Raw genomic sequence first — 72,089 nt, forward strand, 5'->3', positions numbered from 1 at the left:
AAAAATATCAATCGCATAATCATGGAGGCTATTTTAAACTGTTTATGGGGCTCCTCACAATTTGATGCTATTAGTTAGTTGTGCCACTCCACCACTTCTTCCATTTTAGTTTCAATATGGTCCATTCTCCCACCGAGTTCGTCAATAGACTGCTGACATGTTTGAAGGGTGGCACAGAAGTCTGCTGCTACATCTTCCTTAAATTGTGATAGTAACTGTTTCATGGTGCCTATCGTGAGGGCATCAGAATCATTGGGGGAACTCTGGGCCTGATTCAGACCCGCTCGCAAGCGGGGGTCGATGTTGGCCCAGTGCGCATGACCGAGCCGGCTCCGTCGTGTGCATGCGCGAGACCCAGATAGCGACGGGCAAGCCATCGCTCTGGGTCTCGTACCAAAGGGGGCATGCTGTTGATGGTGAGTGACAGCACGCCCCCTTTTGTGGGCATGCCGGGGGCGTGGCTGCCCAGACGGAGGCGTTCCCATGGGAACGCCTACCATCTGGGGCCGGCCCCACTGACATCACAAGTGATGGCAGTGGGAGTGCTCTCGGCTCTGATAGAGCAAAAAGCATTCCAGGGCTTGTGGCAACGAGACCCTACCACAAGGGTCTCGTCGCAAGCCCGATGGTTGCGATAGTCTTGACCATCGCGACCATCTTCCTGGCCGCTCGCTATAGCTGTGGGTGGTCACCCACAGCTATACGAGTGGCCAGGAGGCCGCTCTAAAAATTAAGGACGGCCCTGATTCAGAGCGAGCGCTCTGTCAGAGCGTCCGGCTCTGAATCAGGGCCTCTGAGCGGAGTCCACATAAGTTGGAGAAGTGTTCACACTAGACAGAGAGGTAGGTGCATATTTAGCTTTCATAGGCTGAGGAGAGGCTTTGAAACAGGCAACCTTGGAGACAGATTTAGACAATTTAAACTTCTTAGGGCCCATAGTAAATTGAGGTATTAAAGAGAATAAGAGAAATACTGTATAGCGTCACAATAATAAAAGCTGCACTGTGTTGAATAGAAGTTAGGCAATTAATATATCTGGGTGATAGGAGACAAAAAAAATAAAAATCCCATCATGTAGGACACAACTCTGCTGTGTACAGATTGATATAATGCAGTTTAGTGGCTTCTGAGTGAGTTATTAATACTTTCCAGTAAGGAGGCTCCTATATGAATACTCTGGGGTGTCAGAGAGCTTGGTAGACACTTTTAGGTAGTGAAAGAAAGAACAATGTCACTCACACCGTCCATAGATGAACAGTAAAAATCCTGCACAGCCTGATCCAACCAAGATGGCTGCCGTTACACACTGGAGTTCAGGTAGGACAGACAACAAGGATCCAAAGCTCCCAGAAGCACTTTATCCTAAATTACAGCTCCTCATTAAGGTAAGGGAGCCCTTAGCTTCACTGTCCAGCAGATCAGGATATAATTTACATGAGTCGCGATAATCGCGGCACCATGGCACCCCCGGCCGGGGATCACGCCTCAGGAAAGACCGCGGCTCCAACCAGCAAAAAATCCAGAAGTGGGCTGCCAAACAGTGAATTTTCCCACGGGCAGCAGGAGCTCACTGAGATCACGTCTGCTCCCGGTGAACGCTAGGCCATGCCCCCTTTGTTCTTGTTTTGACTATGACTCAATGAAATCAGTATTAAAAATACATACCCTTTACCTTTATCTAAACTATCACAGCTGCTACAATCTTCTCCAAATTAGACCTGCGTGGAGCATACAATTTGATAAGAATCCAGACTAGAGACGAGTGGAAGACCGCCTTTAACACCAAAGATGGTCACTACGAATACTTGGAGCATTGCCTATCGTATTCAGCAATGCTCCAGCTGTCTTTCAAAATTTTGTCAACTAAATATTTTATTTAGTAGTGTACCTTGATGACATTCTTATCTTTTCTCCTGATCTACAGACCCAACACACTCAAGTGATGCTGGGTACACACTGGCCGATATATTGGCTGATCAATTGATTGACCAATATATCATGCCACTGTCAGCCAGTGTGTACAGACGATATGTCTGTGAACGTCGTTCACAGACATATTGCATTGGGTGTGCTGCACAGTCAATGAACAGATATGTCTGCAGGCATATATCTGTCCATTGGCAAGTGTGTACAGGCGGGCGATCAGCCCGTACACAGGGGTGCAGAGAGGGGGGGGGCATGAGCGGGTACTACTTATCCGGGTCCGGCACAGCTCCCCATCCACAGCACCCCCAGCACAAGCTGCTGGGCTGCACTAGGAGACTGTCTGAGGCTGCTAAGGCAGTAGCCCGAGCAGTCTGCTATGCCAAAGGGGGGAGTGATCGCGCTGATCGCACCCCCCTCCCCAGCCCGTTTTTTTCCTCAAAGTGGGCATGGCCACGCCTTCCGCAATTAGGCCACGCCCCTACCCACCCCCCGGCTGCTGGGACCCGCTGCTGCACGCAGAGGATGGTGGTTCAATGTGTATGAACGACCATCATCTGCAGATATCTGTCAGGTGCGTACCCACCTTTATAGAGGTTCTTTAGCAACTTTGTCAAATAAATTGCATGTTTGAGGATACCAATGTGCTTTTCTTGGGTATATTATATCGGGGTCTGGTCTGGAGATGGACCAATCAATGGTCCAAGCTATATTGAATTGGCCACAGCCTACTACCCTGAAGGGCATTCAGAGGTTCTTTGGAAATTTATCTGGGACTACTCCACTAGTACAGCACCACTTACTGCCCTGACCGGTAAAGGAGCCAATCCAGCTCATTGGTCAGAACGGATGAAGTTATATTGCCGGCTGTCGATATACCATATTCAAACTGAGAGTGTGAAGTAGGATTTAGAGACCTTCCTGCAGTTAGGTCTCACCATCTGAAGACAACTGGTCTGAATTACTTCCATGAGATGAATTCGCTCAAAATAACCACTATCATACCTCCTCCAAGGCATCTCCATTCCATACTGTTTACGGGTTGCATCCAAGGGTACCAATCTTTACGCCACTTCCTACAATTTCTAACCCAGCATCTGCAACTACTCTTCATCAGTATTCTAACAACTGGAAAAATGTTCAGTAATGAAAGTGATAGTACTAGTTAACAGTAGCATCTCATATATGGTTAAACTGCCTTAGAAAGAAATTGAGCGCTTGAGGTGATGGAGTAATGTTTATAGTTTTTGTAGTCTTATTGTGAGAGCCGGGTGCAGTATTGGTAAGCAACAGGGTTTCTGGATATCTGTATCAAGCACAACCACTATCTATCTTTAGATAGCCCTACTTAGTTTCTGCGAGACTGTAATCAAGTCCGGTCCTCCATTCTTGCCGTAGGTGCACCTAGCCGGCGGCCATGATTGATGACGTCCCTCCAGACGATTCTAACTGTGCTGCAATGGTCCTGGTGGTCACTTCCTGCTTTGCCTCCAATGTATTTCATGTCCCAACTGCACTTTTTCAAGGATGGTGTTTGGCCAGAAAGTTACTTACTTTATACTGAAAAAAAAAAAATGAAAATAGTCACCGGCAATGATTAATAAAATAGTTGTAAAGTCTTGGCACATGGTCATTATTATTATATAGCACAACATTAGGAGAATATTTCTCCATTTCCCAGTTGAATATAAACAAAAGATTGTATAAAACTTTAAAAAAAATGTATTTCAGGTGCCACTGGTTTATGTATATTGTAATAGAAGGGTCATTAAAATGCAGAGTTCTATGTCTATATGTAATCCTAGGGGTTCCAATGTTTTCTGGTTATACATTTTATTTGGATTCTTCTCAGGGATGTGGTGATGTTCCTTCCCGCCAATTGGGAGTGACCTTCTGTATGGCTGAAAACCTCAATCCTGCTGGATTCTGGTTGTGTTTCTAAAAAAAAAAAAAAAAAAAAAAAGAAAGTGGGATACACTATGGGATTGAGACTTTATATGATATGTATATGTGCAGAAATATCCGCACAGGAACTTTTATTATTTATAAATCTATTCCCCTAAATTGTTACATAATCTTTGAATACAATTCAATATTTCGGGGAGGTGCACCAGAGAATAGACGTAACATGATTCAAACCAAATGAAGAAAAAAGTATTGTCATAGCGGGCACACACAGATTATATTCAGTAAATGTGTAAATACAATGCAATGAGAGCCTGGATTCTATATTAAAACATAACTGTTATTAAGGCGAAATATGTAAAAAAAAAAAGTGTATAAGAAAATAAAGTGATTCAAATTATTGACAAAAACCTATTATGTGTATTATTTCTCTATTGGTTCTTATGTTGTCCGCATACTTCATTGAAAATAATAAATGACATCAGTCTATTGTCACTTTATTTACCAATATGAAGACCAACTGATGGATTTACTCCTGTTTACATGTCCTGTGACAATATATTATTATGATGTCACCTCCTTCACAGATTGCGGAGCTCATCAGTTGTTTGGATCAGTAGCTCATAAATCAACAATATCCTATTAAGCTGCTGAATACAACTATTGCTGTGTATAAATTATTGACACATTTTATCCTCTCACATTATAATGTCTCAAATGTGTAACCATATATGGCAGTGGTATATTGTATATCACTACGTTTTCATCATATGTTGGTGTTGGTAAGTAGTTTCATTTGTTCACATCAGTAGTTTGAATAGAAATAGTAGAGATTTAATATTCGTCGCTGCCTATATCCATTTCAGCAGTGTTGCATTCGGATAACCCCCATATAATGAAAGCAATATTTTCACCAATGATGAGCAATATAAGCTTCTTTTTAAATATGATATACAATGTATTTAGGTTAATATGAGTTGTATCATCCACAGCGCTATATATTGAAAGCTGATTATCCTGTATTCGGCTATCACTACCACGTGTGTCTTAATAGGCAAAAATGAACCTGGATAATGCCCACAAGCTGATAGTGTCTTTTCAGATATAAATATACAAAATGAACCCTGTCTTCAGTATAATATCTATCATGATCACTTCACTTAGCGATATTGCATAATGGCAGATGATTCTCGCTTATATTGGATAGTTATAAAGGATGACAGGCTGTGCAGGTTCAGCTCTCAATATAATATGAGTCTTTCCATTTAAATCAACGACAATATAATATACAATGTATTTAAGTAGATATGAGTTGTATCATCCACAGCGCTGCACACTGAAATTTGATTATCATGTATTCAGCTTTCACTACCACGTGTGTCTTAATCGGCAATAATGCACTTGGATAATCTCCACACGCTGATAGTGTCTTTTTAGATATAAATATACAAGATGAACCCTGTCTCCAGTATGATCACTTCACTTAGCGATATTGCATAATGGCAGATGATTCTCGCTTATATTAGATAGTTATAAAGGATGACAGGCTGTGCAGGTTCAGCTCTCAATATAATATGAATCTTTCCATTTTAATCAACGACATTATATCATACTACATGCTCCACATATATTGACAATAATAAAGAGTATTCAGCGGTATCGTATGGAATAAACTTTTCAATACAACATAGGTTTTGTCTCTTAAAACGGAGGAAACGCCAAGTAGCGTGTCCTCCCTACCCTAACGCGCGTTTCGCCAGTGGCTTAGTCATAGGGCTAGTGAAAGGTGAATACATGATATGTATATGCTCAGCCTATCTTATTTTTAATTGTCTTTTTGTTAGTCCAACATATTGCTAAGCACATGGGAAATCCAAAAGGTAAATAACACCTTCAGTGTCACATGTGATTTGTTCTTCAATTTGGTAAGTTCTTTTTGTTTGATTGGAAGAAAATTCAAAGTTTTGTTTTTGTGTTTCTTCTTCCATCTATACTGCATGCTATACAGTTTAAGCAAGAATGGAATCATCTTTTTTTCCCCCCGGTTTTCATTTAATTTCAATTGTAATAAAGCTGGTCATTAGATGATTTAAGTTTTTCGCTCTTTTATATGTTTGGATTTTGTGGGATCCCAGTTTTGTTTAACTCCTCATCAAGAAAGACATGCATATGATTTTTGAGTATTGACCATTTGGTGATGGTTGCTATTGAATTTTGTGATAAAATACATTTTTTGGTCTTCATTTTGTTTTTTCTTTTTATATTTTATCAACTCATTTCTGTTCATTTAAGATACTTTGTTAATTTGCTCCTGCAGGAATGTTTCCTCGTATTGTTTAAAAGTTTGAACAGCTTTTTTACAAGCTTCTGTTCACTACAAAATAAGTGCTGACAAAAATACAATTTTGATCGAATACCATTTAAAATACAGTTTTAAAATATATATTTTTATAGGCTTTTATTGTAATATAATTTTGTTTATTATTTATTTATTGTGGTTTTGTTTATTTATTATGTGCTAGTAAATGGACATTTTATCAGTTTAAAAGGACTTTATGAGAGAACCTATTTACACCCCTAGGGACAATAGACTCCTGCCCACAAAAGATAAAGGGCGTTGCTATAGAAACCCACGACGCGAAAGATACTCCTCCCGTCTGCTCTGACGTCTACACTTGAACTATGGCAGAGCTCATTGGGGAAACAGCCGGAACTGAATGTACGTCATGATTGGAATGTCTGGAGGTCAGGTGACCATGCGTCACCTACAGGTGGATTCTGGGTAGGACGGCACACTCCAAAGTAACACCGGTGCTCTCCCTGCACAACGAGGGGGAGAGACATGAATTTATAATGGGTGAACATTGAGCCCAACAGAGAGGATTTGTATTTGCAGGATGGAGAAAGCATTTGATTAACGCCCCAGGTACTTCTCATTAAGTAATTAAGGAAGAAAATTTATAGTAGGAATGCAAGGAAATACCCCATCCCTTGATAAAGATTTTTTAGAAATCGAAATGCGTTGGTTAGGGGATTGCTGATCCGTTATTTACATGAATACAGCTCTATTTTGGGACTCCTTTTGGAATCGTGTGTGCTAACAAAGGAAGGTCCGGACCCTGCAACTTTGTTACAGGCTAAATACGATTATTGAAGCATCTTTTCAAATGGATACCATTTATAGACTGACTTTATTACAAAATTGTTGATTGTATAGCTTATTTTTGTAAAAATGTATTTGATTAAATACATAAAAGTAGATAAGGCTACTTTCTTTCCCATGATCATATACACCACTATTTTTATTATTGGGCATAAGGGAAAATTCAGCAAGAAAAGAAAGACTGCAAAAGAAACTGTGATGCGCTTATTCCAACAGCCTTCTTTGTGAGTATGGTATGCAATTACTTTACTCTGGTTACAGAATTTGTGAAGTCTATATGAAAGCTGTATGTGCAAAGCAGTTTGCTAAAGATACGTTGATGGACACATCTTTACATATCCCTTTGTAGGTAAGGGTACATAATCGCTGTTGTTGTGAAAAACTCTTTATACAGCATTTTATGACTCTTGCCTTGATTGTGGGAGAAGTTTCATCAGTTGTTGTGACCACCGTTCAGATCGTAAATAGCAGTTTTTTCAATCGTTTTCTTGACGGATGTGTATTACTTGAGATGTAACGATACCTTTTACATATATGACCTTGCTTTGTTTTACTGAGAGTGGGATACGATATTCATCTAATTGCAAAAAGCAAAATCTCTTAGACTACAATTAATTTCTTTATGTAACACGGGTTCCTCCTTTGTGTTTTCTTTTCCATATATTACATCGCATGAGAAAACCAAAGAGAGGGACACAGCAAAATAAACTTCTAAAAGGAAGTCCACACAGTTCTATAAACATCGTGGAACCCAACTAAAAGTCTGAATATATAAAACAACCATTGCATTACTGGATGTGTATTTATATTGTTCTTTGTATTACCAGCGCCATCTCCCCTGTAGAATGCTTTTCATTTGTATTTTAATTGTTGTATTTGGAGTGTGATGTTACTCCATACTCTGTGTGTGTGTGTGTGTGTGTGAGTGTGGTAGGCAGCAGGGGAGCCCACTGATTGAGGAGGAACAGTCACATTCGAGGACAAATATGCCTGCTGAATGGCAGAAGTGACCTAGCTTCTTTTTGGTACATTAATCAACACCAACAGGGAATCCGTAGGCCTCAGAGACGCAGTACGCTCCAAGAAAATGCGTAACGCATGTACCACATCCAACAGTGCGAAGGAAGAAGCTTCACTAGTCACTGAATCCTGGCGAAAAGCTGGAAGGACATTATCCTGGTTAATGTGGAAAGCAGATAACAAATCCGGAAGAAAGGAAGGTTTAGTGCGCAACACTATCCTAACCTCATTAAAAATGAGAAACCGAGACTTACAAGAAAGAGCCGCTAACTCAGATACCCTTCTGGCCGAGGCAATGGCCAAAATGAAAACAACCTTTAAAGTGAGATATCGCAATTCTACAGGTTCCAAAGGTTCAAACGGTGCCTTTTGAAGTGCCTCTAAACTAAATTCAAGTCCCAAGGAGGAACCAGCGGGACATAAGGAGGCTGTATGCAAAGAACCCCCTGCAAGAAGGTTTGAACTTCAGGAATGGTGGCCAATTTCCTCTGAAACAGGATAGATGGGGTCAAAATTTGTCCCTTAAGAGAGGACAATCTAAGATCCTTAACCAACCCCTCTTGCAGAAAAGAGATGAGCAACAACCTTTCTGGTTTGAACTTGTGTCGTTCACACCAAGAAATATAGATCTTCCATCTGATCTTTACAAACAGTAAAGCATCCTGAGACCATTCATGTGTGGGGATGCTTCACAGTCAAGGGAGTGGGCTCACTCACAATTTTGCCCAAGAACACCGCCATGAATAAAGAATGGTACCAAAACATCCTCCAAGAGCAACTTCTCCCAACCATCCAAGAACAGTTTGGTGACGAACAATGCCTTTTCCAGCATGATGGAGCACCTTGCCATAAGGCAAAAGTGATAACTAAGTGGCTCGGGGAACATAACATCGAAATGTTGGGTCCATGGCCAAGAAACTCCCCAGACTTTAATCCCATTGAGAACTTGTGGTCAATCCTCAAGAGGTGGGTGGACAGACAAAAACCCACAAATTCTGACAAACTAAGCATTGATTAGGCAAGAATGGGCGGCCATCAGTCAGTATGTGGCCCAGAAGTTGATTGACTGCATGCCAGGTCGAACTGCAGAGGTCTTGAAAAAGAAGTGTCAACACTGCAAATATTGACTCTTTGCATAAACTTAATGTCATTGTCAATAAAAGCCTTTGACACTTATGAAATGCAATTTTACTTCAGTATACCATAGTAACATCTGACAAAAAGGTCTAAAAACACTGAAGCAGCAAACATTGTGAAAACCAAAACTTGTATCATTCTCAAAACTTTTGGCCAAGGCTGTACATCACAATTTTATAAGACCAACTTATATCACTAGGTTAATACCCAAAAGTAATCATCCCAGTTAAACTGCTAATCTGCAATAGACAGCCATCCTCCTGAAATTTGCAGCGAGTCTCAGCCAAGTAGAACTCCAGCAGTAGTCAACACCTGTTTGTGCGTGGCTGTAAAGCCCTGTGAGCCTGCTGTTACTCAAATACTTGAGGGAGGTGTAGCCCGGAGCGCCGTCGGTGTCCTACTTCATTCAGGACACCTCACGTCATCCTAGGAATTACCATCCAGAGACCGCTGAGCTGTTGTTACAGCGACTCATACTGATGACATCACAGACGGCACCGCATCCTGGGGGGAGTTCAACAAGCCTCTCTCTCCCACAAAGCCGGCAGCATATGCTGTTCTGTAATCCCAGCTGGTGGTCCTCCAGGAGGAACCTCAGGTTTGAAAGCGGCGGGTGCTGTGGAAGCCCAGGGAGGTGTGAGGCACGCCAGGCCTCAGCTGCAGATACATAACATGCCCGGCCGCTCTGTTTAAAAGCGGCGTGCCAGGAGGCAGTAAATACAGCAACAGCTTTTACATAAAAATGTATAAAGCTTACCTTTTTTGCCAGCACCCCCCTCAGATGTGTCTCTAATATGGAGAGAGACCCAGTGACTATGTAGTTTGCCCCTGGGAGAGTCCCCAGTCTTTAAAGTGGGATACAGGATAAACACAAATCTCTATTCTATTTAACACCCACTCTGCTAATGTTTGTCGCTAGTACTAAGCACCCAATCCAAACAGCAAAATAAAGAAATTAAACTAAAAGCTAGGACCTAGCTAGTGCCTTACTCCAAGGTACTAAAAACAAGACTGAGGTTCTAGTGCAGTGGTCAGGGAATAGGGGTATATTACCCCACATAGGGTAAAAATAAAATTCCTGGGGGTAATGGACGGATAGCCGGGCATGCATATGAATCATTCTATAATATAGAATGATTCATATGCATGCCCGGCTGAGCCGCAGGGAGGCTGGCTCTAAGCCGGACACCCGCTGAGATGTTATTACCAGCGGGCGCCCGGCTCCTTCCCTGCAGCGCCACGTTAGCCGGAGGCTGGAGTTCTCTTCTGAACTCCAGCTTCCGGCTCTCTCCATGTGAACTATTGGAGATACGTCATAACATCTCTGCCATAATTCCGAGGAGTAGCTGGGAGGACAGGACGGCGGAGGATGCAGGAGCGGGAATTAAGGTGTTTTTTTTTTATTTTTTAGTACAAGTGGCACTACAGGGGCATTATATGAGGGCACTACTATACTATTTCCTTCCTTTCAAATCAAGGGGGTAACGTTGGCGTATCTAAATATATTTTGGGGTAAAAGGTAAAAAAGTTCCCTGACCCCTGTACTAGTGGAAGGGGAAGGGGTTATACAGTGTGTGGGAGACAGTTTTAATTAGTTAGTGGACGACTCCATATCTCACTACTTATAACCCAGAAGTAATGGCATTCCCCAGATGGATGAAAAAGGAAAATGACGAGCCACACCTCTAATGAAACCAGTGGATTGAGTATGGCTCTCCACCAGAAATCTAGATTGAGGGTTCCTTCAATGAAATTTGCACCCCTACGTATAGGACTTTACACCATCCTGAAGATCATAAATCTGGTGGCGTATAAACGACAACTGCCACCATACCTGTGGGTTCCAAATATCTTTCACATAGCTTTAAACTTTACATGTTTTGGAGATAACAGAATGAAACTTGAGAGGTTTGTGCAAACGCAACGGGGTATGAAATCAAGAATATTATCGACTCCCTGTTATCAAGGTCAGCTCCGGTACCTCATAGAGTGGAAGGGGTATGGACCAGAGGAACATTCCTGGATTACTACTGGAGATGTTCATGCTCCTACTCTTAGTCAGAAGTTCCACAAAAACTTTCCATCTAAACCTAAGAGGTGTCCTGGGTCACCCATAAAAGGGGCATACTATGAGATTGAGGGACACCATACCAGTTTATCGCACATGCCACTGTCACTTTCCCACGTAGCATGCTCCAGCAGCACAAACTCCATGTACCTACCAAACATGGATTCCAGCTCATAGTGTTACAGCGTGACTTAGCCGCCACCATATTGTATACATTCTGATGTAGCTGCACCAATCAAGCATGCATCATTCACATGACCAGTGCAGCCAATCCGTGTTCAGTCTAACCTAGTTAAACCTCCTCAGCCCACTAGCTCATCGCCAGTACAACTTGTCTTACCACTTGTTCCTGGTTAGTACTTCGGTTACTGACTTCCTTACCTATCACTCAGTGAGGTTTTGCTCTGAGCTAGTACGCTTCGTGGTGCTCCACATTTCTACACCAGTGTGCTCTTGCTTACATTCAACTCCTGCTGGTAGTCCTATTTGCACACTCCACTTGTTGCAGTCTGTACCATCTCTGTGGATCAACCTGCACTCGGTAGCACAGAGCGTCTTTTCGTGCAATGTGTTACCTTCAAATGCCTCTTCTTCGCTCAGCGATGCCAATAGTTAGCAGAGGCAGATTCTGCTGATTAAAATGATATGCAGCATATCTATATTCTCTGACCGACTGCGGGTGTATCTGCATGCGAAACACTACGTTGCAGTGTCAGCGGCTGTAACAAACGTAGCGGTTCGTATGCAGATACACCCGCAGACACACACAGAACTTAGACATGCTGTATATAATTTTAATCAGCAGAAGCTGCTTGTGCTAAATATTCGCATCACTGTGCGAATAAGACGCATGTGATAGTTGCTCGAAAAGACGCTCAGCGCTACAGTCACACGGAGCTCCCGCATGGATATAGCGTGACTTGTAGCGTACGGAGGACATATCTCATCAACATAGCCCAGTAGTCCCAGTTCTGTGCCCACAACAAATACAGAACCTGACACATAGCCGATGCTGGTGGAGCAAGAGGTATCAGTAAGTGACTTGGAGGTTATTGCAGACATAATAGTTCATACAACAGACAATTGGTAACTTAAAATTTTATTTTCTATGGCTGAACACAGTATTTTACCCAATATTTTAAATCAAAGGAGTATAAAAACCACACACACTACATAAAAAGGGCAGATGCCACACAACATTCGCTGAAATTTGAAAAGTTCTCAAAGTGAGAATATGGTTTTAGGTTCTATCATAAACCCCCTCACATCCATCAGTTTTTCATTCCTTCATGGTCAGAAAAACCTCTACACTTGTATGAGTCGTTCCTTAGACAGCAACAATTTTTAATTACATTATTTGTATATGTATGATGTTGTTGGATGCTGAAATACATTTGCCTTTTTAATACAAATTAAATAAAAATAAGCTATAGGATAAAGGAAAAATGCATTTACCAAGGTGCTATCATTTTAGTATTTTAATAATTGATACTGCCACACAAATATATACATTTTTTTAAATGTATGTTGGGAACACAAAATGCTCTTACAAGTCTGCTGAGACCCAGAAGCTTTATCCTGTACACGGAACTCAGTGATGAGGTCAGAAGGATTTCCATGCAGTAAAAGGTCGGTGTTGTGAATACAAAGATTTCATTCAGAATGTAGGGCATGCAGTCAGGATACCGGACGTCAATTAACAGACGCCCGTCAGAATGCTGATGCCGTAAGAGATCAAGATACAGACGTCAGCATCTAGACCACTGGCATCCCGATGGTAAGTATGCGGGTTAGGCCGTAGATGGGGGGGGTTTGGTTTAGGGACCTCCCGGGGTGGGTTAGGATTTAGGGTGCAGGAAGGAGGGGCAGGGGGGGGGGAGGAAGAAGAAGAGGGTTAGGCTACTTGCCGGCCACTGTTGGGGTCCGGAACATCGGGATGCTGCTGTCTGTCTTCTGACCGCCGGCATCCCGACCACCGGTCAATCGTATGTATTCCGTGTTCTTTAAAGTCTAATATTTATATCCCTGATAATGCATAGGAACTACTGGATTCTGTACAGAAGGGAGAGATCAGTGTGAATGCCTCCAGGAGAGTTAGGGATTGTATACACATTAACTGATATGTGAAGACCATGTATAGTGGGTTGGAAGAGATTAAACAAATATATATATAATTAGATATTTGAAGGATACTGAGGAGTTTGTGAACTCTACAGAGGTCCTTCCCTATAAAACACATGCCTGATAAAGTACAGTCATTGTATCTGCAGTAGGGCAGGAATTTATGAAGCAAAAAGTTGTTCTAATTGAAAAGAGCAATGTGAAAATCTTTTATGGAAATAGAACTAGCTATTTCTTTAGAACTAAATTACATATATTATATGAAATTAGAAATGTGCAAGGTAGCCTTAGATGTGCTAAGGCTACCCTGCAAAACAGATAGACAAAATGATAACTGTAATAATCCTAGTAAATAATCTTTAATTTTTGTTTTGGTTTTAACGATATTTATACAGTATTTTAAGCTTGATTGGCTCTTTTGAAACATAGCTATTTTCTAGCAGCCTGCAGATAAATATCACATAGCATTGGTGGTCTATACTGTGTGACTAAATGGATGCAGTCTAATTAATCACACATAGGTACTTGCACCCCCTGCTACCCCATATACATTATTACATTTCATTACACATCAATACACATATTACAACTGCAGTTTTAGATATTTCGTCACTGTAAAAAACATTTTCAACAAAGAATTAGTGATTGCTTTACAAAGTTTGATTTGACAGAGTAGAAAAACATTTCAAGTGCATGAGCAATATACTGTAGGACAATATTACAATTTTTACATATTGTCTGCATAATTACACTGCACATATTTCAAACATTTAAATGTGATAACATTTACTTGCAACTTTTTGAATAAAAACAAAAATCAGACTATCGATGCTAGAACTAGATCAATGGTCACTGACAACCATAACATTTTGAAACAATTTAAGATTTGATTGTAAATTGGCCTCACTAAATATACAATGTCATGCCTAACAAAAGGCTATGAAGCATGACCACAAAAAATTACACCAAGTCATGATCTAATTCAGTATTCAATATGATTGCTACATATACTCATCTACAGGGACCAGTGATGTAGTGTTCTAAAGGCAGCTGCCAAACAAGGCCCGGTAATGATACCAATAGCAACATTACAGGCCAGTATGTACAGAAACCATCACTGTAGCGTTATCAGTGTAAAACAGGGTACCAACTGCAGACACATCAGCTCCCTGAGAAATATAGATGTAGAATAGGATATATCTAATTGAATCAAGTATACGTCAAGAAAGTTTAACAAATTACAGTATTAAATTTCACTTTTGTGTTGCAATTTAATATAAATAAAACAGTAAGTTTAAAAACAACTGAAAAAGCTAGTGCAGTAAGTAGTTGTAAATAAGTATGTACATGTGCAACCTTAGTTTAAAAAAAGGACTTTTATGTAAGGAAAAAAAACATTAAAAACTTATAATGCTCGAATCATGTGCTAAAGTTACAATAGTCATGTGAGACAAGAAATTCAATCTCAGGAATTTCACCAGTACAGGACAGCAGATGAATAATTGAAAAAGTTCCTCAGTGTTAGACTAAAGGCTACTGTTTGACTATAGACTAGTTTAGTCCAACTTCTATCAGACCATTTTTTTATGCTCACAAATTTGTCATTAACTAATTGTTTATAAAAACCCAAAAAACAAATTGATTTACTCTAGCGCTCCCCCGCCCCCCCTTTTACCGGTTCTGTATTACTATCTGCAACAGAAACTGTCTTTGTGACAGAGAGAGAATGGCATGGCTTTGAGGATAAAAGATTGAATGTAGTTTTGTTTTGAGTTAATGAATCAGATGGAGTCTGTATATCCAAAAACATGATTTATGGAGTAAGGTCAGGTTCGAGAAGGACACATTGAGCAAATACAGTAAGAATACTGTACTTCAGATATCCGAGGGGTCTAGTTGAAACCGAGATTCCTCAGATATTCCATACTGCTCCAAAGGGTCCTATATGCACATGAGACAGGGTAAGTATTAGAATTGTACAGGACCGAGTAGAACAGTGCCCTAAACCACCCTTACTCACCTTCCCTGTCATTTTTAGGATTTCATTTCTATAAAAAAGGAGACTTCTCCTCATGAACTCGTAGCTGAAACACAAATACACACTCTCAGCACACTACATGCCACATGTGCCATCCCAAAGAAAACAATGTAACATACAATTACAGCTGCAAGCTGTTTTTGTTCTTTGTCAAAGAAACAATTTAGTTAACACCTATTAGTTGCTTATTTAAATGTTTTATTACATGGAGAGTTATCGTAGGTGTAGCAGGCTTGTGGGCACAGGTGGACCGGAAATCTAAAAGGAGAGTTATGGTAAAACTTACCTTTGTAAACTCTTTCTTCAAAATCCATAGGGTCCACAGGGAGACAATGGGGTGTAGGTGGTACTTGCAGGATCAGACACCAACAGCAAAGCTTCTTCCTGTCCCAGGATGCTCTGGTCCTATCCCTATGCCCCACCCACAGCCTGAGGGCAGCTCAGTTTTGTTAACAAGCCCAAGGCAGGAGCAGGATAGGAGAGAAGGAAGACTGGTAGACAGAAAAATCACACTCTCACAGAGAGAAGGAAACAAGTGACCAAAAGTAGAAACCCATAGAAGCCAGGTGCGTCAGGGCGAAGAAAGTGTTAACAAAAGGTAAGTTTTAACAAAAGGTAAGTTTTAGCATAACTCACCTTTTCTTCTTCAGGGTCCATAGGGCTCCAAAGGGAGACAATGGGGGGGATGTCCCAAAGCAGTTGTTAAAGGGGACGCACCTGAACTGAGAGGAGAACTCGGCTCCTGAAGGAAGCATCCTGAGAGGCAAATGTATCAGAGGCATATAACCTAAGAAAGGTGTGGACAAAAGTCCAGCTAGCTAGGTCCCCCGGAGCCCCGCCGAGAGTACCTAGCCGAGGGCTGGTGTCGCGTAGGGGTGATGGAGCAGCAGTGCAGACGCCTTGCATAGTTGTTCGACAGACACACCACAGCGGGCTGCCCACAAGGGATCCACAGAGCGAGTAGAATGAGTAGAGACTGTAGTCGGCACAGGAAGGCCACTCTGCGTGTAAGCCTGTGAGATAGTCATGCAAGGCCATCTGCCCAGAGTCTGTTTGTTAGCTGGCCAGCCCTTCTTATGGAATCCATATAGGATGAAGAGGGAGTCCGATTTGCTGATGGAACTAGTACGGTCCACATAGATCTTCAGAGCACGGGCCACATCCAAAGAGGCCTCACCTGCCAAGAGATTTGGTGATTGAAAGGCCGGAACAACAATTTCCTCATTGAGGTGGAAACGAGAAACCACCTTGGGAAGGAAGCAAGGGCGCGTTCGAAGAACAGCCCTGTCCGGATGAAAGATTAGAAATGGGGAGCGACAGGAAAACACCCCTAAATAAGATACCCTATGGGCAGACGCTCTAGCCAGAAGAAAGTATTCGCAGTGAGCCATTTGACATATACTGAATCCAGGGGTTTGAATGGAGGTTCCTGGAGAACCGCTGACGAATCCCATGGAGCCACAGGAGGGTTGTATACGTAGAAAACCTTGCAGGAAGGTGTGAGCATCCGGTAGAGGAGCAAATCTGCGTTGAAACCAGATGGACAGAGCAGAGGAAATGCACCTTCAGAGAGGCTAGGCGGAGCCTGAGATCCAATCCAGCTTGCAATAGAGCAAGGATTCTAGAAACCCTAAAAACCTGAGGGTCATAGCTTTTAGTAGCACACCACTGGAAATATGTATGCCACACTCTGATAAATCCTGGCAGAGGCCGGTTTATGTGCTCTGAGCATGGCTTGGACCACAAAGCTGGAAACCCCCTTAGACATTATAAGGGATTTTCTTAAGAGCCAAGCCGTTAAAGACAGACAGGCCAGGTCCGGATGTAGACAGGGACCCCGAGGCAACAGGTCTGGTCGTAGAGGAAGTTGGAGAGGAACGTCTATTAAGAGACTTTAAAGATCGGAGTACCAATGGTGTCTGGGCCAAGCCGGAGCTACCAACAGGACCGTGCCCCCTTCCTGCTTGAACTTCCAAAGAACTTGAGGCAGAAATGAGACAGCTGGAAAGAGGTATGCCAAATGGAAGGTCCACTTCACAGATAATGCGTCCACGAAGGCTGCGTCGGGTCCTTTGTTCTGGCCCCATACACTGGAAGCTTGTGGTTGTGTCGTGAGGCCATGAGGTCCACGTCCACTAGACCCCATTTGCCCACCAGGAGCTGAAAAACTTCTAGATTGAGAGACCACTCCCCTGCATGCACGAAACCCGCCTCCCAATTGAGAATCCCCAGGATGAACACTGCGGAGATGGCGTTCGGCCCATTTGAGAATGCGGGACACTTCTGCCATTGCTGACCGACTTCGAGTGCCTCCTTAGTGATTGAGGTAGACCACTGCCGTAGTGTTGTCGGACTGTACTTGTACAGACTTGCCCTGAAGAATATCCTGAGCCAGAGTGAGGGCTTTGTAAATGGCTCAGAGTTCCAGTACATTGATTGGTAAGACCGCCTTGGCTGGAGTCCAGCGTCCCTGGAAGGAGTGCTGGCCGGTCACTGCGCCCCACCCGCAGAGGCTTGCGTCCGTTGTAAGGAGTGCCTAGTCCGGGATCCAAAAGGGACGACCCGTGTTTAAGTGGGACATCTGTAGCCACCAGGATAGGGACAGGCGAACCTCCGGAGAGAGGCCTATCATCTGGGATCTGATGAGATGAGGAAGCCCGTTCCACCTGGAGAGGATCAGGTGTTGTAGGGGCCTGGAGTGAAATTGAGCGAATTCCTCCATATCGAAGGTGGGCACCATGGATCCCAAGGTCTGCATTGCAGAGTGAATTGACGCTCGGCGACTGTGGAGTAATCTGCGCACTGGGTGCTGCAATAGAGATTTTGTCTGCTGTCAGGAAGATTCTCTGAGCCTGAGAGTCCAGGAAAGCTCTCAGATGTACCATTCTTCGAGAAGGGGTCAGGGAAGACTTTTTCTAGATTATCAGCCAACCGTGAGTTTGTAGGAAGGCAATGGTTAGATGGCGATGAAGAATTTCTGGGGAGCTTGCTAAGAGCAAGAGATCGTTCAAGTATGGGAGCAGTCTGATCCCCTGACGACGAAGATAGGCCACCATAACTGCCATGATCTTGGTAAAGACCTGGGGAGGGTGAGCTACCACAGGTGCCCCACAATTTTTACCAATACCTGTAAAAAAGAAGCCCAGGGGGGTCCTGAGGAGAGGATGCCGGGGCTGAGGGACCGGGTGCCATATAACAAAATGCACATAGACCATCTTGAATGAGATTCTCTGAAGCCAAGCCTGCTAAACAGGACTTGCAAGACACCAGAGCGGGAGCAGCAGGCTGCTTGTTATTCTAGCCTTTGCCAGACATAGTTGCAATGATAATTGTAGCACACAATCTGGTACAGTGCAGTGAGCAACTATATGTACAATATGGCACAGTGTAGTGCGCAACACAGATATACAGTATGTCATAGACCTCACAAATAAAGGTAGATGTGAAGTACAATAAACCCCCTATGACTCAGTATTCCAGGGTTATAATGAAAGAAAGGGACAGGTATAAGCTGACAGTTTGAGAAAAAGAAAAAAAAAGACAGCAGCGCTAGCACAAGTCACATACAATGCAGAGTATACAATAGAACTGCAGTGGGCACTAAATTCAACTACACAGACCACAGTGACTGGTAGGAAATAGCGCTGTATAACCTGGCCTTTGGGAGAGGTATACAGGGAGACGGGACCCAGCTTTCTCGGAGACCTGAATGTAGAAAAATATGAGATATGGTAAGAACTTACCTTTGTTATCTCTATTTCTACGAAGTCCATAGGGTTCAACAGGATACCTTGGGTATAGGCGATGGCGGCAGACATCCAGGCACCACAGAGTTAAAAACTTCTCCATCCTCCCAGGATGCACTGGGGTCACTCTCCTATACCCCGCCCCGAGCCTCAGGCACTCAGTTTCGTCACAAGCCATAGGCCGGAGGAGGATAAAGAGAGAGAGAAGAAAGTCTGGAACACACAAGAATCACATTCTCACCAGAGGGAGACGGAAAAACCGGTGACCAGAACCACAGGCCATCTGCAGTACAGGTGTGACAGGGCGGGAGTCCTGTGGAACCCTATGGACTTCTTAGAAATAGAGATAACAAAAGTAAGTTCTTACCATATTTCATATTTTCTACATCAGGGTCCATAGGGTATCCACAGGATACCTTGGGGATGTCCCAAAGCAGTATCCTTCAAGGGTGGGGACGCTCCTGTGCTGAGAGGAGAATCCGTCGCCCGAAGGAGGCATCCTGAGAGGCGTAGGTATCAAAAGCATAATAATACGTGGGCGCCTTGCAAAGCTGAACAGCTGAGGCGCCACATCGAGCTGCCCACGAAGGACCCACAGACCTAGTGGAATGAGCCTTAACAGAAGATGGAACAGGAAGGCCCTCGTGAGCAAAAGCTTCAGAGATAGCCAGTTGAATCCATCCTGCCGATGTTTGTTTAGTGGCAGGCCAACCTCTTTTATGGAAGCCATAAAGGACAAACAAAGAGTCTGACTTCCTATAGACAGAAGTGCGGTCCACACAGATTTTCAAAGCTCGCACCACAGCCAAGGTGGCCTCACCAACCAAAAGGTCCGGCGAAGCAAACTATGGTACAATAATTTCCTCGTTGATATGGAAACTAGATACCACCTTTGGAAGAAACCCAGAACGAGTGCGCAGCACAGCCCTGTGTCTATGAAAATTAGAAATGGAGGTCTGCATGTGAGAGCTCCCAATTCTGAAACCCTTCTGGCCGTAGCAATAGGCAGAAGGAATACAGTCTGAATGGGTAGCCATTTCAAATCCACTGAGCCCAGTGGTTCAAATGGCGGTCCTTGAAGAGTCTTCAAGACCACAGCCAGATCCCATGGTGCCACAGGTGCAACAAAGGGAGGCTGAATAAGAAGCACCCCTTGCATAAAGGTGCGGACATCAGGAAGCATAACAATCCTACGATTAAACCACACTGAAAGTGCAGACACATGTACCTTCAGGGAAGCTAGGCGAAGACCCTGGTCTAAACCCACCTGTAGGAAGGCTAGAACCCTGGACAATCTGAACACCTGGGGAGCATAACCTCTAGTGCGACACCACTGGAAGAAAGCCTGCCACTCTATGGTAGATGTTGGCAGATGAAGGCTTCCAAGCTCTCAGCATGGTGTTGACCACAGAGCTGGAGAAACTTCTGGACCTCAAGAGGGCAGTCTCAATAGCCCCGCCGTCAAAGGCAGCCGACTCAGGTCCGGATGAAGGCAAGGACCCTGAGACAGCAGGTCCTGACATTGAGGTAACAACAGCGTAGTGTCCACTGAGAGACCCTGAAGATCCGTGTACCAGTGCCGCCTGGGCCACGCTGGATCAATCAGCAGAAGCATGCCGCCTTCTTGCATTAATTTGCGTATCACTCGTGGAAGAAGGGAGAACGGAGGGAAGAGGTACGCATACTGGAAGGTCCACTTGACCGCCAGAGCAGCCACTAGACAAGCTTTTGCGTCCCTTGTTCTTGACCCGAACATCGGCAGTTTGTTGTCGTGTCGTGAGGCCATGGAGATCTATCTCTGGAAGGCCTCGCTTGTTCACCAGTAGCTGATACACTTCCTGGTGAAGAGACCAATCTCCTGGATGCACGTCTTGACTGCTGGGAAAGTCTGCTTCCCAGTGGAGAACTCCTGGTATGAACACTGCTGATATTGCGTTGAGATGCTTTTCCGTCCATACTAGAATGCGGGACACCTCTGTCAGAGCCGCCTGACTGCGAGTCCCTCCTTGGCGGTTTATGTATGCCACCGTGGTGGCGTTGTCCGACTGTACCTGCAAAGGTTTTCCCTGCAAGACCTGTCTTGCTTGCTGGAGAGCCTTGAATACTGCCCGCAGTTCCAATATGTTTATTGGAAGAGCAGCTTCTACCGATGTACACCTTCCCTGAAAGAAGTATGGACCCATCACCGCTCCCCAGCCCAGGAGACTGGCATTCGTCGTCAGAAGGGCCCATTCTGCGATCCAAAAGGGGCGCCCCTTGTTCAGGTGAACTGTCTGTAGCCACCAGGCCAGAGATAATCGCACCTCCGGGGAAAGCACCATGGTCTGTGTTTTTATCCTTTGGGGCGACCCATTCCATCTGGCAAGGATCAGCTTCTGCAGAGGTCTCGAGTAAAACTGGGCAACCTCCACCATGTCGAACATGGATACCATGGGTCCCAGTAACCCCATTGCCGAGTGCATAGACACCCGATGACTCTGCAGGCAAAGATGGACCTTTGCCTGTAACGCAGAGATTTTTTCTCCCCCATCACCAAGATCCTCTGATGTTGGGAATCCAACAGAGCTCCTAGATGGAGCATCCTCTGAGATGGTACCAGGGAGGACTTCTTCCAATTTATCAGCCAGATGCGAGACTGCAATACAGAGACTGTTAGTTGCAGATGGCGCTCCGCCAGTAACAGGAGATCGTCCAGATAAGGTAACAGGCGGACTCCCTGCAACCACAAGTGAGCGGCCATAACTTTGGTGAACACCCGAGGTGCTGTAGCCAAACCGAAGGGCAGAGCCTGAAACTGGAAGTGGTCCTTGACCACTGCAAATATGAGGAAGCACTGGTGTGCTGGGATAATAGGGATATGCAGGTAAGCATCCTGAATATCCAGCGACACCATGAAATCCCCAGGTTCCACTGCTAAAATAATGGAACGCAGGGTCTCCATCCTGAAACGAGGAACCCTCAGAAATTTGTTGAGGGATTTGAGGTTGAGTATTGGCCGGTAGGAACCATTGGGTTTCTGCACCAGAAAAAGATTGGAGTAATACCCCAATCCCTTCTGAGACAAAGGAACTGGCACTATAACTCCATTCTGGAGCATCGAGCGCATTACCTTCTTGAGTTCCTGGGCCTTGTCCTGATTGGACGGAAGGCCCGTGGTGAAAAACCGGCGGGGAGGCCTCCTGCGGAAGGAGAGGGCGTACCCCTGAGTGACCACTTCTACGACCCATGTGTCTGAAGTGGTCAGACACCCGCTTTTTGGGCGAATTTCAGAAGTCTGCCTCGCACTTTGAGGTCCCCAAAAGAAAGGCCCGTCCCGTCAGGCCGAAGGTTTGTCATTGGACTTGGGAGTGGGACGTCTGGTACTCCAGGCCTGCGTCCTGGGCTTTGCAGGTTTCTTGGCGGCAGTGCTCCTAGGAAAGGACTGTACCCTGGGTCTGTTCTGCATTCTATAGGCCCTTTTTGGAATCAGCATCCGCCTTCCAAGAATGCAGCCACAGGATATGACGAGCCGCCACTACTGCCGAGGAGATCTTGGACGCCATGAGGCCCATATCTAAAGCTGCCTCATTAATGTAGGTAGCTGAGTCCCTTAAATTATCCACCACCTCCACCTGTTCAGGTGACGAGTCTGGGTCCAGGGATGCCTCCAAGGTATCAGCCCAGTGCTCCATAGCTCTTGCCACCCAGCACACGGCCAAAGCCGGCATGGACACGCCTCCTGCAAGGGAATATTTCTACCCTGCGATCCGTTGGATCCTTTAAGGAGAACATAGAGGGCATAGGCAACGTAGCACTCTTTACTAGACGTGTAAATCCACTTGTGGCGGGTTATTACATTTTGCTAAATAATTATCTGTAAAAAGGGTATGCCACCGCAAACAGTCTAGGGGGCTGGTAGCGCTTACCCTGCGTTTTCCACGCCTCCTCTAAATGATCCACTAGCTGATCAGATAGGGGAAACACTGTAGTATCACTTTTAATATCCTTGAAAAAGGCATATTTTGATTTAGCTACAGGAGGAGCGTCATGCTCAACAACCAAGGCCGTGCGCACCGCACATATGAGCCATCATCTGTCATCACAGCATCCTGATCTTGATGAGGTTGCAGCAGACGCTTCTGCACCCACACAGACAACTAGCCCTGTAACACCTCTGACAGCTGTTGTACTGAGGTAGACAGTGAATTAGCCCACACAGGTTCATGGATGACCTGAGAGGTCGGCAACGGGAAACTCTGAGGTACGATTAACTGTTTAGGAAACCCCTGCATAGGGGACGACACCATAGACTGCTGTGAGACCCCCATCTGGGGACACGCAGGGGTTGTCGTTAACTGGCCAGGATAGTAAGTGCCGCAGCAAAACAAGCCCATGGTAGCTCCTGCACAGGTGTAGTGACAGAAATCGGCCGTGCCACCGCAGGCACGCCTTACATAATCCATCAGAGTTACCATCACCCTCTGCCAATGGTACCTTGCATACAGTACACTGAGGCGGAATGGGGAAATCATGCTCACTGTCAGACATACTGAGTGTGTGACCCGGAGGCTGTATGTGACCACCGCACTTCACAACAAGTTGTATAGTGAGGTATAAATCCCCCTTGCAACACCGCACCGCAAGGGCTTGTTAGCAGAGAAGAAAAACAGGGATAGGGAAAATAGCTGTCAGTATGTGAAAGTGACAATAACAGACAGCAGCGCTAGCCCAAAGTCACATACAATGCAGAATATTGAAAACCCTGCAGTATCTGCGCTTCATCAACTAACCAGACCTCAGCCTGGTAGGAAACAGCACTGCATACACTGACCTTGCACCGGAGGAGAGGTATGCAGGGGGACCCAGACCACGATGCCCACGTTAACAGCTTCCAGCAGTGTTTGCCACATGTATTAAAATGGCCACTGAGGAGCAGAGGGAGGGCTGGTCCGGGGGCGGAGCGCATGCAGATGCCTAACCACCTTGTGGAGAGGCCGTGTGCAGCGGGGGAGGCGCAGGCTGCTTAGCAGGGAAAGCGCGCTCCCCTGGCATGCATTTAACCCCTGGGACGCTGGACATTTACTGTTTCTGTCCAGTCCTCAGTCCCAGGGGGTAGCGGAAAGCGCAGGGATCAGTAGCCTGGTTCCACACTGCAGCCAGTCCCCAGGGAGCCCCCTGCCTGGGGACTAAAGACTGTGCTATTCGGCCGGGACCCACCGCGGGACCTTGGAGGATGGAAAAGTTTTTAACTCTGTGGAGCCTGGATGTCTGCCATAGCCTATACCCAAGGTATCCTGTGGATACCCTATGGACCCTGATGTAGAAATGGCTGCCGTGAGTCGCAGAGGGTGAAGGAGGAGCAGCTCAGGGGCGACAAGATCTCCTATGCTGACATCAACCACAGGTACCTGGTCTTAATCTGTGCCCTGCGCCAGTATAGTAATGTCCTGGTGGTCTAGTGGAGTCCCGGACAAATTGGTGTTCACATAAGCGCCTCCGGTCTGTCTCCTGAGATCGGAGGCAAGACTACGCATACATGCGGGTCCCTGCAAGCGGGGATCTGCCTTACCTGTCCCCTTGAGTCCCGGCTGCAGTCCGTGGTCCGAGGAGCCCTGATAGCTAGGTCCCCTCGGAGCACCGCCGACAGTACTTAGCTGAGGGCTGGTGTCGCAGACTGGTGATGGAGCAACAGTGCAGATGTCCAGAGGACTGTCTAGCGCTGCTGCACTTAGTAACTATGAAAATAAAACTAAAATCAATAGCCCCACTGCTCCAATGGTGGTCCAGCTCCTGCTGGACACCAACGAAACTGAGTAGCCCTCAGGCTGTGGGCGGTGTATAGGAAGAAGGACCGGAGCAACCTGGGACAGGAAAAAGCTTTGCTGTTGGTGTCCAGTCCTCCAAGTACCACCTACACCCCATTGTCTCCCTGTGGAGCCCTATGGACCCTGATGAAGAAATAAATATTTTCCAACTGTGTAATAGCTGTTGATTTTTCATTTATTTCTCCAATAAAAAAAACAAACAACAGATGACATCTCATGTTTTTAACATTCAACAGTTTCCATGCTGAGTTTCTCGGATCACAGCCTGCTTCATCAGATTGAAATATTTTTTTTTATGTGTTACTATTATTAATATTTTTTTCCAATATTTTTCAACTGAACGACACTTCCTTGTAAAAATGCTGAAATGTTTCCAATCTGACATGGCTGCAGCCCGCGAAACGCGTCTTTGAAACTATCAAAAGAGATACATAAAATGTCACCAGCTTTTATATTAGAGAAATAAGTGAAAAATCAACAATTACAAGGTTGGAAAATATTCATTGAAATTTCCAGTCCACCTGCGACCATGAGATACTATACCTTCGTTATTTCCACCCTAAGGGGATACTGGATTCCCTTATTTCGCTGAGGATATGTACTCCACCAGTAAGCTCTATACTGAGGAGCGGTGTGGACCCCATATCTTCAAAATATATCTAGAAATACATTTTCCATATGTTAACAGAAATGCACACATTGAGGGATATATTCTTTTGTCCGCACTAAAATTTTAGTTTACCGCGACTTGAATGAAAGCGCCTATTGCATGGTAATTTCACATAGCACGACTCAGAACGCTTCTGCTTACCGCCAATCCAGTTGTAAAAAGTAGATGAGCAGTAATTATCTATGTTGTTAGCAGTGTTAAAAATGGGGAACAATAGGGAAATCAGTCTGTCCCCCTAAAAAAGTGCAAACTGACATTGAATAACAGTATAGAATTATATTAGTGACTAAAAGCAAAGAAATTGAAGTTCTTAACAGGTGTCAAATTGCTGTTTTCATGTTTTAAGAAGATTGAAAAAAAAAAAAAAAAAGTCTAAAATTGCTTTTTGTGCCATTTAAGCCACTTTTAAGAATTTGTTTAAAATCAACTATAACTTCCACCTGCAAGCCTAAAAACACCTGTCCCATCTATACAACACCCCCATATATCTGTCCCGCAAATTTTAACCCATCTGCATTTTGCTGAATATCACCCCAAAGATACATGTCATTATTTGCCAAATTACTCTAATTAAAATATTTAAAGTGACAAATTAATCATTAATTATGGGGGTTCTGCCAGGGTTTCTGAACCAAGTCCCAACATTTTTACCTTAAAACAGGGATTTACCCAAACTTTTCACCTGCTCAGGGGCTGCGAGAAAAAAGTTGCGTTAAAGACTATGAAAATTAACGCTGCTAAATTTGCATGGCTAATTGGATAGCAAAAAATTCACAGCCAGTCGCATTAAGTTGTATTATAACCGCAATAACCTCTGAAGATAGGTTAACGAGGCTGATTGAATATGTCCAAGTGTCAACTCAATTTTCAAGTATGTTTTGAATTATTAGATCTTAAAATTATGATTGGTTATATGTTTATTTGCTGGGGGAGCAATACTTTGCCCAATCCTCCTGAGAACCTGGCTGAATTAAAAAAGTATTATTATTGGCAATTTGTTGTTAATAATGATCCATTTCTTCTACATTTAGGTATGAAAACTGGCTAACATCGTGCTTACCTTGCATTAGTCAGTGCTTCCACCCACTCTTCACACTGTTCTCGGCTATTGCATTCAAACACGTACTTCCTGTCTGGCTCATCGATAAAGTCTGACAACCAAAACAGCTGTAAGAACTATTCATAAAAATGCCAAAGCAAATAATGTATGTTTCAAGAGGAAGGCTAAACTAATCCTGGTTACACACCTGAACCTGATGGGCTGACCAGTTCAACGATTTGGTAAGTGTTTTGCGCAAATGATTTATGCATACACATTTACCAATCTGCCGCCCGTACACACAGGCAGATGTACAGGTATATCTGAAAATTTTTTCGGCATCTGCAGGGCCGAAGCAATATGTCTGAACAACACCATTCACAGACATATCAGCGGTACAAACGAGCAGATGAACTCAGCGATATATCGCTTGCCGGCTTTTATGAACTATATATTGCATAGTGTGTATCCAGGTTAAGGGCCGGATTCAATTACCGGCGATATCATTGCCGATTATTTGGCGATATTATCGCACCTGCGTTAATGCATCGCAGGGCCATAAGGATGCTGGCGCAGGCGGTTTTTTAGTGGTGTTAAAAAACTACCTGCGCCAGCCACATGCGATGAATAAACCACTTGACACATCCTTAGGGCCCTCAGAAATACCAGACCCAATATGTTAAACGCATTTTTCACTGGAAAAAGAAATAGTTTGACCAAAATTTCACCGGTCGTATTTCGCCAAAGTACGCAACTTACAAAAAAAAAAAATGAGCTAAAAGTATCATTAGGGGGACTGTCCAAAGAGTTCTCCTGACCTAGACAGGAGAAAAGTTTTCTCCACTTTTTAGGCGAAAATCGGCTTTTTTTCCGCAGTCGTTGGCATCTAATTGAATTCCACCCTAAGACTGCAAAGTTTTAAGAAGATTTGAAAATACAGGAACATGAAGGCCAAAGTGCTATAAGAGTAGGAGCAAGCAGGCTTGTTTATTCAAATAATTATTCAGTAAAGGAAAACATATACTATTTAAAGAAAGGGTTTTTCATATCTGATATAAAAGTTATTCATATACTTACTTATTGAGAAGCCTTTTTCCTCTTCTTTCGTCACTCTGCAATGTTCTAAAAGCAGTGCTCCAATAGGCTGATACACACAAACTTTGTGTCAATAAAAGGTAGGACATGCAAAAAGGTTTAACACAACAGTAACTACTACATACAGCATAAAGGTTCTATATGAAATATACTATTTTGGCACGCCAAGTGCAATAATTAATGGGTGCTCAAGAACAATAGAAATCTTCCAACGTGTGCCCATTAATTATCGCGGTGCTGAAAAAAATGTAATTCCCCCCTAATAGTAACTTGTAAAAAAAAAAGTTTCTATTTTCATACCTCCTCCTCATCTGCCCGGAAATAAAAGAGAAAATTCACAATCAATTTCACCAGACGCTTCTTGAGTACTGAATAGAGAAAAACTGTATAAGTCAATATATAAATAATGCCAAAAGGAGCTATGAGTGTTTTAAAATACACATTAAGTACTTAATGTAAACATTTGTTCTAACTGAAGATGATATGCTAATATTACTACCATTATTATAGCATCTGGAGCTATAGTCTACTCTGGCTTATATGAGCGATAAGCACCCCTACCATTCTACTATAGTGCTCTTCATTATGCCACTGTCTTAAAACAAGTCTAATAATAAGTGCTAAATATACTCATGTTAATAAAATAATCCTGGTGGCAAAGGCATTAGGGTTCCCGCTAGGTTGTTTTAGCGGGGAACCGTGCCCTGCCCAATTTTAAAGTGACAAAATGCACCCTGCCCTTATAGCGGCACCCTGCTAAAGCAGCCTGCCCTGTGCCGTCCCCAACCCTGGGCAGGAAAAGTTGCCAGGTGAACAGATGCAGTGCGCATGCCATTTATTCGCAGTGGGTGGAGAGCTAGGGAGAAGCCCAGCACCTCTGTAAGTGCTGGGCATGCCCCCAAGAGTGACAAAATAGGGATGTATCGAGGACACACCCCCTTCCCTGGTCATCCACGCCCCTTTTTTCGGGGGGGTGCAGAGAAGCCCTGCTGTGCCTCGTCTCCGGTCTGGCTGGTATGGTGATGTTCTAGCAAGGGGAAGATAAAGTGCAGAACCAAAACAAATATAATTGAACCTAATTTTTGAGTCATTTCACATATTTTAATAAACATGTGATGCAGAGAATAAAAATGTCAGACTACCAAAAAAGTATGAGAACTTCTAGAATAATTTAAGAAAGTAATTTGACTCAGGTCTTCCGATCAATGGGGAAAACTCAATTTTGGGTCATTCCGTGTCAAATCACACACTGATTTTACCTCACCAGCTCAGATTTTGTTAAAATTTGGTATATGGAGAGTATATATGTAGTCTAAGAAAAATACAAAATATTATATAAATATCATGCATTTTCCACAATATGGCTATGTAAAGTTTTCAAAAATCTCTCAAAAACGCACAACCAGCTGTAGCAGCTCTCTTAATTAAGCTAGAGAGGTGGGAGTGGTGTCATTATACTGTGCTTTGTAAGCCCTTTCCTATGATATACAACACAATAGGCTTTGAGAGGAAAATTCGTCTTCATCTTCATTCTTGTCCATCACATAAGCAAGCCACCATATCTTGTTATACACAACGGATATATAGCCATTTGTGTCAACTGGAGTTTGTCTAGAGATTTTATAATGAATACTGTAGGGGTAGCCAACCCTGGTCCTCGAGAGCTACCAATAGTGCATGTTTTCCAGGTCTCCTCATAGAATCACAAGTGAAATAATTAGCTTCATCTGTGGATCGTTTCAAATGTGTAATGGGGCACATCCACTAGCAGACTTTGAAACGACTGAACGATTACGACACTGTAATCGTGCAGTCATTGGTCAGTCTGTAATGTGCCTACACTGAACGATCAGTCATTCAGTGTAGGCACATCAATCATCCCCTAACATGCTCAACCTGACGTTATCATCAGGTTGACCAGCATGTTTGGCCGATGATTGATGTCGGAAACGACCAGCGGGAGCGCGCATTGCTGGTCAGTTCCGACATTAATGTACCCGATTCATGCGCGATTGAACGATAACGAAATCGTTCATAGAAACCGGCAAGTTGATGTGCGCATTTAGTGAGTAATGAATACACCTGTGCACCAGCTAGGTGGTCTGGAAAACGTGAACTGTTAGTAGCTCTCGAGGACCGAGGTTAGCTACCCCTGCAGTAGATGATGTTGTAGCCTTAAGGAGCGTACACACGGTACGATTAAAATGGACGGTATGAACTAAATCGATCATATCGTACATTTTTCTTTGCCCAACTACCTGCGATGCGCGGGCACGTATGGTCGATATCGACAATTGCCCGTGCATGCAGGGTCGATATCGACCAGGTTACTATAGGGACCAGCGATCGTTGATCACTATAGTCATTGGTGATGTGCTGGATGATCGATATCAATCGTCCAGCACACCCGGGAGATTGAACAATATCGTTGTCGATCGTCCCGTCTGTACGCACCATTAGAAAAAGGTTTTCACAGATATTTTTGATGTACTTGAATCATCAGGTATAAAAAGCATGATACTGTTGTGTTCCCTAAATAGTTACTGACTGGCTGAAATGATCATTCAAAAATGTTTCAGACTCAATATAGTCTTCTTGTGTAGTGAACGTCAAACTAATTCCAGATATATTTTCTACCACCCATTGATAAAGTTGGAGAGGTGTGAGGATTTGGTTCTCATATGGACGCCAACTCTATCACAAGGGCCTTTCCCATGCGCTGTGGACGAAAAATAACTCGGCCTCAACAACGAAGTCTAGCTTGTGACAACACAAGTTTGTGAAGTTTTTCTTGCACAGACATGCTACGAACTGTCCTGCAATACCGAGCATGATTCCTGACAATTGATTCAGGAGAACAATGATTCATGAGCATGATTCATAAACAATGTATTAACATTATTGAAGATCATTATTTATTTTCTTGCAGACATTGTTTTTAGTTAATAAAGTCATATAGGAACTTTTATAATTAGGCCTACAATATTTGAATTTTTGTAAATTCTCTTAATTACTTTTTGACAATCTCTACATGCGAGAATATTTAATATCTAGATTATATGTTCTCACATGTAGATATTGACAAAAAGTACTTAACAGAATTTACTTTTAATTCAAATACTGAGAGTCGGGCTAATTTTAGTTGTTCCATCATATAATTGGATTTAAAAGTAGGCTCTAATTTTTTTAAACGTAGTACCTACTCCTGTTTAAAATATTTTTTTTTAACTATGAACCCATTATCCTCCCACTTTTAAATTTTGAAAAACCATTTAACATTAGTATAGACTATTTCCAGAAATGTTTTGAACTTTTTTGTTGATGCCACTTTGAGATAGTCATGATAAAAAATTTCAGTTTGAATTTGGAAAAGGTTTTTTCCTCACAGATCCTATGTGTTGTATATCATAGGAAAGGGCATACGAAACACAGTAAAATGACACCTCTCCCAACTCTCTAGCTTAATTAGGAGAGCTGCTATGGCGATTTGAAAATATGCTGGTTGTGTGTTTTTGACAGATTTTTGAAACTTACATGGCCATATTTTGGAAACAGCATGAGATATTTAAATAAAATTTAGTATTTTTCTTAAGACTACATATATACTCTCCATATACCAAATTTGAACAAAATATGAGCTGGTGTGGTAAAATGTTAACAAAAAGTGTGTTGGTTTGACAAGGAATGGCCCTTATACATGATGAACAACATGCCCACTCTCAGCTCAAGTTAAGGAAGACCTGCAAAGACAGCACTACTGTAACTGCCCGATAAATGCACATTGCATCAAATGCATTCAATTGAATTGCGCCGCGCTGCTCCCCCCCCATGGGAAAACAAATATGGGGGTATGCAGCATTAGGAGAAAATCAAAACCAAGTCCAAATGGCAAAACCATGTTTCATTGCAGGTGTGGCAGACTTAAAATGTGCGGAAATTTAGAGTTGGGAAGGGGGGTATTCTAACAATTCTAAGTTCATTGAACAAGATTATGTAACTCAAAAATATAACGGTCTATGCAATGCAGGTACCTAAGAATTTATTCACACAGATCAGCTGCTAGTATGCTTGGAATGCATAACAATCTTTATATATCCTTCCCATGTTTGGGTGTCCTCCCACAGATCCCCCCAAAAAACATAGTGGTAGGTTAATTTGCTGCTAACAAAAAATACCAAAGTGTGCATGAGTTTATGTGGAAAAGAATTTAGACTTTACAGCCATGGCCAAAAGTTTTGAGAATGACAAGTATTGGTTTTCACAAAGTTTGCTGTTTCAGTGTTTTTAGACCTTTTTGTCAGATGTTGCTATGGTATACTGAAGTAAAATTAAAGGCATTTCATAAGTGTCAAAGGCTTTTATTGACAATTACATTAAGTTTATGCAAATAGTCAATATTTGCAGTGGATGTTTTGGTACCATTCTTTATTCATGGCTGTGTTCTTAGGCAAAATTGTGAGTGAGCCCACTCCCTTGGCAGAGAAGCAACCCCACGCATGAATGGTCTCAGGATGCTTTACTGTTGGCATGACACAGGACAAAGACTTTGAGGATAGCCTGGTGTCAAGAAGGGCATCAAAGAAGCCACTTCTCTCCAGGAAAAACATCAGGGACAGACTGATATTCTGCAAAAAGTACAGGGATTGGACTGCTGAGGACTGGGGTAAAGTTATTTTCTCGGAGGAATCCCCTTTCAGGTTGTTTGGGGCATCTGGAGAAACGCTTGTCGGGAGAAGGAAAGGTGAGCGCTACCATCACTCCTGTGTCATTCCAACAGTAAAGCATCCTGAGACCATTCATGTGTAGGTTTGCTTCTCAGCCAAGAGAGTGGGCTCACTCACAATTTTTCCTAAGAACACAGCCATGAATAAAGAATGGTACCAAAACATCCTCCAATAGCAACTTCTCCCAACCATCCAAGAACAGGTTGGTAAGGAACAATGCCTTTCCCAGCATGATGGAGCACCTTGCCATAAGGCAAAAGTGATAACCAAGTGCCTTGGGGAACAAAACATCAAAATTTTGGGTCCATGGCCAGGAAACTCCCCAGACCTAAATCCCATTGAGAACTTGTGGTCAATCCTCAAGAGGTGGGTGGACAAACAAAAAGCCACAAATTCTGGCAAACTCCATGCATTGATTAGGCAAGAATGGGCGGGCCATCTGTCAGTATGTGGCCCAGAAGTTGATTGACAGCATGCCAGGGTGAATTGCAGAGGTCTTGAAAAAGAAGGGTAAACACTGCAAATATTAACTCTTTGCATAAACTTAATGTAATTGTCAATAAAAAATTTGACACTTATGAAATGCTTGGAATTTTACTTCAGTATATCATAGTAACTTCTGACAAAAAGGTCTAAAAACACTGACGCAGCAAACTTTGTAAAAACCAATACTTGTGTCATTTTCAAAACTTTTGGCCATGGATGTATGCTCCTCCGAGGCAGGGACTGATGTAATATTCACTACAGCCCAGGGTAATGTTATGGAACTATATAATTGGCAATAATCTCAACTAACTTTTTTTTTTATATTAAGAAATTATTTTAAACATTGCAATAACATAGGTTGTCATTTTATGAGGTGTACTGAAGTTGCTGAGGCTATAGGGGTTATTTTTTTCTTTAATGTAATGATGCCAATATCTAATTGGTTGACTGAACGGCTGTTCTGAGGTTGAGCCAGGTGTCTCCGAGCTCTGCCCACTACCAAGCACAGCACTGGTCCATAGAATGTGGCCAGTGGGGATTTAGCCAACACCAACCAGGTTTGCAGAAGCGTGATCACACTTTCTAAGGGGTCAATCCTATTTGGTGTGAGTTTGGTCCTGCGAGCTGTTCTCACTGAGAACGTGAACTACGAATTTAGCTTACAATCTAATTCTAAACTCTCCATATTTTTCAGATGACCTTCACAGCTTTTTGTGCACACCCCCCAGTGCAGTGGAAATGGGAGGAAAAATATTTTTAAGTTAGAAATATCAGGACACAGGGCAGCACCTCTGGTACAACCCTCCCAAAGCATAACCATGCATTTCTAGGGTTATAATTTGACCAATGAAGACATGTCAGTCTTAAACAGTTACATTTTGGGTTAAATGATGCAGGACAGGTACGCGGAGGTGTACATGCAGTGCGACAGGTATGCGGAAGTGTACATGCGGTGCGACAGGTACGCGGAGGTGTACATGCGGTGCGACAGGTACGCGGAAGAGTACATGCGGTGCGACAGGTACGCGGAAGAGTACATGCGGTGCGACAGGTACGCGGAAGAGTACATGCGGTGCGACAGGTACGCGGAAGAGTACATGCGGTGCGACAGGTACGCGGAAGAGTACATGCGGTGCGACAGGTACGCGGAAGAGTACATGCGGTGCGACAGGTATGCGGTGCGACAGGTATGCGGAAGAGTACATGCGGTGAGACAGGTAGGCGGAGGTGCTGTATTGATGAGAACTTGCAGATCAGATGTAAAGTGATTATTCCAACTTTTACAAACTTGTATAAAAATACTGAAAACTACTATACAGACATTTTTCTGTACCCCCAAATGCTGGAAAGACTTTAATCTGCTGAAAAACACCATTACTAAAAAGTGCAAAAATCATGCATTTGACTCCTTTTAAAAACCTCCATTACTTTATTATGGCCACTATGCCTTCTACATGGTCCTGCAACCTCAGTTCTCACTTTTTTGGGTTCCAGGGTCTTTGCCCCACTTTTCCAAGGTCATATTTTGTAGAAAAGTCGCATACACTCTCAGCAACTACCGTAAATTGGCATTTCTAATTGGATCTCACATTTCTCAGGTGCATGCATTTGTGTGATGTCTGCGAGTTTCAGGAAACATACTCACTTTGGCAAACTCGCACCTAATTGGAATAACCCCTAAGAAGACAATGGTCCTATGTAGGAATGTAATTGTGACAGTGAACTACCCGCCCATGATGCAGTAGGAGGAGTTAGTAACTGGCAGTACAAGGAAATCCCTATATACTAGGAGTGGCGATGTCAGTCCCCGGTCCTCAGGTTGCTCAAGGAAGAGCAACCATCCATTCAAATCGTGCCCAACTGGCGGAAGGAGGCCATAAGGTTACGCTAACCCAGTGCTGGCTGGAAATGGAGGAAACACTGGCTGGGATGCGCAGTGACTGAGCTAATAAGATCATGGCAGTGATGAAGTATAAGCCAGAAGCTATGCTGATGTACAAGATAGAAAACTGATCTATATGATCCCTGGTGTCCACATTATTGGTAGACATATAGGGGTCTAGTTACTAAGCAGTGTTAAGAGAGAGTGAAAAGTGCCAGCCAATCAGCTCCCAACTGTCATCTCACAGGCTGTGTTTGAAAAATGACAGAAGCTGATTGGCTGGCACCTTATCACTTTTCACTGTCTCCTAACACTGCTTAGTAACTAGACCCCTAAGGGACCTATGTATCAAAGCTTGATGAGATATAAATCACCAACCAAAAAGCGTTTAACTTACATTTTAAAGGCGGTGTTTGAAAAATGACATTTAGGAGCCAATTGGTTAATACTTTTTCTCTCATCAAGCTTTGATACTTTGGCCCCTTTAAATCTTAAAATTGATCCTTACTAATGGCCTGGCCGGCCGTGTATGACAGGTGTGGGGGTGATTCAATTAGTGAGGGGGTAGGGAGGCTACTGCAGGGCACACACACAGGAGCGGCTGCCCGGTCCCCGCCGTGTAACCAGTCCCACAGTATCCGGCACAGCGGATAGGAGCGGAGCAGGGTCAGAGAGTGTGCGGGGATTACAGCTGCGGGGTCCCCGGCCCGGCCGCACACTCACCGCTGCCCTTCTTGGGCGCCCTCATGCTCAGCTCAGCCGCCTTCTCGGCTCTCTGCCTGGACAGAGACAGCAGCTCTTTCTCGTTGAAGCGCATGTTGCGCCAAGGGTCCGGCAGCCCAGAGCGAACGTCGCAGTCCGACTCACACACAGCAGAAGCTTTGGTAGCGCATGGCTACACCCCTAGCAGGGTTCTGCAGCACTACTTTTCGGTGGGGAACAGCAGGCGCTACTCACACCCGGAAGTGTGTGTGTTAGTAGTTGATGTATGAATAAAGTTGTTACTAAAACTACGTAACGTCCGGCCAGTGCAACACACACACACACACACACACACTTCCGGTACAGATCAGGGGGAGCGTGAGAGGTGGTGAGTATCCCGACTCCCGAGCAGGAGTCTTAAGCCTGTTACGGGTGTACACGTCTCCTCACATTCTTGTCCCGCCACTGGCAGGGAGCATGGAGGGATGGCATGGCGGCTTTGCATCGCCGGCAGCGTATATAGCGCAGTGTCCCCGAAGCCCCCGTCGTTAGAACCACTAACACTGCATGGATTCTTCCACCATGCCGGCATATGGGGCGAAGTAAAGGCCAGGGGAAGAGTGGAGATTTAAGGGGGGTATCCACTAGGCGATTTTAGTAAGTGGTTGCACGATAACGGCGTTGTTATCATGCAATCGCTTGCAAATCTAGCATGTTTTGGTCGGAAGCAACCAGCGATGCACGCTGGTCGCTTCCGACATCTATCATCGCTCGTATATGTTGGTCAACCTGACGATCCCATCAGGTTCAGCATGTGCGGGGATGGGTGATGTGCCTGGACTGAACGAGTGACCGTTCAGTGTAGGCACATCACTAGATATACAAACGAGAGCACGATTGCAATGTCGTAAATCGTGCTCTCGTTTGTATATCTAGTAGTGGGTACCTGCCTTAAGGTGCCCACACACATAGCGATATTTTACACGATCTGGCCGATTCCGACGAATCGTGACGACAGATCGTGTAAAATATGGCCAAATCGTGAGTCCTAACTCACGATGCGATGCGCGTCCCCGCACATCGCATCGTCAGATCTGCCGTGCGGTAGGGCAGATCTGACAATCTGGGACAAAATGCACTGGGGGAAAAAAAAAAAAGTTAAGAAGCACGATAGGTCTTATGCTTTTTACTACAAATCGTGTGTAGTAGCTGCCGGGGGAGAGTTCAGGGGAAATCGCACACACCGTGGGATCGTGTGCAGATCGGTATGTGTGTGGGCACCTTAAAGAGAATGGTTTGCTCCCAGTTCGCATTATTCTCTGGAAACCTAGGGGTTGATGTATCTTACAGTGATAAGAGTGGAGAAGTTGCCCTTGGCAGCCAATTGGCTTCGAGGAAGCATTCAGGGTTGTTGCTAGATCCAAGTTGGAGAAAGGACCTCTGATGTCACAACCATGTGACGCTACGGCATGGCCGGTTAGCTACCAGTGTTACACTCTTTGTGGTCTTAGAGGGGGAATATAAACCTGTGGCGAGTGAAGCGACACTTTTGGCCCACTGTTCTGAACCTTGCTCCTCCCCCTTTTGCTGCGGTTCACGGGGTTGTGATGTCAGAGGTTCTTTACAGCACCTCGTTCTAGACCTAATCATTTATCGAGTGCACTCTATCAAATGATAAATGATGTGTGTAGCTTTGTAGATGACAGTATGCAGTATTATGTTTACACATCAGGCAATACTGCAGACCAAGTGACTACAATTAGGGAGACAGAGGTGGTGTGCAGGGATGACATGTATATAGCAGACGCTATATGTTGGAGTTAGTTGTCACTTTTTTCAAAACTGAGCAAGGGAGAGGATGATACTGAGCTATGATGCTACACTAATCTACACACAATGAGAACGTTACACCCATCTCACATAAGATAAGAAGTGGGTGACAGGTCAGTTCTTGAATGGTATGGCACTTTCAGCAGCCCCATATTTTAACTATTGTTTTTAAGATTCTTGTGTACTTTATGGACTCATTGCAGAGAGAACCCAATGAATGTTTTAAATGGTACTTGTGTACTTTACGTACACAAGTACTGAAAGTTGTCCCCACCTAAAGAAGAAAGTTGACCCCTCGCGGGCTTGCTACGCTCGCCACAAGGTTATATCCCCCCTCTATGCCCACTTGGATGGTAGGGAATGACGCTGGACACTGGCTGATGACGTCAGGGTCCTCTCCATGAAGGGGATTTAGACATTACCATGATTGATAATAATAATGCAGTGACAAAATATGTGAGTCCCAGGGACCCTTCATTTAAAAAAAAAAATGGGGTCCTATCTAACCATTTATGGGTCCCATCATAATTTATGCTTTAGATGTCCCTCAGACCTCCCCACATGCCACCACACGCACGTCCCCACATACCCTTAGAATGCCCATCTGCTACCGCCAACAGCATCAGACCTCCCCTCAGGCCCCTTAAATGCATGTTTTTTTCTACACATATGACTTGTATGTACACAAAACCCATAGTGAATAACAGCCAGAACACATTATGCCCCCCCTATGCAGTGCCCCCAGTAGTTGACCCCCTATGCATTGACCCTAGTAGTCCCCCTATGCATTTCCCACAGTAGAAATCCCCCCTGTGCAGTGCCCCCAGTAGTTGACCCCCTATGCATTGCCCCTAATAGTCCCGCTATGCATTGCTCCCAGTAGTAATCCCCCCCCATGCAGTGCCCACAGTAGTAGTCCCTCTATTCATTGCCCCTAATATTCCCCCTATGCAGTGCCCCCAGTAGTAATCCCCCCCTATGCAGTGCCCCCAGTAGTAGTCCCCTTATGCATTGCCCCCAGTAGTACCCACCCTATGTAGTGCCCCCAGTAGTTGACCCCCTATGCATTGCCCCCCAGTAGTGGCCCACCTATTTGCCCTTTAGTGACCTGGGCCTAATGCCCAGGTCACTCACACCTAATTTGGGGGGGGCAGATACCTTCAATTGGGCCCTATGCCCGCCTATATCCCCACAGGCCTATTGCCTGAATTTATGAAACGGGCCTAGTGCCCGGCAACCCTGGTGGTCTAGGGAGGGGTTAAATACCGGTGGCCCAAGGCCGCCTACCCAGATCACAGTCTTCTGGCCTTTTGCGCTGCCGCCGGAACTGTTGTCGCAACGCTCTTCTCTTCGGGAGGTCCTCACTCCTTGCCCTCCACCACCGGACTGAACTTTCCCGCTCAGCGGTGTGTAATCCAAGACGCCGCGAGTAGGCGGGTCTATGACGCGGCGAGCCGTTATTGGCTCGTCGCGTCTACTTCCTATTGGCTGCTGCCACGAGCCGTGTTAGGCTCGCGGCCAGTGCCAAACAACCACTGCTTGGCTTTCGGGCGGCGAGCTCCGCTTAGCTTACGCGTGGAGTCAAGCTTCTCCTGCCACCACTTTACTGCCGACGCTGGTGGAAGGAACAAGGCGGTCCCTTCACCAGATACCCGCCGCGGCTACTTACCCGGCGCTGGGAACAAACACACTGTCCCAGTGCCGGGCCAGGCTCCTCTGCCTGCCCCTGCAGCTCTGCCGATGCTGGGATCACACCCTTGATCCCAGCACGGCTTTCCACAGCAGCAGCCAATGAGAGTCTGTCTGACTCTCATTGGCTGCTATAACAAACAGTGTTGTATTTGTTACACGCTGTGCTGCAGCCAGCTGTCAGGGATTGGCCATAGCACAGTGCGTCCCCGGGGACCTGGCTACTCTTGAAAAGTGAGTCCCCAGTGCTCAATCCTGGGTAATTACGTGCTATAGCGCATATTTGCAAACACGGTAATGAGAGTAGGGCACTTGAGTTCTCTCTGCAATGAGTTTGCAAAGTACACAAGTACCGTTTTTAATTTGACCTTTTATCTATATAAAAGCCCTTTTCATTTTATGAAAACTGGATGCATGGCGGATGGCTTATAATTTCCATTAGAGTCCTTGATCCCTATGGAGAAATGCACTAAACTTACACATGGATTTTTTGCTGCTCAATAAGTGGGCTGCCATCTGTTCTGCATCTTATCACACAGAGGAATACGCATATATAAAAAAAATCTGCATACTTTAAGGCTTTACTCTTATATATTGTTTCTTTTCAGGTTTCTTTCCCTGTGTGTCCCTCAAACCTTTCCAGCCATGGATTTCCAACACAGAGCTGGTGGAAAGACCGGCAGTGGTGGAGTTGCATCTGCATCTGAAAGCAACAGGGACAGAAGAGAACGTCTCAGGCAGCTGGCCTTGGAGACTATTGATATCAACAAGGTATTGAAATTAAATTGGTGGAAGATTGGAAGTAATAGAAATGTCCTCTACCTTATGGTGCATACACACGGTCAGATTTTTCTTCAGATCTGAACGATAACGATTTTAAAAATCGTTCATATCTGAAGGAAAATCTGACGTGTGCATCTATGAACGATGAGCGGTCCCGTTCGTCAGATTACGATATCTGACATCTGATGTGTTTGCAGTCAGTTTTGGACGATTTCCATTCATTTTAATACAGTAAAAAATCGTTCAATCGTTTGCAAATCGTGCAATCGTTCATCTGACATATCTGACCGTGTGTATGCACCTTTAGTTACATAGTGCTGGATCTGCCATGCAAGATGTCTGTGTGTGTGTGTGTGTGTGTATATATATATATATATCTATATAATATCTGTCTCTCTCTCTGTCATATGGTAGATCCAGCATTCACAGTACCAACATCACCTTAACTGGTGCCTTCACATAGTATTGTAAATATTCATCATTTTATATATGACAATCCACAAGGGCAGATTATCTGGTAGACTGCAAATCTACTGTTACATGTAAGATGGTGTCAAATATGGTTGCAAAATGTATCACCACTTATTATACATCGACAAATTGTGCATGTACATCTAAAGCAGCCATTTTTATTGGACGTTGGCAAAGCAGTGTGCTGCTGTATGTCATTATTTCAAGCCTGGAGTGCTGCACTTAAAATGATGAATATAGATCTATGTAGTTGTATAGAGAGATATAGGGACAAATGTAATAGGGTGAGAGTTTAGCAGTAAACGCTCACAATATTACATTGGACGAGTTGTATTTTCAAACTGGGAAAACATCTGGATGAGAGTTTAAATCATTAGTTTTTTTTATTCTGAAAAACACAGAGTTTGCATATTCTCGGACTCTATTACATTGGGCGACTTTTAAAAGTGAGCGTTTACTCCCACATTTTCTAAACTCTCACCCTATTACATTTGGCCCATAGAGTGAGATATATGCCCCCATTTATCGAATTAACATGCAGTGTTTTCATCGCCGTCCTGTTTGATTTTTCTTTCCTTGTACTTAACATGGTAAATATTCTCAGGTAGCGGTATTTGTCCTGTCAGCGCAACTTTTAACACTCAAGCAGCGCTGGCGAAAGATGGCAAGCCCCGTGTGTTTACAGACTGCACATGAGCCATCTGTAGCTCTTAGCCCGGACACGCATAGTTGAGACTTTTGGACTACCCGGACATTTAGAGATTTCCATGGAAACCCGGCAGCCACAAGGCATGCTGGGCTTACTTCCGGGTGCCGGGGGGAGAGCACTGGCTAGACACCGCCGGACCGCTGTTTATCAGAGGGCACTGGCTGATGAAATGAAATAAGGTAAACGAGCACTAATTTAGACATAGCGCTCGTTGATAATTGCAGACACCAGCCATCTGCTATGAGGGGGCAAAATGCTGATAGCACTGCTAAAAAACAGTGCTATCAGCAATAATAGATACAGACAGCATTTATTTCTCTTTCATCCACTAGGTGATACTGGAGCATAGACAATGGGGTATAGACTGTGGTAGAGTAGAGCCTGGCACCTTTAAATGATCTAGAAGTGTGACTGGCTCCTCCCCCTCTATGCCCCAACAGCCCCAGTTTTAGAAATGTGCCCGAGACAGCCTAATGTGCTACCAGCTCTCTCCAGCCTTTTCCTTCTAAATTTAATTTTTTTGTCTTATTTTTATGAAGATACAAGCTTGAGGACAGGCAGACTGTTTTCTGTGGCAGTCTGCCTGCTACGTGGGAGCCGCCGGTAAGGGAACCGCCACTGCTACTGCAGCCTGTGTCCGGTGTTCCTGGAGGGGGGCTCTAGTTTACATTGAGTCAGCAGGCCCGCCACAATTTACTGTGGCTAGTGTGCCCGGGTCCCCCGCTTCCCCCCGCTCAGCATCCTGGCCGCAGCAGTGGTGAGTAAAACCACCACCCCTGGCTAGTGGTGGGACAAATCGCTGGGCAGTGTGACACACGGCACAGCTGTGGCCTTCACACACAGAGCGCTAACCTCTCTGCTATTCCCTCTATTAAACATAGGAGGAGACCGGCAGGCGCCAGAGTCCCTCAGCACAGCGCTGACAGGAATGCAGCGCGGTCCCGCCAGTTTCTTGCTGGATAGGGTGGACAGCTCATTAAGCAAAGGCTGCTATAGCCTATCTAGCAGCACTTTTAACTATAAAGATTTGCCCATTATCATTAGCCAGCGCTTGCGTTAGACTGGCTGGGTAACGGGAGCTGGGGGCGAGGCTTAGCGGCAGAGCGGTCTTTCCTGCAATCCTGCTCGGGAACCAGAGAGAGAGCTCACAAGCCCGCCATTTGCTAACTGGGGGCTTTACATGGAAGCATCACTGCTTCCCTAAGAAATGGATCCTGCCAGTGCGCTCTCACACGTTCAGTCCCGCCATTTTGTAGCCGCTGTTTACCAGCGGGCTCTGTAAGAGTGGGACCCCCTTGATACAAGCGGCTGGATCAGTCCTGTAAGTTGCCCCAGCATGCGAGGGCTGGGGGCGGGGCTTAGCGGCTGCGCAGTAATTTCCGCTCAGTACGGAGGGGATCTCACTGAGGTCATCCTGGAAACCCTTACTAGTGGCCAAGCTCCGCTATGGCTGGCGCGCTCCCACATGCAGGACATCCACATTTTTTAACAGAGGCTGCAGAAGGCTACGGTACTGAGGCACACAGCTCCTTTGGAGTGCTCCCTGCCTGCGCATACCCTGTTGTTTGTTTCTAGCGCTTGGCTAAGCAGCAGCTGTACTGATTATTAGTAATGGGCTGGATCAGACTACTCCAAGCTAGATGCAGGCTATGTAATCTCTTGTATCACTTGTGGTACTGAAATGCAAAAACAAGATTTAGTGGCTTGCGCAGTGGTTATCTTCTATGGGGTGCATTGCATGTTCTGGCTATACCCCATGCTAACTATGCCTCACAGTACACACCAGTCCACTGCACACAACCTCTTATGGTCCCAGAAGCGCTACCCTAGAGAAGTTACATGTGTGTGAGTATATATGTTTTAATAGTTATATATAGTGTGCTCGCTGTGGCAGCACACATACTAAAAAGGAGGCCGGCCCTATGGACGGAAGACCGCCTGGGAATACCAGGTGCTGTGTGTAATAAAAAAAAAAATATATATATATATATATATAATCTCGCTTCGCGGCCTTTGACTAAAACTTGGTGTAGTATTGTTCTTATCAGTTAATATCTGATACGCACTATCTGAGGATCTATTATTGAAAATTGCAGTAATTCAGATCTCACTTGGAGGTATGTTCTCTCTAAGAACGTGTATTCCATACCATATATATTAAGCAGATTGGGAGTTTGGACTCACGGGTGTGGGAGTCTGGCAGTAAACTAGTTCCGCTTAACACTGTTAAGGCGGGTATCCACTACCTGATTAAACAGAGCGATTGACCGATAACGACATCGTTCAATCGCTCGTTGATCAGGCACAAATCGGGCATGCAAATGTCAGAAACGACCAGCAATGTGCACTCCCACTGGTCGTTTCAGACATCAATCATTGCCGAATATGCTGGTCAATCTGCCGATAATGACAGATTGACCATGTTCGGGGATGATGGAGGGTGCCTACACTGAACGACTTATCGTTCAGTGTAGGCACTGCAGGGGATTAGGAACGACAGTATGATTACGATGTCGTAATCATACTGTCTTCCCTGGGTCGGGTATTGGATGTGCAGCATTAGCCAATCTCTCCGCTGACCCAGCTTTTTCTTGTGGGTGCACAGTTGTGATTCTGTGAGTCAAAGAGGGCGGTCCCTCTGTATGACCATATATTTCTCCACTAACCACCCTGCTAGTTTTCTACAGCAACTTCTATTGCATCATCTCCAGGCTGAAGTCTGAGCTGTAGAGCGATGGGTCTCTGACCACCGACGGAACTTATGGCTACTCTGCATACCTGACTGTGCTGGTTGCTCAGAGTTTGGAAAGGTCAGTGAAATTTGACAAGGTGACCAGGCGGCTTCAAGTCGTTCACAGGTAAGTGGGTTTACTCCACCAAGGCCTGGGCAGATGCTCTGGATAAAGCATACCTGACATTGCACCCTAGCTGCTGTCCTAGCAGTCATTTGCCCATATATTTAACCTTGTCACATCAGTGGACTCTCTATACCTCTTTTTCTGACGTGTGGGTCCATAGTTCCAACATAGCTTATCCTCCCTCCCGGAGCTATATGTTGTCTGCATCCTCTGGGGTTTTTGTACCTGTCTTCGTTACCAGAGATGTCACGGATAGGTGTGAACATCATTGGCTGAGGTTTCGACACCCAGTTTGCAGTCGCTGATTCCAGTTCCAGTCTTCTGAAGTCCTATCCCTCTTGTGTCACTCCTCCTGCTAGGAGTGATATTCCTCCATCTTGGAGGGACAGTCATTCTCTGACAGGAATCATTATATAATTCTATTTTTCTGCCAGAAAGAAGAATGGTAGTTTATCTTCAGAGCGCAATATAAGCTGGCTGGCTGCTTCGCGAGGACTAACTCTCCCTTAAGAAGATATAGACTTATCATAATACAATATCTAGTGCCCATTCTGTGAATATACATTTTTAGACCCCTTACTAGGGTTTATGGTGACTACAGGTCTATCCCTCCCTTGGCTAGGATCACTAATATCTAAGCTTACTCACCTTTTGTATTACTGTATAGATACATCTTTTAGGATGCATTCCGGTACGCCAAAGAATTGACTTGTCGCAGACTGAACATAATGCAGTGGCCCCATGTAGGTTCCTATTTAAACATCCTCTCTCAGAGCTTATTTGGTTTGAATTACAACAGACTGCAGTTACAGTTGCTATTTCTGCAGGCCGTGGGCCACCTTCCAAGAAGTTTGGCAGGGTCAGGCTTGGCTTGCATAATGGTGGGCATTCAACGTAAACTTGGTGGAGCAGGTTCCTGCTGTTTAATTATATTGTTTGTTTTCTTTTGTAACCATTTTTTTTTTTTTTTTTTAATGTCAGGGGTCACTGGTTAGTGATCCAGTGTCATATATGTACTAATTCCATGTACAACTTGAACGCTGCAGGGTCTTAGTTAATATCTTATGCTAGGCTTACAATAAAGTGTTAGTGTAACAAGGCTTACCCTACGTTTCGTGGGCCATATTAGCCTCTCTATCTTCCTTATGCACATAGTGTTCAGGCAGACTGTTGTGGGATAGATATATATATGAGACAAAGAACAGCCTATCCTGCACACTCTCACTGTTTTTTTTAAAAAAGATCATAGGGTGCCAGATCATAAATATTAATAGTCACAAAAGTCCAGAACACCAGACGACCGGCACACCCTTTTCAAATGCAAAAAATAAGTTTTAATCCATAAAACCATCAAAAGGTAAATAGCTAACAACGTCCGTTCATGTGAGCAAAAAGAATGCAACATGCAATTAAGTTAGTAGAACCTTCGTTGTAGCAATAAAGTGTGGGCTGGACTTTTGTGACTATATATATATATTTTTTTTTTTATTTCTTCATAGACAATATAGTCCTCCATACACGTCACTCTGCCCCCCTACCCCCCCCCCCCATCCCAACCATGCCACTCTGTCTCCCCATCACATTCGAGCTGCAGTCTTCCCCATCTGCACAACTGTTTTCCACCCATCTGCAACACTTTGTGCCCCCCCATCCGCACCACTATTTTCCACCCATCTGAAACACTTTCGTTTCCCCCCATCTCAGTTGCTTAATCTTCCCCCTCTCCATGCCTTTCTGCTCAGACCTCAATTGCATAGACTGCATGTGTGTATTCCATTGAGCACACAATTGTGTGAATTAGCAGCTCCACCATTTTGTAAATGACAGCAATCTCACTCTGTGAGAGTGCTGACTCTGTAGTTAACACAGGGTGTGATGGCATACCATATCTGTATTGCACAAGGAATAAGTCCATTAAGGCGTTGGCGTTAATGATCGGAATTTCATTGCAATTTTAAGTTTGACTGGCAGAAATTCAGTAGGTTTTGTGAAAATTCAGATCATGTCTAAGTCTTAATGGGACATGTGAAACCGTAAGGTTTTTTGTCTATGAAATTTTATTGCTTTTTAAAAATTTATTAACTCAGGGTTTGGAGGAGCAAACCGTGCTACCTGCAGGGGAGAAGGGCAACAAAATTGTACACTAGCGCAGGTAGAAGAGGGGCTGGCACACAGGAGGTGGTTTGGGAGGTGCAGGGTGAGACAGCTGTAGGCTTGCGGGGGTGCGGACCAGTGGCAGCAGCGGGGCAGTGCACAAGGGCATCAGAGGGCTCACCGGTACTGGGCATGCACCTGAGAAAATAAAATCAATAAGTCACAGATGCATGGACGCATCAGTAAAATGCATCTATGTTAAAAATAGAATGTGTAAAAAAAAAAAAAAAATGTGCCCCCAACCCTCTTAAGCACACCCAGCCCCAGGCTTTTCATGGCCAGTCCTGGTTGTGAAAATACAGGGAACAAAAAGCGTAGGGGCCCCCCCCGTATCTAGTCAGAACCAGCACCGGGCTAGTCAGAACCAGCCCTGGTTGCCAAAATACGGGGGACAAACGACGTAGGGGTCCCCCGTACTTTGAGCAACCAGCATTAGGCTCTGATCTGGTTCTGGAAATACAGGGGAGGGAAATGAGTAGGGTCCCTCTGTATTATCCAGAACCAGCACCGGACTTTTTCTAGCAGGGGGCTAATGCCACAGCCAGGGGGGCCCTTTCACCAGGCCCCCCCAGCCGAAACTTTAGTCAGCCCAGGCCGGGGATCCCTGGGGAGCTGGAGAACCCCCCCCAATAAAAACGTCCCCCTCTCCAGAGCACCCCAGGCCTAGGCGGATAGCCCAGGGCTATCCCCGGCACCCCTGGGTGGTGGGTGCCGGGTTGATTGTGTATAGTTTATTGTTAAAAAAATATTTGTCCTTTGCAGGTGCACCACAGGTCCCAGTAAGCCTTCCCTACATGCTGGTACTTGGGGAACCACAATACCAGCATGCAGGGCATAAGGGCCCATTGGCACCTGTAGTCCACCTGTAAAGAAAATATTAAAATAAACCCAAAACACTTTAATGCTGTAAAATTTTATTTTACTGTGTCTTCACCTGGGGGGACGGCGGCTTTTAAGCTCTTTTGCGTGGCCGCCGCCACCCTAGGGCTTCGGCGTCTTCGCTTGGGGGACAGCAGCCTTTAAGCTCTTTAGTGGGCGGCAGCCTGTGTCAGCTCTTTTGCATGGCCGCCGCCCATTAGTACTTCTGGCGTCTTCCTTCAGGAGCTCTTCATTGCTCCCAGCCGTCGGACTGCCATGCCGCCTCCTCTTGCTGGCTTATGTAAGCCAGCCAAGGGAGCGGGGCGATCACGTCGCAAGCCGTGAATAGGCTGAGGCGCCATTTTTTAAATGGGCTCCGCTGCAGAATGTCAGGCAAGGACTGGATCCTCTCGCATCCAGGCCCAACGCCGGTGCCGCCGCCAGATCCAGCTGACGCCAGCACTGCCGTCGCTGACACCCGCGCTGCCGCCATTGATGGTTGCACCTCTGCCGGGTCCCCGCCGCAGCTACTGCCTGCTGCAATTGCCTGGTCACAGCACCACTAACGCCCACAAACAGCCACCTTGGTGTACCCAAGTGAATCCACAGTGAGTACACCTGCTGAAGGCACCTACCGAGGCTGCTTTACTGTCCAGTGCCGTTTTTCATGACAACGATGCCACCCCTTGGTCCCTCTTGAGACTGTAGTCTTCAGACTGGTGCCATTTGTCCTCTGGTCATTCCGTGTCAAATCAACACACTGATTTTACTTAACCAGCTCAGATTTTGATAAAATTTGCTATATGGAGAGTATATATGTAGTCTAAGAAAAATACTAAATATTATTTAAATATATCATGCCGTTTCTAAAATATGTACAGTTTTCAAAAATCTGATAAAAACGCACAACCAGCATATTTTCAAATCACCATGGCAGCTCTCCTAATTAAGCTAGAGAGGTGGGAGTGGTGTAATTTTTACTGTGTTTTTTTTATGCCCTTTCCGAAGATGTACAACACAATAGGCTTTGTGAGGAAAAACTTTTTCCAAATTGAAACTGAAATTTTTGATCATGATTATCTCAAAGTGCGTCGACAAAAAATTTCTGGAAATAGTCTATACTAATGTTAAATGTTTGTCAAAATGTAAAAGTGGGAGGATAATGGGTTCATAGTTTAAAATTATTGTTAAGCAAGGTAGTTTATTCAAAAAAGTCGTGTCTATTACAAGTAGTGATAGGTAATAATAGATTTGATGTTATATAAATCAAGTTGAATAGAAATACTTGACATTGTATTAGTCAGTCAACAATGTTTGCTGAAGATAGATTGACAATGCCTCAGTGGTTTTTAAAGTGTCATCAGGGGACATGACATAAATTCTTCCAGTTGGAGTTATAGGGTCAACTTTGCATAAGACATCTATTAGAGGTATCCACGGTACATCAGACTTCCTTCGATAGAAGAATGATGGTGAAGGTACAGTTAGATGAAGGAAGGTCCCTTTTAATTTGTCTTCATCTTCATTCTTGTCCATCACATAAGCAAGCCACCATTTCTTGTTATACACAACGGATATATAGCCATTTATTTGTGTCAACTGGAGTTTGTCTATAGATTTTGTAATGAATACTGTAGCCTTAGAAAAGGTTTTCACAGATATTTTTGATGTACTTGAGTCAACCGGTATAAAAGCATGATACTGTTGTGTTCCCTGAATAGTTACTGACTGGCTGAAATGATCATTCAAAAATGTTTTAAGACTCAATATAGTCTTCTTGCTTTGGGAACGTCAAATTAATTCCAGATATATTTTCTACTGCCCATTCATAAAGTTGGAGAGGTGTGAGGATTTGGTTTTCATATGGACATTGTAGGCTGGCTCTAGCTGCCAGTCTCTTGACTGCCGCCAACTCCATCACATGGGCCTTTCCCATGCGCTGTGGCCTGCAATACTGCGCATGATTCCTGACCATTGTTTCATGAGCATGATTCATAAACAATGCATTAACATTGAAGATCATTAGTTATTTTCTTGCAAGAATTATTCATTGTTTTAGTTAATAAAGTCATGTAGGAACTTTTATAATTAGGCCTACAATATTTGAATTAAATGTAAATTCTCTTAATTACTTTTTGACAATCTCTACATGTGAGAATATATATCTATATTATATATTCTCATGTAGATATTGACAAAAAGTAATTAAGAGAATTTACATTTAATTCAAATACTGAGTGTTGGGCTAATTTTAGTTGTTCCATCATATAATTGGATTTAAAAGTAGGCACTGATATTTTTTTTTCAAATGTGCCTACTCCAGTTTTAAAATAATTTTTAACTATGAACCCATTATCCTCCCACTTTTAAATTTTGACAAACATTTAAAATTACTATAGACTATTTCCAGAAATGTTTTGAAATTTTTTGTCAATGCACTTTCTGAGATAATCATGATCAAAAATTTCAATTTGATTTTGGAAAATTTTTTTCCTCACAAAGCCTTTTGTGTTGTATAGCATAGGAAAGTGCATACAAAACACAGTAAAATGACACCACTCCCACCTCTCTAGCTTAATTAGGAGAGCTGCCAAAGCGATTTGAAAATATGCAGTTTGTGTGTTTTTGACAGATTCTTGAAAACTTTACATACTTTGGAAATGCATGAGATATTTAAATAAATTTTTGTATTTTTCTTAGACTACATATACTCTCCATAAACCAAATTTGAACAAAATCTGAGCTGGTAAGGTAAATTTTTAACAAATAGTTTGATTTGACACGGAATGGCTCCCCCTTATCTTCGGGTATCCAATCTAATGTATTCCTATCAGTCCACGGTCTTCTAGAAATGTACTTCCGTCTTATTAAGGCACCTTCATGAAAGCCCTCCTAGTGTTCTAGCCTCTCTGAGTTGGATGCTTCCCTATATGATGGGATCCTTAGGTTCTTGCACTCTTGGTATGGCTGTGGCTTCCGTGTTTTTCACGCACTAGGTTTCATTGTGGTTTTTCCTACTATGTGTCGTACCAGGAAGCTCGTACCGACTGCATGCTTACATCACTTTTGGAAGTTGTCTGTCATTAGCGTTTCTTCCAGGCGAGGTGGACGCTGGTTTCGCCTGGGCTCGCAGAAGGGTTCAGGTTGCCGTTTTACCTATCTGCTTCCAGAATGGGTTATCCTGCTATCTGAGCCATCTGCTGGTTGTTGTAGTCTCCGATCTCTCATGGTGCTGCCTCCGCTTCCCTGGGGAATCTCTACTCGTTGGGGATTTCCTATGATCCAACCCTTCTGCTGGTTGGAACCCCTTCCTTATATGGGCCGCAAGAATTATCCTGGCTGACTGTTTGTAGTTGGTTCTGGCCTTCATGTATACTCTGTTGCTAGAGTATTCTGGGAAGGTACAGCTCTAAATATATATAGACGTGTGTGTGTATGTATGTGTGTGTAAAGAACACACATGGAATTTTGTTGTAATTAAATCAAAATATGTTTTAGATTCCTCAAAGTAGCCCCTTTTTGCTTGGATGGTGGCTTTGCACACTATTGGCATTCTCTCAAGTCGGCTAAATTAGGTAGTCTCCTGGAATGGTTTTGAATTAACAGGTGTGCCTCGTCAAACTGCGGAATTACTTGCCTTCTTATAGCTCTTTTCCACCAAAAACCCAGGTCCGACCTGGGTTTTTGGACATAGTTCCAACTCTGGTCAGACCCAGGTCATACCCATTTACACTGCCTTCGATCTGGGTTATTTCCAGGAGAGCCCTGTTCACACTGAACTCAGGTCTGCCCTGCTAAACCTGTGAGATCATAAAAAGTGGGAGGTGAATGCCCCACAACCACCAATCAGCTCATTTTAGGCATGACCCAGGTCAGATAACCTGGGTTGCACCGTTTACACTGCACCATTACCCGGGTCCATCCTGGGTCCAACCCTGGTAGCTACCTGGGTTGGATTGCTGGGTCACTTGACCTGGGTTATTTTTCAGGGACCCTTTTACACTGAGCTGCAACCTGGGTAGACCCAGCAAAAACCCAGGTTTTTGCTCTGGTGTAAAAGGGGTATTAGTGTGTTTGAGACCATCAGTTGTGTTGTGCAGAGGTAGGGTTAGTACACAGTGGACACCACTATTTGACTACTATTGTAATCCATATTATGGCACCAACCACTCAACACAGTAAAGAGAAACAACAGTACTTTAAGACATGAAGGTCAGTCGATACGGAAAATTTCAAGAACTTTTAATGTATCCTCAAGTGCAGTTGCAAAAACCATGAAACGCTATGATGAAACTGGCTCTCATGAGGACCGCCCCAGGAAAGGAAGACCAAGAGCTACCTGCAGAGGTTAAGTTAATTATAGTTACCAGCTTCAGAAATCGCTACTTAACAGCACCTCAGATTAGAGACCACATAAAGTCTTCACATAGTTCAAGTAGCAGACAAATCTCAACATCAACTGTTCAGAGGAGACTGCGTGAATCAGGCCTTCATGGTCGTATTGGTGCGAAGAATCCACTGCGAAGAGAATTGTTTGTGCAAAGAAACACAAGGAATGGACATTAGACCAGTTGAAATCTGTACCTTGGTCTGATGAGTCCAAATTTGAGATTTTTGGTTCCAACCGCCGTGTCTTTGTGAGACGCAGAGAAGGAGAGTGGATGGTTTCTGCATGTGTGCTTCCCACTGTGAAGCATGGAGGAGGTGTGATGGTGTGGGAGTGCTTTGCTGGTGACACTGTTGGTGATTTATTAAAAATTCAAGGCACACTTAGCGAGCTCAGAGAGGACAGAAACGTCCCATGGAGCAGAAGGACAACCACAGCATTCTGCAGCGCCATGCCATCCCATCTGGTTTGCACTTAATGGGACCATCATTTGTTTTTCAACAAGACAATGACCCCAAACACACCTCCAGGCTATGTAAGGGCTACTTGACCAAGAAGGAAAGTGATGGAGATGACCTGGCCTCCACAATCACTCGACCTAAACCCAATTGAGCTGGTTTGGGATGAGTTGGACCACAGAGTGAAGGAAAAGCAGCCAACAAGTGCTCAGCACCTCTGGGAACTCCTTTAAGACTGTTGGAAAACCATTCCAGGAGACTACCTCATGAAGCTGATTGAGAGAATGCCAAGAGTGTGCAAAGCTGTCATCCAAGCAAAAGTGGGCTACTTTGAGGAATCTTAAAATATAAAACATATTTTGATTTTGTTTTAACACTTTTGTTTACAACATAATTCCATATGTGTTCTTTCATAGTTTTGATGTCTTCAGTATTGATCTACTATGTTGATAATAATTTAAATAAACAAAACCATTGAATGAGAAGGTGTGTCCAAACTTTTGACTGGTACTGTGTATGTATGTATGTATATATGTATGTATGTATGTGTGTGTGTGTGTGTGTGTGTGTGTGTGTGAGATATATAGATATATATATATATATATCTATGTAGTGTTCACTCTAGCTCCGGCGGCAGGCAGGGCGCCGGAGCTGGAGAGGGCAACCTTATGCGCGCGCCCGAAAAGGGGGCATGGTCATGAAAAGGGGTGTGTCTATAAGACGCGTCCCCTTTTCGTCATACTTGGGGGCGTGCCCGGCGCTTACGGACATGCCGGGCAGCCCCCAAGTGCTGCAGAAAGGGAGAATAGATGCCGGGCGCATGCGCCCGGCGTCTATCCTCCGGCGGTGACCGGGACACCGCATGTTTCTCCACCCGCGGGACACTGCGTCCCGCGGGTGAGAACGGCACCCGCAGGCTGTGGGGGCAGGGCGCTTTTTGCCCTCCTCCTGGATAGCAGGGTGCTTTTTGCCCTCCAGAAGGAGGGCAGGACACCGCGCCCCGCTAAAACAGCCTAGCGGGAACGCTATATATATGTGTTATAACCTGTTTAAGAAAAATGTTTAACAATTACATTTGTTTTCTTTCTCCCAGGACCCCTATTTTATGAAGAATCACTTGGGCTCATATGAATGCAAGCTGTGCCTCACACTGCATAATAATGAGGTGAGCCATGTTTGAAAACTGTATACCCTGACTACTGCTCTATTTTTTTTATGGTTTATTTGAAATGTAATGATATTTTTCTCAGAGTTTAATGAGAGTGAACTAGATTAAGGTTTGTTATTCCTCAAATATTGAAGAGTGTCCGTTGTTTAAATATTTTTTTCTGTTCATTGTGAGGGCTCGAGTTTAGTTTGCTTTTCTATTTAAATGGTTTCTTTTTTATCCTTAGGGGAGTTATCTTGCACATACTCAAGGAAAAAAACATCAGACCAATTTGTAAGTTGCTCTGAGTATCAATAAATGGGGATGTGTAATATCTGTGTGTTATTATAAAGATTGTAGCTCAGGAGTTTCTTATTGTGGTCAGGGCTCGCCGTGCAGCAAAGGAGGCCAAGGAGGCGCCTGCACAACCAGCCCCCGAGAAGGTAAAGGTTGAAGTCAAGAAGTTTGTCAAGATTGGACGTCCTGGTTATAAAGGTGAAAAAAAAATGTTTTTGAGATTATTAGGTTGTGTGACTGTCAGCATTTGCTATTAAATGAATTGTGGATCCATAAATTCTTAATTTTAATTTACAGTAACCAAACAGAGGGATGCCGAGGTGGGCCAGCAGTCTCTGCTGTTTCAGGTAACAGAGCCTTTTGTTTTATACTTTTAAGGATTACTTACTGTTCCCCATAAGTGATATTTTGTTTTTATTGTATTACAAATATATATTCTTGTAAACTAGTGAGATTTTCACATTCATCTGTTTTGTTCCTTTTGATTTTACATGATCAATTTGAAATGTTCTAAATTCCTATGGTATTTCTGTCAGATTGACTATCCAGAGATAGCAGAGAGCATCATTCCTAGGCACCGCTTCATGTCGGCCTATGAACAGAGGATTGAACCTCCAGATAGACGTTGGCAATATCTTTTGATGGCAGCAGAGCCTTACGAAACCATTGCTTTTAAGGTGTGTAGCTCCTCATTCTAAACCAGTCTAATGTAAACCCTTAATTGCCAGAGGTATTTAGTACCGCAAGAACTAGGTCCTTCTGAACAAATTTACAGTGAATCTGGTTCACTGGGGACATCTGTTTTAATGATTTAGCTGACCCAAGTGAAAATAGGGGCTTTGTTTTGTATGAAGTCATGAGTTTTCTCTGTAATTAGTGCCATTCACCCTACATTAGCAACACACAATGAGCTTGATTCAGAGGTGCACACAGTTGTGACTGTGATTGTTTGCGGAACTGGCAGGAATATGCAGATGCTAGTATCAGCCTTCCCAGATTCTTCACTGTGCTAGATGTGTAGTGCCCGACAGACCGTCAGCACTCAGTTATCCAGTGCATTCCGTCTTGTCATGTGAGTGCTCTTCATATGAGGAGTTCTCTAGAATCCTCTCTGAAGAGGAGGAAACTTTTACTAGACCTTGAACCAACTTGGCCAAACAATGCTTCCAAACTTGTGGCGTCACTAAGTGCACCGCCAACCCTTGCATCGCATGCACTCAGATGTATGGGGTAATTTGCTGAAGATTCATTTAAAGAGATGGAAGTACGGGTCCCCACATTTACAGTCTGGGGACGAATAACAATCTGTGTTAGGTCAAAAACTGAATGCTAGAGTTTTAGCTTCTTTTAACAGACCCGAGTTGATATCTGTAGGGAGTGCTACAGATGGCTGCACAATTCGCACATTATGCATAAGGTGTCCCCACTTGACAACTTGGCATGATACTTTTCATATGTAAAAAGTCCCAGAAGAAGCCTTGTCAGTCTATACCTCCCTTTATACTACATGATTATAAAAAGAGAAGGGGAAGTAGCAGACTGAGTACACAATGAGAAAAAAAACTAACAAGATATGAGCAAAAAATTGTGCAGAAATGTAACAATGCAGTCCCAGCCCAGCTAATAGCCAGTCCCTGCCACTTAGTACACAGGGGACAGGAGCTGCAGGCACAGTATCTGCTTTAGACTGTTCTTCAGTACATAGCAGAAATCAGTAAGGAGGAGGTTCTTTGTGTGCTGCATGGGGTGCTGATGGGGATGTATGAGAAGAGTATAAAGTGCTAACATCCTAAAGAAGGCTCTATACCCCAGGGTCTAGTGTCCCGTAAAAATTATAAATGCACCTATATATACATTTTTATTATTAACCGGTATTTATATAGAATTCAGCATACTACATAGACCTTTACAATATAGAACCAAATATGTTAATAAAACAAGACTGGCTATGAACCAAGCAGTAATTAGCCATGTTTGCAATCTTACAATCTACAGCTGACAAATAGGCATACTTACACATAAAATATTCCTGATTTTAGATAACCCCCAGGGAGATGTACTTAAGCTACACTATTGATAAGCATATAGCTGTTAAATGTAGCTACACAACCACTTACTATTTACTTAACTCTCAGTTAACTCTGCCTTTTGCCTCCATTCAGGTACCAAGCAGGGAGATTGACAAGGTTGAAGGGAAGTTCTGGACACACTGGAACAGAGAGACTAAGCAGGTAACAAAGTCCATGTGTAGCATTATTAGTCCCCCGGTGGCCATACACTAATAGACCAACTTTCATCTAACCATTCAACTAGTTGGCTGGCCGGAATGAGAATCTGGTAATGTATGGGAACAAATAACAATCACTCATTTGCTCTCATATCCCAGACTTAACTGTCGTGATATATATATATTTTTTTAAAATATGTAAGCATGACTATTTTAAAAGATCAATAAAGTCTTTAGTTTTCCCCTCACTTGTGTATAGCTACCATGATTAGCTCTGCTGTGGTACTATTAGTAACCAGTGATATCAGGGGTGCCATCTTCAGTTGAACTGCTGAGCAAAAAAGAGCTTTAATAATATCAAGGTATATGCATATACATAGCATTGTGGAAGTGAGTTACAAAATGAACTTTTTGTATTATATACACAAAACAATAATTGTATCATAGGAATACACTGGAAATTTAGACTAAAACAATCTCCATTTGTTCTTTCAGTTTTTCTTGCAGTTCCACTTTAAGATGGAGAAACCACCACCTGTACCCACAATACCCCCTACCCCACCTGGTGTTAAACGGCCGCCACCACCACTGCTGAATGGGATGCCACCTCGACCACCCCTTCCAGAAAATATGCCGCCCCCTCCTCCAGGTGGAATGCCATTGCCTCCCATGCCTCCTGGGGCACCAGCTCTCCCTGGGCCACTTCCCCAACTTCCTCCTGTCCCAGGAGTACCCCCTCCTGGTGTACCACCCCCAGTCCCACCACCAGCCTTACCTCCTCCTGGTGTGCCACCACCTGGTGTGCCGCCACCACCACCTAATCCCGCAGTACCACCTCCTGGAGTTCCACCACCTGGAATTCCTCCACCTGGCATTCCTCCCCCAGGGGTGCCGCCACCTCCGGCACCTGGCGTTCCTCCGCCTCCAGCCCCAGGTGTACCGCCTCCAGCACCTGGACTCCTTCCACCTGGACCTATGCCCCCAATGATGAGGCCTCCTTTGCCAAATGAAGGACCCACAAATATCCCCCCACCCCCCCCAACTAATTAAACCAATTGTGCTACATCTCTTGTACATGATCATATTTTCACCTTTTTTTTTTTTTGTAGGATATTTTAATGAATGACTAAATAAATGGGATCATTTAAAGAACAGACGCATGTTCTATTTGTTTACCCACATAAGTTGTAGAATCTCAGTTGTGGCAGTGTTTTTTGATTTGTTCTAATTGTATTGTCAGAAACGTAGGTTGCACCTATACAGTTTAATTTTAGGTGAATATTAACTCAGATCTAACCAGCATTGAATGAGACCAATGATTTCCGTAGAGAACCGGTCTCTAAATGATGTGATATCCTGATGACCATACTCCCAGAACAGAAACCTACCAAATCTATTTAGAAAGAGATAAGACTACCTTAAACACATAATGCTAGTTAAAAATCTAATGTTGATAACTAGAATCACTTGGTGGACCTCCGGTGGGTTAGTCAATATTTTATAGGATTTTGGAAGCTCTCACTGGTACCTTTTTTTATTGTATGAGAATAGTAACTAGTGTAGGTAGAATGAAAGCTAGTAGAATGATGTATGTTTATTTACATATATAGTAATCTAGCACAAGTATATTCCTTACACTTGTAATGATATGATGGGGGTTAAAACTAAGGTCAGGATGTATTGAGGTATCCCCAATCACCTTCTCACAGTGGGAAGTGAGACAAAGTTGCAGAGAATGTCTTTCCGTATTGTTTTGATCTTGTCATTACCATAGTTCCCCATAGATAATTTGGTTGCTGTTACTTTCTCCTTCATCCACTAGGGGGGACAATGGAGTCTCATTAAAGTGGGGTATAGATGTGTGCTAACCGGGAGCTGGCACTTTAAGAATTTAGAAGTGAGAGTAGCTCCTCCCCATCTATACCCCCCTCCAAGCCCAGTCTTAGTAATGTGCCCAAGGGAGCTGGTCATACATTTGACTTCTCCTCAGGACACATTTTAAGAAAAAGAAGATGCTGATTACAAACATTGAGGAGATGACAGGCAGCTGACTGCCCCCTGCCTGTCTGCGATGATGGAGCTGCCGGGAGGATCCTATCGCAGCTGCTTGCGGCTCGCGCTGGGGTCCTCGGCTATGGAGGTCACTGTCTCCGGGGTAGTCCAGGACGCGCTACATGCGGTGCACGTTGCGGTCCCCCAATTAGGCTCACCGCCACTGGCAGCCTCAGCAGAGTTAACAACTAGGCAGCAGCAGTTCATAGGCGTCTTAACAACGAGTGCCATAATGGGGGGCGGAGCATATAACATCCGCTCCTTGCTCCCAGCTGCCCCAGCGCTTCTCAGAAGCTGACAGCCGGCGGCCATTACATACTGACGCTGCTGCATTTTAGACTATCCAGTCTTCATGTGGAGGTCCCGCATGCCGCTGCGTACACCGTGCATAGCGGACCTCCATTAATCACGTAAAGCAGCAAGGGAGTGTATCTGGTTCCCCGTCTAAAGGGTTTGCCAGGTTAACATTCCCAGTACTGCAGGACTGTTCCTATTAGAAGTAGCCAGTACAAACACACAGTGCAGATTATGTGACATCCTGTGTTCAGATAACACTAGCAGTAGCTAGTCATGGGGACAGGCGCAGTTTTGGCGCCATAGCGGAGGCTACCTCAAGCAGCTACAAATAGAAAGTATGGTGGTCGCTCAAATCAGCTTAATGATATTGCCCAGGTGCTTGTAAAGGGTGGGGTTTACACTGAACCAGAGAAAAAAGGGATATTCCCTCCAGCACATTGCAGCAATATTAGCAAAAATTCTTGAATCCTACATAACAGAATTCAGAGGTATTAATTGCATACATTTGCAAATATATGATTGAGCGCCGGGCCAACGTCAAGGCTCCTCTATACCAGCGTCCCTTACATTAAGGGGTTCACGTCCGAGGCGCAAGGCACCCCAAAAGAATCCAGCCAAGGACCATTCCCAGGGCATCACGCAAAAATGGAAGAAAGGTGATAGTGAAGTGTAAAGTATAGATGTGTAAAAGATAAATCAATAAGTGTTAATATAATAAGAGAGAATTAAAATTACATAGATAATAAACAAACAAATAATTTGTTAGCAATTATTTTGGGTTGAGCGTTTGAGTGTGGGGCCCCCAGGGTTATTCTGGCTGGGCCTTTTTCAGGGCATCACCACTTAATTCACATAAATACTTTTTCACCACTTTTCTATTTGTTTATTATCTATGTAAAGAACCTGAGTTTACACCCTAACTGTATAACAGGGGCAGTGATGTTAGATTCGCCGTCTTGTACGGCACAGGTTATAACGGCTTCAATTTTGGGGTCCCCGGGTTCTGTACCCAGCATCTCCACTACTTGCATGGTGGGGGTCTTCGACTACACCACCCTGAACAGAGACCGCCTGGGATTACTAGGTGCTGTAGACTTAGGGATGGCATTGCTGCCCTTTAGCACATAACTGTAAATTATGTCCCTCTGCTCAGCTGGAGGCTTCTCCAAAAAAGACAGCGGTCTCCAGGTCAGAGGTTCTAAAGTATACAGACGTATGTCCTAGGTTCCCGTTTGTGGATGCCACATTTTTCAATTCGAGCATATTGAGCCGTAGCTTAACCGTTTAACAACTCCGCTCAGCCCGAGTTTCTTTCCCATCACGTCCTCACAACGTGGGCTGGGTTCAATTCCCGGTCAGGAAACCAGCAATATCTCCTAGCACAGTGACTAAATACACTGCAGCTGCCATAGGGCAGGTTTTCTGTGGTGCCTCTATAGAGCACCAGGTGATATATAAGCATCTTTGGACGGTGCCGGATGTACACAGAGCGAGGACTTTGTAGCGCCTTTTGCATATAGGCACAGGCACTTGTCTGATATACTATCACTTAACATTATAAATATTATCAGGGCTGGGCTGCTGTGGCTCAGTCATTCATTGTATAAGATGTCCCGGGTTCATATCCCGGTCCAGGACAAAATTATTCCTATTAGCATTTATTCCAGCAACTGAGGGGTTGCCAGTCCCTCTCCAGAGGTCTGGATTGGGGATTTTACAACATGTCTCTAGTAGACTGTTGTCCATAGTACTCCTATCGGAGGTGGTAGTGTATCGTGGGGCGTATGTGCTCCAAATAGAGACACATCCTAAGGTCCTTTTACACAATAGCGGCTCCCTGCTTTAGTGGGCTGCTGAGTTAATGGAGCTATTGTAGCCTAAAAATGTCTAGACTCTATCCCAATTATCTCTTTAGCAGAACATATTGGAGGGTCGGCTACTTATCTTAACAGGGCTTCACTAGAGGTCCATAATTCCTTTTTTAGGTATTCTGCTCCAGCTACTACAGCCGGCTAAGTCTGAGACAATATCCTCGCAGCTGATTCGGCTTTCCGTTATCCTTATTTAGGTCTTTCGGTCCCTAAGAAGACTTAGAAGCTGTTCCACAATAGGATTTTCCACTTCCTGTAGTTCCAGAGCGCAACAACTGCTACTTACCAGGTGTTTAAGCCCTCTAACAGACCCTCTGCCGCATGGGTTCCCTCTCACTTAGGTGACCACAGGGTGGGAGCACGTATTCTCTTTACAGTGTGGGTACATTTTTGCCTGGATGTTTGGGGTTGGGACCTCATTATCCAGGGGCATAAGTTTGACCTACAAACACTTTTCCACAGAAGTTAACCACTTTTCTACAGTTAGGTCTTCTAACTACATTTCAGGATTCACAGTGCCTTTCTGCGGCTCCCAGCATATTTGCCTAGGTAATGGCAGTGATAATGGTTCTCCTTGACAGTCTTCCTTCGGGCTCATGAAGTGACTATTGTCTCTTATCTAGATTGTCTCCTCCTGGATGTTCCTTCCAGGACTGAGTTGTTAAAAGCAGATTGCTAACCCACAGTTTTCTCATACATTTAAGGATGAATTTTCAAAGGTCTCATCGGCAACCAACTTAGAGGTTTCCATGTGTTGGAATATTTGCACATATGGCTTAGAAGGGCTTCCTTCTTCTGGAAAAGGTGACCTCCATTTCACAGTTCGTGCGTCTAACTCCACACGACTTAGGTCGGTGCACCTCTGCATCTGATTCCTCAAGAATAATAATTTCAGACCATTCCATATGATCCTCTCCACATTGGTTTAATTGGGCCTTCTCGCTCAGTGGTCGGGATCACTCTTTTTTTCCTTCACCAACGAGTGAAGTTGTGCCCCAGAAGTCAAGACATCCCTTTCTGGTGGTTGACTTTCTTTCACCAGTTGGAAGGCCAGTATTCTCCTCCTCACACAGTGAGTCTGTCAGAAGGGCAGTGACTTTAGTGAGACACTTACAGGGCCGCTGGACTTCTCTGGAAGCAGTATTGCTGATAAACAGCTTGGAATTCAAGGTGGTTAAACTAAGAGACCATGAAGGAGGCAAAACTATTCTCTACTTTAGACAGTGAAATTTGTAGGTGATTTTAGCAATATTATTCCCAAGACTGGAAGCATGGCAGACTGACTACCTCAGTTATCAGGTTGTTCATCCATGAGAACAGGGCTCTCATCCCACAAGGGATCCAACAGCTGGTTAACAGGTAGGGTCTTCAACAGGTCGACCTTTATGGCTTCAAGACTCGACCCAACTATTGATTCCTAATAGTCACTAGTCGCTATTTAGCGCTGCAAGTCGCTTAAGAAAGAATTGCTTTCCAGTCCAATCGTGTGGTTCCAAAGCACAAAAAGTTATGTAAAGAAAAAGTAACACGATTAAAGATTTAACACTTAGGGTAAAAAGCAATCAATAACTACAAGCCGATACATACGCATGCGCACTGGTCCCAGTATACAGTCATCAATCCAGAAGCCTGTGGTCATCAAAGAGAATGGCTGAACAATGGGCTTGGGAAACAGCTTATACACCTTACAGATTTCAATGTTAAAAAAGGAACTAGTTGACAAGTTTCCATTGGTTCTTGCTTCTGGGTAATCTGGTCAATGGTCGATTTCATACGGTGTCATCAGGGGCATGGCTCAGTCCTCAAACGGTCACATTGTGTAGTTTCCCACCGAACAACTGGTTAAATCTAGCTACAACACTGCATATAGATAACATTCTATGCAATAACTCCCTATCATCCATAACTAGCGAACGGAAGATGCAACTTCTTTGCCAATAGGAACGGAAGTCTGCAAATAAACAGGGATTTAGTATGATACCAAACATGACATGTCCACTATGTTCTAAACCTTAAATCTAATTTACGTACATATTATATCATAATTGTTAAATTACCTTTTAATAACTGATTATTTAGCTATTGTGACTGGGAACCATTTTATACATATGCGTTCGCATATGTGCATCTGTGCATTGAAATAGGAAATGTATGTATGTGAATATGCATGTGAGTCTATGTGTACGCATGTGGATACACATCCGAGCGTCTGTATGCATGTTTGTGTGCGTTATGTGCATCAGTGTATGTGTGGTGGATTCGCATTTGTGCGCTTCGGATTGCGCCAACGCCAAGTAGCATCTAATTTACTCTTCATCAGACCACAGATCGTCAGATAATTGCAAGCGATCATATCCAATTATTTGACTTCGACAGTCCACCCTTTGATAGCAAACATAAACTATCACATTTTATTCTTAACCTTTCCAGTCATGCATAATCATTTATTATTCAATGTTCTGAACGGTGTGACACAAGTCTGTCATTGAACCGTCAATAATGCGTTTCACAAAGGGTAAAACAACCCTTATACACACTCAGCGGATCTATAGGGGATCATTGGTAGGATGTGGGATCTCATCGAACCTATAAAGGAAGTTTGGGGGAATTGAGACTACATTTTCTATGATTCACGGAACATTTACAATTATTATTATACATGACTTAGCCTATTCACATGTTATTATCTGATGGCACATTCAATTTCAGGATTGTAATGCAGTTCTTTATCAACCTTAGTACGCATACCACCACTATTCACCACCATCATGATTTCATTTTTCCTATTTACCTTGGTGGTACATTTTCCACACTTCAACACAGCAAGAACACATCTGACACATAAACCAATTACTAAAATGACAATCAGTATAAGAATAAGGAGGTTACCTATACTAGCAACCATCTCCTGTACCCACTCTCCCAGACCGGCTAACCATTTCACAGGGTTTAACCAAGAGAACCATTTCTCTACCTTTTTACCTCTGTCTCATACAACAAAATATTATGGTCCTTCTGAAACTCCCACTTCAGTTGTAGGATTTCATCCATTTTCCGGTCAATCACCTCTTTGGGGTCACTAGTATTATTGGTAATGTACGTGCAACATTTGACACCAAATTGGGTGGCCAAAGTCACACAATATCTACCAGTAATAATGTTAAATAGTTTAACACTAGCCTATGTTGTACCAATTCCTTTTTATAAGCCTGTAGCTCTTTACCAGTATTCCTGAAAGTGTCATCATACATCTCAGTGATATATTCAAGACCTTGATAATATCTAAAATTTAAAGTTCCCCAAGTGATCCTGGTGGGATCTAATGCTACCAAGATTTGGAAGCCAGTTGTTTCAGTAATCAACTGTGTGGCTGTATGTTCTTCACCAGGTATCATATTTCTTTTGTCACGATGCTCATACTGTGTGTGTACATATGGAGGTGGTGCGGTTCTATGGATACCAATCTTTTCATCATGTGTAAGTGTCATAACCTCTGGGATCAATTTACCAATGAAACATAAACCTTCAGAACTCGGAGAGAGCCACTTGTATGCTTTCCTTCCACATATAAAATACACATCATCTGGGAGTAAGTAAGGAACAGAATGCATCATTATCATTGAACACATTATTCTAACAAAGAATCCTGCCCCTTTTTTCCCCCACCATTTACCTGGTACACTTTTCTGGTTGTATAATATCTGCACAGTACCCTAATGATACTCTGCCAACCATTTCTTTGTCATAACTCCGCATGTACCTATACCGGTAGTATCTCCCACCTGCAATAATTTGCGTACAAGTTCAGAATCGATAGGCTCATTATCAGCTCTGTGTGAATAGGTCATTGTCTGATTGTTCCAGATCACCTCCCAATTTCCTGGTTTTCTGAAATTTGTGATATTCAAGCATAACAGGGATCTATCTACTTGGTACAGGTGGAGTCTAAAATTAGGGGGTCTAGCTATATTACATTTCTTACAGAAAAATGTCACCAAAAGAGTCCTGCGGTGCTAAATAACAAACAAATGACAGGGGTCTCTTCTTATCCAGATGTTTTACGCCTTTCTCCTTTACCCCAAGTCTCTCAATATAAAGAAAGAAAGAAACAAAAAACAATAGTGTGATATTGTCTGGTTATTTTAGAAGTGAAACTTGGATTAAGGATCTCCTACCAGAGAAAATGGTCTACATTCAAGTAGACATTCAGGCATATAAGGTTTGAGCAGCTTGTGCCGTATCCTGTCCCGTTTATGCAACCCTTTATCCTTTTCACAGTCACTCAATGGGTCATCCGTCCAGTAAATATGTGAATAAATATAATCGATACTATAATACGGTTTTTTAATTTAGAATTTATATTTCTTTATATTGAGAGACTCGGGGTAATGGAGAAAGGCGTAAAACATCTGGATAAGAAGAGACACCTGTCATTTGTTTGTTATTTAGCGCCGCAGGACTCTTTTGGTGATATTTTCTGTGTTTACATGTTGGGGAGTGTGAGGTGACACTTCTACACCTTTAAGAATTCATTGGCTACTTAACGCACGTGTTGATGTTTACAGTTTCTTTGATTTAATTATATTAAATATCTTGTCCACCGGTCTTCCCCATGTAATTCAAGGACCTCAGAGAAGTTTAATGGGAATGGTACTAATCCTACATTATGTTGTCCCTCCCTGAGGCACGTGAGTACACACCCAACATTCAGTCTGGTTTAAGACCTTACCCACTAACTAAGGAATGGTAATTCTCTAAAGGATGCCTGCCCAAATACAGATTACTCTTGGACTGGCATCGTTGGATGCACTTCTCATCAACTAGGGATCCACAGTACTCACAAACACAGTATTCCTCAGACAATAACCCTTCACACTGTTTCCGAGTTTCTTGGCTAACAGATCATACAATTCCTGTACTGAGTTTGATCATATACTGCTCTGATTGTTTTATTGCTCCCTCCTCCGACTCCACTCTACCGACATCACCATCGGCTTCCCTCTCCGTCATCTGTCCTCCGTCACAGAAACCGGAAATCCCGAAACAAATAAGGATGATGAGAACCCTGGTAGGAGTTATGGACACAATAACAGCCCGCCACTCTATTGCTGGAATAGTGGTCTGCACATGTTTCTGGCTCAGGTGTTCCACTGCAGCCTCTAGCTTTCCTGGAACAGGCTTGCAATTGACAGGTCCACGTTATCTGCCTTGTATCTCCTTCGGGTGGTTGACCTTTTTGCAGTGAGTGGAATGGACCCAGGTATCTCTATGCTACTTTCAAGGATGTCGTACTTGTCATCAACACCTGATACAGACCTCCCCACCGGTCTGTCAAACAACCTGAGCGTAAAAAATTTCTGATCATAGCATATTCTCCAGGTTCACCATCATGACAGTTTGTTTCTGACATTTCAGCTAACAACATTTTCCATTTCTGTTGCTGCTGTTTCAGCTGTTTACTCATTTTTATAAGATATCTCACAGTAACCTCATTATTACACTTCAAATCATCCTGTGGACTTATAATTAAATGAGGTTGCCTCCCAAACAGTATCTCAAAGGGGGACAGATTAAGAGGAGTTCTAGGAGTGGTTCTGATGCTATGGAGGACGAACGGTAAGGCTTCTGGCCATCCTAATCCAGTTTCAGCCATGATCTTACTCAGTTTGTTCTTAATAGTACCATTTACCCTCTCCACCTAGGCACTGGCTTGGCGGTCTGTAGGGTGTGTGTGAAGTCTACTATTGAAACCCATAAACTTACACATGTTATGGAAAACCTCACCAGTGAAATGAGTACCCCTATCACTTTCTATGATTCTAGGGATACCGTATCTGCATACAAATTCCTGAACAATCTTTTTAGCAGTAAAAACAGCAGTATTAATGGCAGCTGGATATGCCTCTACCCAATTAGAAAATACATCAGTACAAACTAATACATACTTGAGATTCCTGCAAGGTGGTAATTGAATAAAATCAATTTGTATTACCTGAAAAGGTCCGTCTGTCGGAGGGATATGGGATGACTCGGTAGGGATTGTCTTACCGACATTTTTCCTCAAGCAAGTCAGACAGGACATTGCTCTCTTTCCAGCTTGAGAAGAAAAGCCTGGTGCACAACAATATGCTCTGACCAATTTGCACATACCTTCTTTTCCTAGGTGAGTCAGACCATGCGCTGCCTCAGCCAAGCTTGAGTAATATGCCTTGGGAGCAACAGGCCTACCTAGTCCATCTCTCCAGAGTCCAGAGGACTCCTGAACACATCCCTTTGATCTCCAGACTGCCTTTTCCTGTAGGGAACACAAATTTTGCATCTGAATTAATTTCTGCGTGTCTATTGTCTGGAAGACGATCACTTTATCAGTTGTTAAGTTTATGCGTAACCCTTATCGATTCCTACCTATCGATACCTTCTAAAATTGTCGCTATTTAGCGTTATGATTCGCACAAGAAATAAATTCTTTCTTTTTAAGAATGTTCCAAACAGTCGATTTGGCCACACCTAATGTTTTTGCTATCTCTCTGATGGGTTTGTTTTGATTTTTCAGCCTAATGATGGCTTGCTTCACTGATAGTGACAGCTCTTTGGATCTCATATTGAGAGTTGACAGCAACTGATTCCAAATGCAAATGTCAGACCTAGAATCAACTCCAGACCTTTTACCTGCTTAATTGATAATGAAATAACGAGGGAATAGCCCACACCTGTCCATGAAATAGCTCTTGAGTTGATGGTCCCATTACTTTTGGCCCCTTAAAAAGTGGGAGGCACATATAGAAACCGTTGTAATTCCTACACCGTTCACCTGATTTGGATGTAACTACCCTCAAATTAAATCTGAAAGTCTGCAGTTAAAGCACATCTTGTTTGTTTCATTTCAAAGCCATTTTGGTGGTGAATAGAGGCCAAAATATGAAAATTCTGTCAATGTCCCAATATTTATACACCTGATTGTATATTCAAAGCCTTAGTGCAGGCTCAGGAAATCCTAAAGGGCATGCCGGTGCAGATACAGTCAGACAATCACACCGCTGTTGCCTACCTAAATCATCAAGGGGGCACAAGGAGTCGGGCTGCCTTGGCAGAGGTATCAAAAATCTTGGTGTGGGCAGACACTCCTCTTCCCACGATATCTGCCGTGTTCATTCCGGGGGTCCTGAATTGGGAGGCCGACTTTCTCAGTTGGCAGGAGATAAATGCAGGAGAGTGGGCCCTACATCCACAGGTTTTTTCGGAACCTCGCGGACAGGTGGGGTCTACCAGAAATAAATCTTATGGCGTCAAGAAGGAACAACAAGGTTCCCAGGTACGGATCCTGGACCAGAGATATCTGTTCCCCCCGTTTGCTCTTCTTCCCAGGGTCGTCAGAAAGATCAAATAAGAGGGCAGTATCGTGATATTAATAGCTCTGGCATGGCCGAGACGGCACTGGTTCACAGATCTACAGTCTTTCGCCATAAAACTCCATGGCCTCTGCCATTGAGACCAGATCTGTTGCTACAGGGTCCCTGCTGGTACCCGGATCGTCATTGGCTATCTTTGACAGCTTGACTCTTGAGGCCTCTGTCTTGAGGAAGAAGGGGTTTTCCAAGTCTGTTATGCTGACAATGCTGAAGGCACGGAAACCATCCTCAGCTCGTATATACTATAGAATTTGGCATACTTTCTTTCAGTGGTGTGAACTGAAAAGGTATGACCCAGAGAAATTTCTGATCTCCAGGGTGCTTGATTTTCTTCAAAGCGGTCTGGAAAAAGGGCTCCACCTGGCCTCTTTGAGAGTACAGGTGTCTGCTCTTTCAGTCTGGTTCCAACAAAAAATTGCTCTGAGACCAGATATATAGGCCTTTTTTCAGGGGGTGTTGAGGATTCAGCCTCCCTTCGTTCCCCCGGTTGTTCCATGGGATTTGACTCTAGTTCTGAGGGTTTTACAGGCTCCACCGTTCGAGCCTTTAAATCCAATAGACATCAAGTGGCTAAAAGCAAACACAGTATTTCTTCTTGCTATAGTGCTATAGCATCTGCACGCAGAGTGTTGGATTTAGCTGCACTTTCCTTCCGTGAGCCGTTCTTGGTGTTTCATCAAGATAGAGCAGTACTACGTACTAGGGAGGGTTACCTTCCGAAAGTAGTGTCAAAATTTCATATTAATGAAGAAATAGTTGTTCCAGCGTTTCAGGGCACTAGTCTCTCGACCGGAGAGGTTTTTCTGGATGTGGTCCGTGCATTGAGAATTTATGTGAAACGCACGAGCAAATGGAGGAAGTCTGATTCACTCTTTGTGCTTTATAGTTGTCATAAGCGTGGCTGGCCAGCCAGTTAGCAGACACTGGCCAGGTGGATTCGCATGACAATTTCATTGGCTTATAAGGCTGGCATGCGGGTGCCGGATTCAGTAACGGCACATTCTACTAGGGCGGTAGGTCCGTCGTGGGCAGCCCGTCGGGGTGCTTCTGCTGAGCAATTATGCAGGGCAGCCACCTTTTGTCAAATTTGATGCCTTCTCTTGAGAGTCTGGACTCATGAATATGGGTTTCTTCTTTCTTACCCTTTGTTTTGTCTCTGCCTGCTTGAGCTTGGTAACGAACTGGCTACCTGAGGCAGGGGGTGGGGTATAAGAGGAGGGACCCGGTGTGTCCTGGGAGCAGAGAGCTCGTTTGTATTAGCTGTTTGGTAACCGGGATTCATACCCCAACGTATTGGCTGTGGACCCCATGGACCTCGAAGAAAAAGAATCAACTCCAGAACTTTTACCTGCTTAATTGATAGTGAAATAACGAGGGAATAGCCCACACCTGTCCATGAAATAGCTTTTGAGTTGATAGTCCCATTACTTTTGGCCCCTTAAAAAGTGGTAGACACATATAGAAACCGTGGTAATTCCTACACCGTTCATCTGAGTTGGATGTAATTACCCTCAAATTAAATCTGAAAGTCTGCAGTTAAAGCACATCTTGTTTGTTTCGTTTCAAAGCCATTTTGGTGGTGAATAGAGGCCAAAATATGAAAATTCTGTCAATGTCCCAATATTTATGCACCTGACTGTAAGTATGCAGTGGGTAAGTATTGGGGAATTGAGAAAAGACGCTAGTTAGCGTTGTGCGACTACGTGTTTGTGGAGTACACCATTGTACGTGTTTTGCAGGGTTAATCATTTTCTATGTTTTAGTGACTGTCTGTATTTATATGATGAGGACTTTTAACTTCTTTCTATTGTGTGGGAATCGCACGACACTAAATAATAGCATCGACGTATGTACTTATAATGGGCGAGAGTCGCAAAATGGCGTCTCATTGCCATTTGCAAACTGGCGTCATGCACATTTAATTTTAAACCAATCCTGTCTCAGCCAATTATCCGGCTTCAACAGTCCACCCTTTGATAGCAAACAACATGCTATCATACTCTGATTTTAAAATGAATTTAGGCTTACATTATGACATATATTTTAATGTTAATTTATGTGATGGCACAAGGTGGTTCTTAATCCATCAATAATGTGTCTCTAGGAGGGGGCATAAAACTACCCTTATACGCACACCGCGGATCTTGGAAGATCATGGGAAAGATGTGGGGATGCATCAATCCTATAAAGGAAGTCTTGAGGGGGAATAGGGACTTACATTATTTAAGATGTTTTAAAATAACATTTTTAATAACACATTTCATGCATTTCTAAATCTTATACATCATATGATGGTACCTTCTAGTTCAGGGTTGTAATGTAGTCCTACATTTACCTCAGTATTCATATTGTTACTACTGACCACCATCATAATTTCAATCTTCCGGTTTACCTTATTTTTAAATTTTCCACATTTCAACACAGTAGGAACACACATGACACATAAGCCTATTACTATGACGACAATCAGTATGAGGATCAGGAGTTTACCTATGCTCGCAATAATTTCCTGGACCCACTCTCCTGGACCTGAGAACCATTTCACTGGGTTCAACCAAGAAAACCATTCCTCTATCTTCTCCTCTACTTCAGCCACTGAAACATTATGGTTCTTTCGAAATTCCCATTTTAACTGCAGAATTTCATCCATCTTCCGGTCTATCATCTCCTTGGGATCGCTGGTATCGTTTGTAATGTAAGTGCAACATTTTACACCAAATTGGGTGGCCAAAGTTACGCAAAACCCTTCAGTGACAGCTGTTAAATAATTTAACACTAGTCTATGTTGCACAAGTTCTTTCTTGTAAGCTTGCAACTCCCTACCTGTATACCTGAATGTGTCATCATACATCTCGGTGATATTATCTATTCATTTAGCAAGATCTTGGATATATGTAAACTTTAGTGTACCCCGACTGATCCTGGTGGGATCCAATGCTACCAAAACTTGAAAGCCAGTTGTCTCACTAATTAACTGTGTGGCTTTATGCATGTCACCAGGTATCCTATTTATTTTGTCTCTGTGTTCATACTGTGTGTGAAGATATGGTGATGGTGTGTTTTTATGAATACCAAGCATTTCACCATGTGTAAGGGTCATAACCTCTGGAAGTACTCTTCCCAGATAACACAAACCTTCGGAACTCGGAGAGAGCCACTTATACGCTTTCCTTCCACATATAAAATATACATCATCGGGGAGAACATAAGGAATAGAATGCATCATGATCATCCAACACATTTCCCTCACAAATGATCCTATCTCAGGTTCTCCCATCTGGCTAATACATGTTTCTGGTTGCATAACCCTAGCACAGTACCCTTCTGGTATTCTGCCAACCATTTCTTTGGTGTTACTCAGTGTATATTTATACCGGAAGTGTCTTCCACCTGACCTAATTGTGATAACAGTTCATAATTCATAGGCTCATGGTCAGTTCTTTGTGAGGAAGGTCATCGTCTGGTTATTCCCAGTCACATCCCAACTGCCTGGTTCATTGGAGTTGGTGATGTTTAAACATAAAAGTGTTTTATCTACCTGGTACTGGTGGAGTTTAAAATGGGATGGTTTGGTGTTAAGAAATTTTCCATCCAGTGTCTTCCCTTTTTGTAATTCTAAAATTTCAGAGATATTTAATGGGAATTGCACTAATCCTACATTATGCTGTCCTTGGGGCACGTGAGAGCACACCCAACAGTCGGTTTGGTTCAAAATTTTGCCCACCATGGTATGATAATCCTCTAAAGGATACCCACCCCAATACTGGTTATACTTAGGTTGGCACTGTTGGATGCATCTCTCATTGACTACTGACCCACAGAACTCTCATATACAATAATCCTCAGACGATAGACCTTCACACTGTCTCCGAGTATCCAGAATAACAGATCTCTTAACAATTACTGTACTGGGTTTGGTCAGATACTGCCCTTGTGACTGTATTGCTCCTTCTCCCGACTCCACTCCATTGATATCACCATTCCCCTCTCCGTCCTCTGTCACAGAAACCAGAGATTCCAAAACAACCCAAAATAATGAGGACTCTGGGAGAAAACACAAAGATAACCACAGCAGACCAATCCATTGCTGAAAGCAAGGATCTACAAATTTCTTTAGCTCAGGTATTTCACTGTAACCTATAATCTTCCCGGAACAGACTCGCAATTGACAGGTCTACATTATCTGCCTCGATTCCGCCTTGTTTCTCCACCGGTTGACCTACTTAGAGTGAGTGGAATGGACCCAGGTATCTCTCTCCGCCACTTTCAATGAAGTTGTACTTGTCAGTAACACCTGATACGGACATTCCCACCGATCAGTCAAACAACCTGAACGCTAGAAATTTCTGATCATAACAAATTCTGCAGGTTCAACATCATGACAGTTTGTTTCAAGCATATCATGTGACAGCAATTTCAGTTTCTGCTGTTGCTGTTTTAACTGTTTACTCATTGTTATAACCTTACAGTTACCTCATTACTTTTCAAGTCCTCTTGTGGGCTTATAATCAAATGAGGTTGTCTACCAAACAGTATTTCAAAGGGGGACAGATTGAGACGGGGTCTAGGAGTTGTCCTGATACTAGGAAGGACAAGTGGTAGTGCTTCTGGCCAACCCAGTCCAGTGTCCGACATGATTTTACTTAATTTGTTTTTAATAGTCCTGTTCATCCTCTCCACCTTGGCACTGGCTTGCGGTCGGTAGGGGGTATGAAGTCGACTATTAATACCCATCAGCTTAGCTTACACATATTTTGGAAAACATCACTTCTAAAATGAGTACCCCTATCACTCTCAATAATTTTAGGGATACCGTATCTGCATTCAAACTCCTGAACAATTTTCTTGGCAGTAAACGCAGCAGTATTAGTGGCAGCTGGGTATGCCTCAACCCAATTAGAAAACACATCAGTGCACACTAAAACATACTTGAGATTCCTGCAGGGTGGTAACTGGATGAAATCAATTTGTATTACCTGAAAAGGTCCATCAGTCAGAGGAATGTGGGATGGTTCGGTAGGGATCGTTTTCCCAATGTTTTTCTTCAAGCAGGTCAGACCGGACATTCC

At 43.8% G+C, this 72,089-nt stretch overlaps 2 protein-coding genes across 3 annotated transcripts; one reads left to right on the forward strand and one right to left on the reverse strand.

Annotated features, from left to right (window-relative positions):
• Positions 1 to 12,307: 12,307 nt before the first annotated feature.
• On the reverse strand, positions 12,308 to 35,811 carry PLEKHJ1 (pleckstrin homology domain containing J1). Of its 2 annotated transcripts, XM_088459837.1 has the most exons (6): positions 35,545 to 35,811; positions 28,030 to 28,097; positions 27,712 to 27,778; positions 26,656 to 26,746; positions 15,358 to 15,421; positions 12,308 to 15,278 (listed from the first exon to the last, which is right to left on the reverse strand). In XM_088459837.1, exons 1-6 carry the CDS (start codon positions 35,636 to 35,638, stop codon positions 15,213 to 15,215), a joined length of 450 nt encoding a protein of 149 aa, XP_088315963.1. In that variant the 5' UTR covers positions 35,639 to 35,811; the 3' UTR covers positions 12,308 to 15,212. The 2 variants fall into 2 exon arrangements, 1 of the variants encoding a protein (XP_088315963.1); XR_015872985.1 differs by lacking the exons at positions 26,656 to 26,746; positions 27,712 to 27,778; positions 28,030 to 28,097; positions 35,545 to 35,811 and having other exon boundaries at positions 15,245 to 15,278; positions 15,358 to 23,643.
• Positions 35,812 to 35,813: 2 nt separating this feature from the next.
• On the forward strand, positions 35,814 to 56,543 carry SF3A2 (splicing factor 3a subunit 2). The gene is made up of 9 exons (XM_088459838.1): positions 35,814 to 35,911; positions 39,651 to 39,813; positions 52,814 to 52,885; positions 53,115 to 53,161; positions 53,253 to 53,362; positions 53,462 to 53,511; positions 53,701 to 53,841; positions 55,327 to 55,395; positions 55,887 to 56,543. Exons 2-9 carry the CDS (start codon positions 39,688 to 39,690, stop codon positions 56,439 to 56,441), a joined length of 1,170 nt encoding a protein of 389 aa, XP_088315964.1. The 5' UTR covers positions 35,814 to 35,911; positions 39,651 to 39,687; the 3' UTR covers positions 56,442 to 56,543.
• Positions 56,544 to 72,089: the final 15,546 nt, after the last annotated feature.

The sequence above is a fragment of the Taudactylus pleione genome, unplaced genomic scaffold, assembly GCF_031769625.1.
Source record: "Taudactylus pleione unplaced genomic scaffold, aTauple2 ptg000938l, whole genome shotgun sequence".
Taxonomy (NCBI): domain Eukaryota; kingdom Metazoa; phylum Chordata; class Amphibia; order Anura; family Myobatrachidae; genus Taudactylus; species Taudactylus pleione.

What these genes read in the sequence shown, in the direction of transcription:
- SF3A2 (XM_088459838.1), top strand. Translation starts at nt 39,688, where the DNA reads ATGGATTTCCAACACAGAGCTGGTGGAAAGACCGGCAGTGGTGGAGTT. An exon ending in AGACTATTGATATCAACAAG is followed by an intron (nt 39,814 to 52,813) that starts GTATTGAAATTA and finishes TCTTTCTCCCAG; the next exon opens with GACCCCTATTTTATGAAGAA. An exon ending in ACGAAACCATTGCTTTTAAG is followed by an intron (nt 53,842 to 55,326) that starts GTGTGTAGCTCC and finishes GCCTCCATTCAG; the next exon opens with GTACCAAGCAGGGAGATTGA.
- PLEKHJ1 (XM_088459837.1), bottom strand. Translation starts at nt 35,638, where the DNA reads ATGCGCTTCAACGAGAAAGAGCTGCTGTCTCTGTCCAGGCAGAGAGCC. An exon ending in TCCGGGCAGATGAGGAGGAG is followed by an intron (nt 27,779 to 28,029) that starts GTATGAAAATAG and finishes TGTGTGTATCAG; the next exon opens with CCTATTGGAGCACTGCTTTT. An exon ending in GAAGCACTGACTAATGCAAG is followed by an intron (nt 15,422 to 26,655) that starts GTAAGCACGATG and finishes TTTGTGTTTCAG; the next exon opens with CTACGAGTTCATGAGGAGAA.